The sequence below is a fragment of the Dreissena polymorpha genome, chromosome 15 (assembly GCF_020536995.1).
Source record: "Dreissena polymorpha isolate Duluth1 chromosome 15, UMN_Dpol_1.0, whole genome shotgun sequence".
In the NCBI taxonomy this organism is placed as follows: domain Eukaryota; kingdom Metazoa; phylum Mollusca; class Bivalvia; order Myida; family Dreissenidae; genus Dreissena; species Dreissena polymorpha.
Window position 1 is genome coordinate 29,673,414 of NC_068369.1, and position 66,821 is coordinate 29,740,234.

General features: G+C 33.7%; 1 protein-coding gene across 3 annotated transcripts; it reads left to right on the forward strand.

The window, feature by feature from the left end:
• The first annotated feature begins 10,418 nt into the window (after nucleotides 1-10,418).
• Nucleotides 10,419-50,766, forward strand: LOC127859921 (uncharacterized). Of its 3 annotated transcripts, none has more exons than XM_052397523.1 (8): nucleotides 10,419-10,644; nucleotides 27,464-27,644; nucleotides 28,269-28,337; nucleotides 28,786-28,974; nucleotides 46,915-47,010; nucleotides 47,889-47,984; nucleotides 48,430-48,535; nucleotides 49,252-50,766. In XM_052397523.1, exons 2-8 carry the CDS (start codon nucleotides 27,554-27,556, stop codon nucleotides 49,658-49,660), a joined length of 1,056 nt encoding a protein of 351 aa, XP_052253483.1. In that variant the 5' UTR covers nucleotides 10,419-10,644; nucleotides 27,464-27,553; the 3' UTR covers nucleotides 49,661-50,766. The 3 variants fall into 3 exon arrangements, with proteins under 3 accessions (XP_052253483.1, XP_052253482.1, XP_052253481.1); XM_052397522.1 differs by having other exon boundaries at nucleotides 27,464-27,635; nucleotides 47,889-48,113; XM_052397521.1 differs by having other exon boundaries at nucleotides 10,420-10,644; nucleotides 47,889-48,113.
• Nucleotides 50,767-66,821: the final 16,055 nt, after the last annotated feature.

The following is a 66,821-nucleotide window of genomic DNA, read 5'->3' on the forward strand; positions in this document are numbered from 1 at the left end:
GTTGCTGTGTGTCTTGTTATGACTGTAGATGAAGCTGTCCATCATGAGGATGTCATGAAATATCGTGTAAACATAATATAAACACTGTATGACCTTCATCGTGGTTATATAATTAGTGTTATATAAATGCTATCAAACCACAAATAAACTTAAACCTGTAATTTTATTTGCCAGACATTTTTTCAACAAATGCTTACTTCTTTCTTGTAAAAGAAGTTATATATGAAAACAGTTTGGTTAGCAAAGTATATTGTTGTAGTGTTCGCCTTTTGCTTATATACATAAAATAAGTGTGAAAAAGCATACAACCTCATTAAATGCTAGAATTCAGGGTCCTGTCTTAACAAATATTGTTTGACATGTATTGGTTATGCCTGAATATTTAGCTTACAGCAAAAAATCATTTATAATCAGTATGACCCTAATATAAAGTGCATGTGAATATTGAAAGGAAATAAATACAATTGATCCTCGCTCTGGAAAAATGGAGTTTACTGCATGTTCCTAAAGGGTCGTCGCAGATTAACTTGTACGGTTTGCAAAGGCTTATCAGGGAAGACACTTTCAGGTGTTATGAGATTTTTCGTTTTAAGAAAGTATTTTAGAAAAGAAAACCCGGTCTAGGCCGTAAGTATAGTACCAGATAAGCATGTCACCACATAAGCTAATCTAGGACGACACTATACGCAAATGCAGAAAGCCATATTTCCCAGAACGAGGCTCATTTTGACTGAATACCAGGTGTACTTAACCTAGGCTGTTCACTGCAAACAATCGATAACCAATGTATAAATGTCAGCACAACAAACTAGAAAGCCAAGAAATGTTTACTAAAAAACTATTGATATCAAGCAAAAACATATCTGCTTACCAATCGACAAGATGTTTGAACAAGAAGCTTGATAAGTAAAATAATGTGAAATAAATAAATTTATCTTACATTATGTTGAGCTTAAGCATGTCAAATGCTCAAATAGCAAACAACATATTGCTGCATGATTGAATAAACATTTTAATATGCTCTAACTAGCAGAATATTTCTTATGAAGATTTGCCTAAGTTTTTTCTTAATCTTATTAAATTACGAATTCTTATATTGGATACCAAGTAGCACAAATCCTTAGCAATAAAACACATAGCACACTATATTATCATTAAACGAACATTTATACTGGTTCCTTAAAGGTTTTCTTAAGCTGCGTGTAGATCCAGCTAAACTGTTTCACCTCTGTGCTAGTGTCTCTCCCGGGTCTCGTCAAGCTTCTTGAACAGGTGGTCGTTAGTTGTAAGAAGGGACCTGCATTTACAGCAAGGGAGTGAATGCAACACATGTTTCTTGTTAAGGTTGAACTAATTTAATATGTAGCTTGACTGATTCGAGAGCTTAGGCCTTATTAAGAAAAATTAAGTATATGCAATTTTATAACTGTAATTTTAATATATATTGGCCTTAGATTTCAGGGCAAAAACATTTTTTTTAATTCTATATGATTGTTTATGATTCCAGAAGAGTTACCGGTATAACAGATATCAGAAGAGTTACTGGTATAACTGATACCAGAAGAGTTACCGGTATAACTGATACCATAATAGTTACCGGTATAACTAATACCAGAAGTGTTACCGGTATAACTGATACCATAAGAGTTTCTGGTATAACTGATACCAGAAGAGTTACCGGTATAACTGAAACCAGAAGAGTTACCGGTTTTACTGATACCAGAAGAGTTACCGGTATAACTAAAACCAGAAAGGTTACCGGTATAACTGATACAATAAGAGTTACCGGTATAGCCTTTGCAGTTTGGTCCTGACTAAAATCGATAAGTATGTTTATTTGTATAAAGTACTAATAAGTGCCGTGTTGTGAAATCAAATTTTCTGAATTGCAGCATTTTTTTTTACCGAATTGGAAAAAGGACGGGTACACTTGGGATTTTATTTTTTAATGCAAGCGTGTTTGAAATATCCTAAACTATGGAACTCAAACCATAACCCGTTTTAGAGTTAGCATTTTTCCACATCATTAATTGTGTAAGGGGTTTTCCGAACAAATAGTAAGTACAGGAAAATCGTGTAAGCAATAATAAGGACGTATTCAATAATTCATTACTTCTTTAAATTTGCACCGTAAAATCAGCAAAATAGGCATTAATATAATGAAAGAATAAAATTTACATTAAAAAAGAATGTGTGGTAAAGACTGAAGTTCCGAAATAGTTAGCACAGGCCTCTTAAATGATGTTGACACTGCAGCAGTTCCTGCATTTGCATGTCCATGCCTCCTTTTACTTTTACTGTCGAGTGCAAAACTTGCCTGTGCAGCACAAGTTCTACTGACAGAGGTTACAGATGCAGGTGCTGGTATTGTGTACTCCTGTGTTGATATTAAACTGATATGCTGCCTGCCTTAAAAGAGCAGCTGCTCTTTGCTGGTGGCTCATATCCGCAAATGTATTCATGTACATTGTTTTTTATTTACAAAACAACTCACTTTTATGTAGTATAATAATAGATTCGAGAGATGAAACTGTTACGTAGTCAGATATTACATTTGCTGATCTAGGTTTCTATACTTTTGTCACAAAAATATGATCTTATCTGCTTTGACCATCTTTATGGAAAATGTTCATCCCCCAATTATCATACATCTACTATCATCTTGATTTGTTTGTTTTAATGGTGCTTATGACCATGTATTTAACTTATATTAAGGCAACGATTCACTTATTTATGCTTCCTGGGTTTCACCACTACTAGGCGAGGTCTCTGCAGTCTTGCCAGAGGAAACTCCCATAAAAAAATCAGCGCCGCATGTGAGGATCGAACCCAGGACCCCTGAGTTACAAACCATAAACATTAACTTGATCACTAAGCTACATTTTATTGATGCGAAGAAAAAAAATCGATCTACCCTTTAATATAAAAAAAATCCTCATCAAAATGTGTATGTTTGAAGCCAAATCAATACTGGCTTGAACACTATGTAACTGTTAAACCCATACTGTGGTCAACTTAAACACATTTTGGGCAACTTATACCTGTTTTGGTCAACTGGTTACTATACAAAGTCATCTCATCCCCAAATATATAAAAATTGTTGTAAGATGGTCAACATATAATTAAAATTGTATAAATCAGTATCAGAGATATATACATTTGATATGACGAAGAGAAACCATTAAATTCCGAAATACATAATTATTTTTGTTAGTAAATGAGGAACCCGAGCATAGATCTACTTATTTCCTCACATTGCTTTCCTATTTAATTAGATATGAATTTTTATGCCGTATTGATGATATGCGATGAAAACAGAATGCAATTAATAGTTATATTTAAACAAAAAAAAATACTTTTTGAACATCGTAACTTACCTTTTTAGTCACAATTATACTATTGGACGTTTTGACAGTGGTACGTTGGTGGTGTAAACGAAAACAAACGTACGCCCATTAACTTCAAATATACCTTAATCACAAAACAAATGAAAACCCAACGCTCGAAATCGGGATTACACTTGTATGAAATTTACCTAATAAACAAGAACACTTTACCTGAATTAGAACATTGGAAAATACGTTCGAAACTAATCAGTAGAGTAATTTTCTGGTATATTTATAATACAACACCGTTCTTATTCTAAACCTTTAACGAAAACATCCGAAAACTACAGAAACCTTCGTCTTATATAACTTCAGTATCACAAAAGCATTCGTCTTAATGCATTCGGCATTCGGCTTACTTCATGTGAGCTGCTGCCTTGTGCTTATTCATTTCGCTTAGTAGTACAATCAATATGCCTTTTCTAGTATTGCTAAGTATTGCATGATACTAGTTTAGCAACAAGTAGATAACCACATGAACATTTTCCCAGAAATAATACATTGGTCATTTACTCGCAAAAATACATTATTAGCATACATCGAGTAAACATTAAAACAAAGTATGGAAGCAATATAACACTAACTGATAGAAACAAACATACAAACTCACGGACGACGCAGCTATTGTGTAGCAGAGACAAACATAAATTGCAATTGTCATTTAGCTATACGTAATTGTCATATGGCAACATGAATGGCCTTGCGGACATTCCCTTCCATACAATATCACCGGACATGAATCTTAGATGAGTTTTGATTGTTTGCCTAGGACATTTGCATCTAAATTGTTCTTGGGCGCGTGAATAGGCGGAAAGAAAATATATATTGAACAACTTTGTTTTTCTTTATTACAAAAAATGGCTAGAACAGAAAAGCGATTTATAATGAACACGAGTTATCAGAAAAAATTCTAATTGACGTACCGGACTAATAATTATCTGCAACTGCTATATCCTGATATTGCAACTGTTAAGAATTTTCTACAACTGCTACTAATATGTATCGTAACGGTGCAATCATGATTTATCATACCGATAAATTGATATCAATTTGACATAACGTTGCATAATATATTGTTTATATAAGTTCAACAGGAAGTTGTTATATCAGTCAATGTTTGGAGGTAGGTCATATTAATCGGAATGAACTATAAGGTCATCATGTTTAGTAAAATAGAAATAGATTCAACAAAACAAAAAATTTGATAACAAGATGTAATATATTTTATACACAAAAAGCAACATAAGCACCAAAAACATATTTTACAAATATTAAGCGCAATTACTCATGACGTCATTATTAGCACGTCAAAGGTCGAAAAGCATATTAAGTCCCGCAAAAATGAAGAGTCGTAGTGACTAATTTTTCACAATTGCTTATAAAATATTGGACGTAGATGTATGAGGTACAGAATTATATGCAACGGTTATATCTTGACATTGCAACGTTTAATACTTATCTATAACTGCTACTAACATATATCAGCATAGTGCAAGTATTATATTCAATGTCTGACAAATTATTGACTTAAATACTGGACTGCTAAAGTAACTTTCAATCTACGGATCTTTTTCCTGTATGATGGTTGTTTAAGCAGGTTCAAAATGACATTCGATTTATAGTGACTGATAAATAAGACCAGTTCTAAAATCAATATATCACTTTTATTCTTATAAAAATGATCACATCACGTGCAGCTATGAACCAATATTATTTCACAATAATTTCTTCAAACATTTCAATACAGAATATGTTTATATGACTTCACTTATTTGTTCTAGAGTCAAAGTACAAAAATATAAATTTTTGAACGACTACTAAAGTCTTTGCTGATCCTAGATTGACAAATGGTCATTTTTTTTCAAAACAACAATGACATATACTTGGCTTTAGAAAACAATCAATTTCCGGTATTTTATTCATTTTATTCGCACACCTTAGGCTTATGAGACAAAGGGCAGATTGTTGTTTATTATTTCATTTAATGTTGAAGTCCTAGGAACAGGTGAAAATATAATGTATAATAAACACATAGGAATTCTTGGGACAGATATTTAGCCATATTATTCTGTCTTACTATTAAAACGTAAACATACGAAAGCAAACTTTTAATTTATTTGTTTTGTTAGTTGTGTTTGTATGAAAGTTAAGGCTCTGCAGTCGTTAACATTTAATCTGATTTGTTATTTAACATATAACTGCAATAATTTGTTTTTTAATGACTCAATTGAACACACTTCTAAATACTTGTTAACAATAGCATTACAGGTTTTGCTAGTTTTGTCTTATTTGTAGTTCTTTTCTTTATACTCTTTTATTGAATCATAATGTGATATGTCATTTTATTTTTTATTTTATTACTTTTTGTGATTATATATATATTATGTATTATACAATATATAATAATTTATTCCTCTTAAAACTGCCACCCGAAAAACTTTGCGAAACCGAAATTTCGCAAACTCAATTAACATTTTTCTTGAAAATTTGCTTTTTTTTAGAAAGAGCATGCGATAACAGTCTTATTTGTTTAAATAGCATTTTCGTAGTCCTCGCGGTCATCTTTGTTGGCGTCCTTGTCGTAATCCTCGTCCTCTTCCTTGTCCTCTTCCTCGTCCTCCTTCTCGTCCTCCTCCACCATCTCCCCCTCCTCCTCCTCCTCATCATCATCATTATCATTATCATCCTCATCCTCATTCTCCTCACCATCATCTCCATAGGGGTTTCAACTCATTAGACATCTATCCTGGACGTTGATCGTTCCGCCCACTTAGTCACTTGGCTCAGCGGTTAGAAAACCTAGACAAGCTAAAACCAAAGTTGATTATTTTTCTATAGATTGCCTATTGATTACGCGATTTCTTGGATGATTTAAATGGACTTTTTTTCATGCCCTATAACCTGGTAAAAGAGATGTTTGTCACATATTTATTATGCAAATGTAAAACAATGTAAGTGTATACAGAACATAAAACTGTGTATAGCGGATGTTTCTGTACTTTAAACACGCTCCCAAACGCACGCGCCCTTACCGGAATCTACCGTGTAATGGCGGTATTAGTAAAAAATTAATGTTTTTTTGCGAAAATACAAACTCAACATTGTATGCACATGTATTTGACACGGATAGCGCTTTATGACTGGAATTTTGTTTTACACGCTTTTTGACACAAAGCGGGTACCGAAATCCCCCATGGTATTATGTATAACAGTGCAGATAAACAAAACGGTGGTATCAATACGATTTGATTCAAATAGTAACATAAAATAGTTTGCGCTTGTTTCTGACATAAAAAACGCTTTATAACATTGATACCTTTAAGTTACGCAAATATCAATATTCCATATTAGTTGACATATACACGTGATTTACTTTATAATTAATATTGCTTATATGAGATTTCAGTTTCTGAAATAAATTACTTTTCTATAAGGGGGATTTTGGTTATTTTGGTTTTTCTGCATATTGAAGCTTCCATTCGGACTTGTTAAGACCACATTTCCGCGTTGGAAACTGTAAAATTAAATTCCTCTAAATTATTTATCTGGAGTTGCATGTACCACTATGTTAGAAATACACATATTTGCAATGAAAAGCTTTAGAAAAGGTTTATAATTATCTATTTTAATTGAAGATACATTCATAAATAAAACCCTTACACATGTTACATTTATTTTGTCAGAAGTCTTTTGTTTTTGGATTTAAGAGAAAGCTGATAACCTACATGTTGTGTATTTAAAGGAGCAGTTCATGTTTGTAGATTTATTTTTCTAATTGTTAGAATATTATCACTTCATGTTCAATAACTGAAACTTAAAACTGACTATGAATTGATTATTTTGCAGTGAAAATGCCATATACATGTTTAATAGAACATAGTTGACGAGAACTACCTGTACTTGTACCATTAAGACAGATATAGTCCGGGGGACAAACAAACATAGTTGTTTGATAGTGTTCACTGATATCACATTAAATGTAGCGTCTTTTATAATCACTATGGTATAGGGTCGAATTTGACATTTAACTCTTCACCACTTAGATACGTATTTAAACATGTTTGTAGTGCGGTAGAAAGTTTAATTTAATTAGATATCTTTCTTACTAAATTCAAGTTTTTAAGGCTTCATTTCCAACCCCTAAAAACTGATGAGCAGCAAACAGCATTAAACCTGAACAGACTGCCAGACTGATCTGGTTTGATGCTGTTTACATATAGCCATATTCACTTTGCCTCTGATTGTGGAATAGGGTCGAATTTGACATTTAATCTACTCAGATCATAAATTAATTAAACAGTAGCTGCTTGAAAATACATCACAGACTTATTTTACCGATTATTGGTTTAAACTTTTGTTGTAAAATTAGCAAATGGTTACACAGGCAGATTGATTTCAAATGTATACATACAGATAGGTTGGATAAAGTATGTGAACTTGTATTAATTTTAAAATAAACCCTTACTTTATTTAGAACTGTATGCATACTAAGATAACATTTTTATATTGAATAGTAATAATTAAATTTGTTGATTCAAAATTCAACAACATTTAAACTTTCATACTACATGTAATGTAGTGTTACTCCTAATTTTGCAACAGAGTATAGGTATGGCAAAAGTTATCAAAATAGTTTTTCACTTGATTATAATGCTTTAAAAGTTTGAACAATCATCTTTAAACAAGAAGAAAGTTATCACTAAGAAAGTAAGGAACTTAATTCGACTTGATAAAAGTGCAAAGCCATTGTATCGACTTTTCTCATTGTATAGTCCAATTATTCATAAGCGCCTGACAAGGAAAGAATTTTTAATTGTATAGTCCAACTATTCGTAAGCACATGACAAGGAAACTTAAGTATATTTCATTGTATAGTCCAATTATTCATAATCATCTGACAATGAAAGTATATGTACAACAACAATTAACGCCACTCCCATTTTGTGTGCTACATATGTACTGGTCAATTGGCTTGTACAATAAAACTGGGAGAAATAATGCAAAATTATATTTTGCTGCAGCAATACTGTATGGTGTCTAATAACTTATGATGTTTACAAGGAGTATAAAGGAGTGCAAAATTCCTTTGACCGACTAGTCTGAAACGGGTAATTTAACCATTGTACAAGTCACAATTTCCTGTCAGCCAGTTTGCAGACAACCGCAATATTGATCTAACAAAACGATCAAACATGATTTGATGACATGCTTTAATTTTTAATTGTATCGCTTGAGAGATGTGAAAATATATTACTACAAATCAATCCTGTTCAGAGTGACCGACCAAGTGACTCCAATAAACATCCTATAAATCTTTGCTTTCAGAGGTGTAACTAAACAGGAAACCAATTCATTTCAAATAAGAGTGTTTTAAATTAAACGAAACTAAAAAGATGCAAATATGTAAAGCATTGTTAGTTTTATTATGACTATACCGTGGCCAAAACATGCAACAACATAGTTTGCACTTTCAACACCACGTCATAGTGATTTTGCAAATACAAACGAAATTTTGTATATTTGTAGCACATAGAACATTGAAATATATGGTGGCATGTAGGTTACATCCAAAATATATATTTCTTTGTGTACACACATGAAGACCTAAACATGAGACCCCACATGCCAACATGAAGAAAATTATATATTGGATTTCTCATCGATGCAACAGTAGAGATATTTACAATTGGTTAACATATTTGTAGTGCATGTAACATAACTTCCTTTTGTATGATTCAAAATGGATTTTGTTTCTGTATAAAATACTAATCATTTTCTCTATATCTATGTACATAAATCTTATTAACACCGTTTCTTTATATTTCATTTCCTAGTTTTCAAACAAAATAAACGAAACTCATTGAATAAATAAGAACTAGGCATTCGGCTTGTCTATAAAATGACGGACAAGTCGTAAGCAACCGGCGCGCACGATTTATCGATCGCTGATTGGTCGATCGAGATTTAGATAAGAATCTGATTGACAGTTGTCTAGAGATCAATTATCTGCAACTGCTACTTACTGGCATCGCAACGTTGCAATTATGGTATACAGGTTATGACAAAGTATTTACTTTAAATAAAGGAACTTACAATCTATCTTATACAAGCACGTTACAGATCTTTGTCCTGTATGTTGGTATTTTAGGCGAGTTCATAATGACATTCGGTTTAAACGGCCACCGGAAAAACTTTGCGAAACCGAAATTTCGCAAACTTAAGTAACATTTTTCTTGAAGATTTGCTTATTTGTGATAAAGTATAAGATAAAAGTCCTACTTGTGATTAATAATTGGTTATTTTTGCTTAAATAACGCGTTTTCTTCACTATGAACTTTATTTGCAAAGTTGGTAATCCCATGGGTTTTTTTAATATTCCCATGGGATTTTTCTTTTCCCATGGGATTTTCGGTTTCTCCCATGGGATTTTTCTCCAGCTTTTATTTCCGCAAACGAACGACCTTGTGCGTACAACTTTAAATGTTTTAACATATATTTATTGACCGTGTTCTGTGAAAAAGGGGTTTAATGCATGTGCGTAAAGTGTCGCACCAGATTAGCCTGTGCAGTCCGCACAGACTAATCAGGGACGACATTTTCCGCCTTAAATAGATTTTTGCTAAGAAGAGACTTTATGTTAACGAAAACTACCATAAAAGCGGAAAGTTTCTTTCATGATTATCCTGTACGGACTGCACAGTTAATCTGGGACGAAACTTTGCGCACATGCATTAAACCCCCTCTTCAAAGAGCACGGTACATATTTTTTACCTGTGCATATCACATTACGTTGCGCATGTACTGTTTTTTTTTGCAAATAATGTTTTACTATAACTGATAGAATCTTTAAGTGCTATGTTGATCTGCGTATTTTCTTTTTACCAATACATTAAATTAGAATTCTTGACTGCAAGGAGATGGCTTTATAGGTGACTTATGATTTAAGATAATTTCCGCATGTCGCCTTCGCCCCATGTTCACTACGGATATAACAATGAACGCTCCGGATGCTAATGATTTATCACCCAATCTATAGAAGAGTAAAGTTCAATGGGATAAAAAGTACACGAAACCATGTTATGTTATAAGCATTTTTAACTAACATACCAGAGTAAATAATTTGTGAATACTTGTCATAGAAGTACGGACATTGTCTCCAATATGACCGGGCTTTTGAAGTTAAATTCTGCCGTCCTGCGACCGAAAAGGAAAGCGACGTTCACAGGATTTCTACTGGCTTTTATTATTGGAGATTTAGGTAAGTCTAATTTTATTATTGTTCTCAAATATGTTTGATTCATCGATAAGATATGTTGATATTTACAGCAGCTACGAAAAAAAGATATGGACCGTACTCGGTGAAAAAGCGGTTTAATGCATGTGCATAAAAGGTCGTCCCAGATTAACCTGTGCAGTCCGCACAGGCTAATCTGGGACGACAATTTTCGCTTTTATGGTATTTTTCCTTTTCAGAAAGTCACTTCTTGGCAAAAATGCCAGTTTAGGAGGAGAGTGTCGTCCTTAATTAGCCTGTGCAGACTGCACAATTTAATCTGGGACGACACTTAGCGCACATGCATTCAACACATTTTTCATAGAGCGCCGCTCATATGTTGATATTCACCGCTACGAAAATCATTTTGATTAGAAATTCTTCTGTAAACTGCATTGTATCTTTATCGCGTTCAAATGACTTGTTTACCAATTATCGTACCTTTAAAAATATAATTGTGTAACAACACATATTTAATAATCGGAAAAGTTTTTATTAAAATAAATGCACAAACAAGTTGAATACAAAATATTGCCATGATCGGAATTCGAACAAGGAAATTTTTTGAAGTGAAATGTCACAAACTATCTTGTCACCTTAATGTTAATAATAATAACGCATTTTCGAAATTATTGATTAAATCGTTGCAAACGCTCAATTTGTTTTTGCAAAAATCACAAAGCCACAAATTAACGTGTCTACAAAAAAGTCATTATTTGAAAGAAAAAAAAACACGCACATTTCATGGTGACAAATGCAAATGAGTTTACAGTAAATTACAGTTTATTCCTTGATAATGCATTGCACTTTTTTAAGCTCAATTACATATTAACAAGTATGGTCCGACATTTTGACTTAAGACTGGATTTTCGTTTAGAAGAGACTGCCTTGAACCAACTTCTATAAAAGCGTCCCTGATAAGCCTGTGTGGACCGCTCTTGCTAATATGAGACGACGCTTTACGCACATTCATTAAGCCCCCTTTTTCCAGAGCATGGTTCAATTTTTGGCCTGGGGCGAAGCCCCTAGGCCATAGTACTCATACCAATTTCTGAGATAAGCTGACTTGGCTGGCTGCCAAAACAACCACGAATGAATGAATTTGGAAAAGTCCGATTTACCACTTGGCGGTCATTCATGCGCAATCAAAGAAGAGGGACCTATACAAACAAATACGTCCCTTCAAAGAAGTTCTCAATGACCCGCATTGTGAATACAGAACATCACTATATAACATGACAGTGTCATAAAACGTGTAAAAAAATATTATTGAAGCAAAATTCCTAAGCATTGGGTACGGCATAGTTTTTATTATTGTTTGCATATTCATGCGAGAATAAGTTCCTCACTTGACGGTCTAGGCCGAAAATATACGAGTGTCTACGGAGACAGTAAGAAGAATTTTTTCTGATAGATTTTTAAGGTATTAGTGCTCTAATGAACTTCGTGCAATATCTCCTTCTTTCGTACATATCCGTCAATTCGAACGTTATCCGGTAATGTGCCGAAAACTACGAATATTCTATAAATACGCTATGAAATACTAAATGTAGGATCCGTTAAATACAAAGACAACAAATATGGCCGACATTGTACCTGACAGATTGGTCGTTTAAATAAAAAGCAATTTGCTATATTGAAAGAGAAAGATTAATAAAAGTGTTATTATTGTTCATATTAATGTGACTGGAGTTAATGATAAACGTCAACTAATGCATGGCAGTGTTGATATTTATGAAAAAACGATTCCTGGAAATACGATGTCAAACGCTTGAAAATTTTGACCACTGTGAAGAATAACGTTTAGAACCCGTGTTACTTACAACATTTTATATTGTTGGTGAGAAGTAAAATGGGATAAAGTGGATTTATGCTTGTGTGATGACTGTAGCCATGTGAACGGGTTATCGTACGGCAAAACCCATAACGTAAAGAAGAGTAAACTTTTCAAGAAAGGAATGCCTTGTTTTGCTATCAACACAAAGCTCGGAACAGAAAGGTACATAAATTTTGCTTTTTTTTTCAAGTATAACAGTTTCATTATTCATAATTGGAGTAAAGTAGGTTTTGTAGGAAAAGTTCACCCTGTCAGTGATTTTTACCACATAATCAGGCTCATATTTGCTTTCATTTTGAAAAAGAAAATGTGCCATGTAAGGAAAAAGTTGTGTTGTAAATGCATGGAAATCAAGGACAGCATATTTTAATTTAATGACCGAGTATTGATGTTTTCCTTAAACACACAACAAAAAAGTATATTATGTCCCAAATACAAAAATTACTATTCTGAAAATGATATACTTTTGTGTGATCACCTAAATTATGTATTATGGTTATTCAAATTAAAATGCTGCATATTTATTATCTTTTCAGCAATGATCAACAACATTGGTGGTCCAGGAACGGTTAATTACTTTTTGTCAACACTGTATGTTCCAATGATCAATTAAACATAAAGAAAATGGAAATACATGCGGGAAGGACGTTCATTCATCAAGTTTCGACTATCTCCTTTATAGCAGACAGGCTTATAAGATGGAAACGAAGTAGATATTTCACTGATTTATATGATTGTTAATGTAGAACCAATGTTTTAAGTCCATGCCACACACAGTTGAAAACTACAATTAAAATGAACTTAAAGCTTAATAAGCAATTTCCTATTACTTATTAAGCTTGAAGTTTAAATAACTCATTACAAACATAAATTCAATTCATGAAAGGAACAGTTTTATTTTAGAAAATCAACAAAACAATGTCCATTCCCAATTTGATGTCTTATTCCAAATTAACATAATACAGTGCACTTATAATACCTTTGAAATTGGTTGCAAAACATGTCTAATTATTGCGATGGCGCTCATTTCATTAGAGTCCCCTAATGTGTTCCATAAAAAAATACATAGTAGCTTACTGTATAAATTTGCACCAACATGTTAAACCTGGTCAAATTTGGTTACAAAATAGTCATCTGCCATATTTTGTATGGTGATTTTATGTATTTGTGACTAGCACATTTACCTTACACCTAACACAAAAAACATGTATGTTTCCGGTTACACGCTCAAAAAAATGAGGGTCAGTAGGTTGGGATTTTGTTTTATATTTGGTTCGAAAATGTTCGGAATTATTAGATGTTCGTACTCGTATTGTACCAACATGTTTCAAATAATTAAAATGAAAGTTACGCACAAAACAAATCAAGATATTACAAATACTGACCTTCTTGTGATAATCAAGTACTGTTTCACACTGGGGGTTACCGCACAAAACAAATCAAGATATTACAGATACTGACCTTCTTGTGATAATCAAGTACTGTTTCACACTGGAGATTACGATTTTATTTAATAAAACACGGAAACATTTACATTTAAATGAATGCAGAGCTGTCAAACTTCGCATCGAGGGAACGATTGGTGTTTATAATTAAATAATATAAAAAAACTATCGAAAATTAAATAACAGTAATTTGAAATAATGTTTAAAATGTATAAACATTTTAAAACAAGTCAGGTTGTATTAGATATAAACATGACTCGGCATCGTCATTGGATTTTTTCCCCTACCCTGAATTCCAAAATGGTGGAAGATAATGGCAGCTCTGCCTTCTTGTCAAACCACTACGCTTGAGCAGACGGCCATTTTCAAAGATAGCGGCGTGGTTTAAACTTCAGGCCTTTTAAGATCTACATAGGGACCAAATAGTGTCAAACAATATCGTTGTTGTCCACTCGCGATTAGTAAATAAAAGAATCGCAGTCAGGGGTAAACTCTGACGGTCGATCGGGTAACCGGAAATAAACATAATTTTTCGTTAGGCCTTATACAATTAACTCTCCATAAAGCAGCTCGTAATGACTAATCTTAACCCTTTTTTACTCCATTTTTAGCTCATCTGAGCACAACATACTCATGGTGAGCTATTGTGATCGCCATTTGTCCGTCGTGCATCATGCAGCGTCAACATTTACCTTGTTTATACTCTAGAGGCTACATTTATTGTCCATTCTTAATGAAACTTGTCTGTGGGTCTGTCTGTCCCAAAATGCTGCGTCGCGTGAACCTCCAAAATGCTTGAGCTAAAGACATGCAACTTAACAGGAATATTGGTCAGCATGTTGTATTTCCTTCAAGTCATGCACACCATTACTGACAGCTGTTGTAATTTTTCCTATAACTCAATATGTATGTAATCCTGTTATACAGGATGAAAAAGAGCGCGACATCCTGGTAGGAAAGTCGAAAACTCCGACAAAGATAAGATCAATTTACATACAGGATGAAACGGTGGACAGAGTAAAAGTGGCTTTGTGGAGAAACACTAACAAAGATGTCAGAACTGGGGATCACGTCAAAATCACTGATTTGACAATACACACTTACCAAACAAAGTACACAACTGAAACCAGCTTCAATTCTACCTTCACAACTTCAGTTACTCTAAGTAAACATTTTGACTGCATACTTTAAGGATTTTTCAAATAATTTAGCTAAGATGCACTAATGGTGGGCAGAACACCATGACAAGTTGCCATTTTTGTGCCCCCCCCCCCAAAAAAAAAGCCCTTGACCATCTGTTTGCTGTCCTTCCGTGCGTCTGAAAAAAGTTTAGTGTCATGCATCTCTACACAAGTATAAGACCTTCACCCTTGAAACTTCATAAGATTATTGCTTAACATGTAAATTTGTGCACCTGTGGTTTTCCATTTGATTTCAATTTCTTAAAGCAGAGTTATGGCTCTCGACTTAGTAAAAATTATACTTAAAAAAGTTTGCACATATCTATAAAAGTATAAGACCTACAGTCTTGACACTTCAAGAAAGAAAAGACCTAAAGTCACTGTCTTGAAACTTCTTAGCATTATTGCTCACTATGTGAAGTTGTGCATCTGAGTTTTTTTTGTTTTGTTTCAATCGGTAAATCAGAGTTGTAACCCCTGACTTAGTAGAATTATGCTTAAAGGAGTTTGTTCCTACAGTCCCGAAACTTTATAGGCTTGTTGCTCATCATGTGAAGATTCGCACCATGTAACATTTATGACCCTTGGTTAATTTATGTTGCTTTTAATTTGAGAGACTAAATACTTGTAAGATTTTTGCTTATCATGTAAATAATCAGCTGTGAAGGGGGGCACCCGTGTCCTATGGACACTTTTCTAGTCAATGCTAAGAGTCACTTGTTGTTATTGACTATAACTTTGATAAACATGGTTTGTCTTCATTATTTAAGACTAACATCTATGGAGAAAGGCCTTATATATATAAGCTGAATATGACTTAAACATATAAATCACATAAGCCTGTCTTGTTTGTCTCTTTTCAAATGAAAGTATTTGGCCCCTATTAGGGACCGCTAGAGCTAAAAATAGAATAAGCTTTAAAAATCTTCCTCTCATGAACTTCTGTAGCATCTTTATAACGTCCTTTCTCGATGGATGTTCATCAAACTTGGTCTGTAGCACCATAATAAAGGTCCTTTATCAAGTTTTTTCAAGGAATTCTGTAAGTGCCACGTAAAAGGAAGCTTTTCCCAAATTTAAACATATTTTTCCCCAAATTTAAATTACTGAAATTCCCCTAATCCAGGTAAGAGACTCGATCATTGATATGTTTAATGCCAGTGACAGACAAATTGCCTTAAAAGCCAATGTTGAAGGCCTACTAAAGGTATCTTGTTCCTGAGTAAAAGTATGTTCTATATAGGTTTTTCCCAAATTCTAGATTTCACAACACATTCCTTCCCATTTGATAGGATCCATCCAGAACTTTCCCCAATAATTTTAGAAATCCCCGATTTGCTCTGTCTAGACATAAAAATTAATTAGTATTCTTAATGAAAAATCAATCTGATTCTTCGCAAGATTATCACGATTTAATTTAATTCAATTTAAGAAGCGTTCGTCACTGTGTGGCTGACTTTAGATCACTTGCCTCTAACAGATGTAGATTCCATCCTCGCTCTGGGAGTTGAATTTTTCAATTGGCAAAGCCATCCAGCTGGCTAACAGAAGGTCGATGGTTCCACCCAGGTGCCCGCTCATGATTAAAAATGCTCGAGGGGGAACCTTGGGTCTTTCTCCACCATGGCAAACGGGAAAAGGCGCCATATAGCCATTAAACGTGTCGGTGCGACGTTAAAACAAACAAACAACTTCTATTGTTTTGATAAAGTCTGATGCTGCCTTATCCTTGAAAGGTAATGTTTGTATTGCCATATGAAGTATTTCCTTATTTTTCCAGAAAGTCGAACAACCAACTGTACATGTGACGGTTACAGTAATTGGTGATTCTGTACAATATGACGTTACAGAACTTCTCCTCGATGATGACTCTGTGAGGGCAATTCCTTCACAATTATTAATGGCTGCCCTTCCACAAAAAACTTGAAGAAGACATGGATCCAAAATATTTCTTTGCAGAGCGAAAAACAAACTAAAGGCTGCAATTAAAAGGATCGGAAGTTTTTGCAGTGAAACTTCAGTAAACTGTTATACATATACATGACAATATTCAGAATTCCTAGTTTTCCTGGTTTTTCCTAGTGTTTTTTTTTAAATAAATCTCCTACTTTTTCATACTTTATACAACAAGCTCCTACTTCTCCTAGTTATGCCCCCCTTCAAAGAAGGGGGATATTGCTTTGCACATGTTGATGTGTTGGTTTGTCGCTCTGTCCACAACATGATTGTCTGATGATAACGCAAGAACGCTTAGGCCTAGGATCATGAAACTTCATAGGTACATTGATCATGACTGGCAGATGACCCCTATTGATTTTGAGGTCAATGGTCACAGGTGAAGGTCATAGTGACTGGAAATAGGAAAATGGTTTCCGGATGATAACTCCAGAATGCTTACGCCTAGGGTCATGAAACTTAATAGGGACATTGGTCATGACCAGCAAATGACCCCTACTGATTTTCAGGTCAATAGGGAAAAGGTCAAGGTCACAGTGACTTGAAACAGTAAAATGGTTGACTGGAAATAGGAAAATGGTTTCCGGATGATAACTCAAGAACGCTTACGCCTGGGATCATGAAACTTCATAGGGGCATTGATCATGACTGGCATATGACTCGTATTGATTTTCAGGTCACTAGGTCAAAGGTCACAGTGAAATGAGGCAGTAAAATGGTTGACTGGAAATAGGAAAATGGTTTCCGGATGATAACTCAAGAAGGCTTACGCCTGGAATCATGAAACCATCACCACCTCCACCACAACCACAGTGACAAAAAACGTAATCACACAATGGCTGCCACTACAGCTGACAGCCCATATGGGGGGCATGCATGTTTTACAAACAGCCCTTGTTCTTGTTCGAGTAACAAGTCTTAAAACTTTTAATGGGCAAAAAAAATAATTTGGTTTTGTTAATTTGATGTCACCTGGAAATGTATACATGTATTCACAGTGTTTTAAATATAGTTGTGTTTGCTGTAGGTAAAATGGCATGTTTAACATACCTGAAATTACGCATATAATTTCTTGATTTTGTCATTTGCAAAGATTGCCAATATACAACATGAAGAAGTAATTAGGCAAAATTATTTTTACAATACTTGAGGCTGAACCCTGCACATTCAGTTTAATTGGGTCTAGCCACTCATTAGTTATCAATAAGAAAGCAGGGAGATTTAATATTTGAGTTTCATCTACAGATCATGAGATGTAGCATTTATAGGTACAGGAAAAGACTCGACCTTGTATAAATGCAAAGGATCTTTCAGTTATAAAATTAGAAGTTTTAAAGTTACAAACAAGCTTGATTCATTTCTTGCAAACAGAAAATCATTCATTGAGTACATGTCTTTCCATTGATTAAATCTGGAACTCCTTACTTAAATTCTTCTAATTCAACATGTATGCTACTGGTTTCTCTTATTTGATTCATAAGAATACTTGTAACATAATCAATGACTTGGTGCATATTTTAGTATGTTGATTGCAAACCACAGTCAATAAATTTGTTTGGTAGCATGCTATATTTAATACCTGACATACAGTTGTCCATTCTTATAAATGGTTAGTTTATTCATGTGATCAGCAAGAAAATTGACATGATCCATTGTTGTAGTGCCGAAAAGTCCTTTTAAAGTTTATCTTTGAAAGGCAGAAGTGCACTTTTACTTCTAGATTAGATTATGGTTGATTAAAGAATGAGACTTTCAATACTCGAAATTGTACACTTAAATTTTGCTCCTGTGCATTGTCTGAGGCTGTTTATTCGAGTCATCATGTGAGATAACATGTGACACGATTGATTGTTCACTTAACAAGCTTGAAGTGCAGGCACATCAAATTATTGTGTGTTCCTCTTCACTTAAAGCATGTTGTGTATTTCTTAAGAGGGTGTTATTTTCAACATTTTTGTTTATAGATCGTTTAAAAAATATGCATTCTTCTAGTATTTGACTTCTATTTGTAATGTCTTTGCCATCAACTACTAGTTTTTGTATAGTTTTTGTTCGTTTGTAAGTTTTTCATTGTTTGCAAAGTATTTTGTATTGTTTTCATTGTGTTCAACATGCTGTGCCCGTGCACGAAGTATTATGCCATCAAATTGTAGTTTTCAACTATGTTATTCAAAATGTTCCTATGTTTGGAGTGAGTATAAAGATTTCCATTATTTGTATCTCTAATTATGCGTAAAGAACAATATTGAAATCACCTCCAACTAAAATGTTTTTATCTTTGTTATTTATTTTATTGGAATGTAATGTTTCATAAAATTTGGATTCATCTATATTCAGGCCGTAAACGTTTATTAATGTTAACTGTGTTTCGTGTATTATTATCCCCCGCCAGAGGCGGAGGGATTTTGTTTTGGCGTTGTCCGTCCGTCCAGCTGTCCGTCCAGCACTTTTGTGTCCGGAGCCATATCTTGGAAGTGCTTTGACGGATTTCATTGAAACTTTGTATGAGTATATATATGCATAAGAGGATGATGCACGCCAAATGGCATTGTACACCATCTGTTTAACTTTAAAACAGAGTAATGGTCCTTTGTATCTTGAAAAAATGTTTTTTACTATGGGCAATTTTGTGTCCGGAGCCATATCTTGGAAGTGCTTTGGCGGATTTCATTGAAACTTGGTATGTGTATATATATGCATAACAGGATGATGCACGCCAAATGGCATCGTACACCATCTGTTAAAAACAGAGTTATGGCCCTTTGTATCTTGAAAAAATGTTTTTTACTAATGGTACGTTTGTGTCCGGAGCCATATCTGCTTTGGTGGTTTTCATTGAAACTTGATATGAGTATATATATAGATAAGAGGATGATGCACGCCAAATGGCATTGCACACCATCTGTTAATAACGGAGTTATTGCCTTTGTATCTTGAAAAAATGCATTGTTTGCGTGTCGGCAGCCATATCTTGGAAGTGCTTTGGCGGATTTCATTGAAACTTGGAATTAGTATATATATTGATAAGATAATAATGCACGCCAAATGGCATTGTACATTATCTGTTAGTAATGGAGTTATGGCCCTTTTTATCTTGAAAAAATGCCTTTTTGAGTGTCAAATATAACACTTTTGTGTCCAGCAGCATATTGGCGGGGGATATCAATTCAACGAATTTGCTTGTTATATCTATACTTGCTTGTCTGCCAATCATTATTTCTTTCAAGTTATTTACTGTTATTCCTGGATTACTTTTGATCAGTAAAGTGATGCCTTGTTTATTTGTATGTTGTCCGCTAAGATAAATATATCCGTCCCATGCACTTTTCAATGTTTGTGCGAAGGTACATGTGATGTGATTTTCCTATAAAATACTTTTTTTCGTCTAAACATTTGAAAGTTTAAGTGTGTTTGTCTTTGTTATTAAGCCCTTTTACATTTAGAGTACATATGTTAATATTCATACAAAAGGAGGAGAAATACATGCCACTTTTCTTGTTTCTAACATTTTAAAATCATTTTGAAGAGCTAGATTATTTGTTAATACTAAATTATGCACAACTATATTACGCTTTGACGTTAAAACAATAACCGTCCATGTCCTACAGGTTGTTGATACATTCTGTTCATTAAATTGATCTACGTACTTGTTCATTTATTACAATGGTATTGGTAACTATGCCCTGCCTTCATTTAAATTGATCTCGATACCATTTTTTAAACATGTCATTATCATTAACACTTTGCTTTCCGTGTGGTAAGACCTCCATTTTTAAATGAATGAATAATTTAGTGAATTAGTTAAATGTGTTTAAATATCGTTCCAAAATATTTTATAACACTTGCTAGTGATGCTATCAGATCCCGAACTTTTGTAATTTTGCATTTCTTTAAGAGCTAGTCAACATTCATATTAAGTTAGTAATCTGTCACATACTTCTTGTTCCTCTTCATTTAAAGCATGATGTATTTTTTTACAGAGGGTGTTATTTTCGACATTCTTTCGTTTATAGAGTGTTTAAAAAAATAGGCTTGTTCTATTATTTGCACAATATTCATATTCAGTTTGTAATCCTTCACATACTTGTTATTCCTCTTCCTTTAAAGCATGATGTGTTATTTTACAGAGGTTGTTATTTTCGACATTCTTTCGTTTATAGTGTTTCGAAAAATAGGCTTCTTCTATTATTTGACTTTTATTTGTTATGTCTTTGCCATAAACTACTAGTCTGTGTATAGTTTTGTGTTTGCTTCTACGTTTTAAAATGTTTGCACAGTATTTTGTATTGTTTTCATTGTGTTCAACATGCTGTGCCCGTGCTCGAAGTATTATGCCATTGAGGTGTGTGTGATAAATTCCTTCTATTATAATTTTTTTGTGTAAGAATTTACTTCTTCAATGGAGGTGGTATAATTTTTTTTATGCATCTGTTTTTCAAGTGCTTCAATGACTTTTATGGCTTCATTTTCAAGTTTGTGTGTTTCTTTTTTGTTAGCTTACCTGAGCACAACGTGCTCATGGTGAGCTTTTGTGATCGCCTTTTGTGTGTCGTCTGTCGTGCAGCGTAAACATTTACCTTGTTAACACTTTAGAGGTCACTTTTATTGTCCAATCTTCATGAAACTTGGTCAGAACATGTGTCCCATTAATATCTTGGACGAGTTCGAAAATGCTTCTTGTTGTTGAAAGACCTGGGTGCCAGGGGGCGTGGCAGTTTTTCTAATATGGCTTTTGTAAAACCTTGTTAAGACTCTAGAAGTTACATTGTATGTCCATTCATCATGAAACTTGGTCAGAACATGTGTCCCAATAAAATCTTTGACAAGTTAAAAAATAGTTCCGGTTGGAAGAAAAACATGGCCGCCAGGGGGCGGGGCAGTTTTCCTTTTATGGCTATAGTAAAACTTGTTCACACTGTAGAAGTCAGATTTATTGTCCAATTTTCATAAAACTTAGTCAGAACATTTGTTTTAATGATATCTTGGACGAGTTCGAATATGGTTCCGGTTGGTTGAAAAACATGGCTGCCAGGTGGCATGGCAGTCTTTCCTTAAATGGCTACAGTAAAACCTTGTTAACACTCTAGAAGTCACATTTTTATTCCGTCAGAACATGTTTCCCAATAAAATCTTAAACGAGTTCAAAAATGGTTCCAGTTCAATGAAAAACATGGCCGCCAGTGGTCGTGGCAGTTTTCCTTATATAGCTTTAGTGTATAGTAAAACCATTTTAACACTCTAGAAGTCACATTTATTGTCCAATCTTCATGAAACTTAGTCCGAACATTTCTTCAGACCATATCTCGGATGAGTTTGAAAATGGTTCTGGTCTGTTGAAAAACATGGCAGCCAGGGTGGCGGGCCAGTTTTCATTACATGGCTATAGTAAAACCTTGTTATTACGCTAGAAGTCACATTTGTGGTCCAATGCCTATGAAACTTGGTCAGAATATTTGTACTAATGATATCTGGGCTCAGATCGAAAATGGTTGAGGTCCGTTTAAAAACATGGCCGCAAGGGGGCGTGGCATTTTTCCTTATATGGCTATTTAGTAATGTTAACACTACAAGTCACAATAATTATCCAATCTTTATGAAACTTGATCAGAACAATTGTTCTTACAATAGCTCAGCTGAGTTTGAAAATGGTTATGATTCGTTGAAAAATATTGCCGCCCGGGGGGGGGGGGCAGTTGTCCTTATATGGCTTTAGTGAAAACTTTTTGACGCTATATTAGCCTCATTTATTGGCCAATCTACATGAAACTTGGTCAAATCATTATTTTGTCCCAATGAAATCTTAGCGAAGATTGAAACTGGGTCATATGAGCTTAAAAACAAGGTCACTAGGTCAAATATAAAAAAACATGTTGAGAGTCACTTTTTTGGTCTAATCTTCATGAATCAGCTTGCATTTGTCCAGAATAGTCTAGTTTCTTTTGCTCTCAGGTGAGCGCCTGAGGGCCTAACGGCCTTATTGTTTTAAACTACGTGCATCTTATTGTTGTGTTAAGTATCTTGCCTGTAATTATTTCCCCAAAAGTGTGTGGATTTGCATCTTTGTTATATTAAACTGTATTGGTTATTACCTGTTATATTTGTGTTTGATATTGTGTATCTTTTCAGGAGCTATTATTTACTTTTAAAGTACCTTGGGCCTCTTTCAGGTTGTATTTCATGCAGTTAAAGTTCAACTATCGAGTGATCAGTCATAAATTCTGGTTTTATGTTGCATGTGTCGATAATGTTGCATATTAAAAAAAAATATTATCTCCAAAATATTGCTGGTTTTATGTGTGTGTGCCAGGTGAATTATCTTTCATTATGATTAACTGTATGCCATATGTCTATCAAATTGTAGTTTTCAATTATGTTATTAAAAATGTTCTTTTTTTGGAGTGAGTATACAGATTTCCATTTCTTTTATCTCTAATAATGGGTTAAGAACAAATTTGAAATCCTCTCCGACTATAGTATTCTTATCTTGGTTATTTCTTATTACATTTGAATTCATCTATGTTCGGACCGTAAACGTTCATTAATGTTAATTGTGTTTCGTGTATTTTTATATCTATACTTGCTTGTCTGCCAATCATTATTTCGTTCAAGTAATCCACTGCTATTCCTGTATGACTTTTACTCAGACAAGCGATGCCTTGTTTATTTGTATGTTGTCCGCTAAGATAAATATCTCCGTTCCAACCACTGTTCAATGTTTTTGCTAAGGTATGTTTTAGGTGACATTCCTGTATAAAAAAGACATTTATTACTTTTTTTGTCTAACCATTTGAAACTTTTAGTGCATTTGTCTTTGTTATTTAGCCCTTGTACATTTACAGTACATATGTTAATACTCACACACAATGACGAGAATTGCATGACACCATTCTTGTTCCAAACATTTTAAAATCATTTTGTAGAGCTAGATTATTAGTTAATATTTCATTATGTCAAGTTATATTAAGCTTTGATATTAATAACAATTACCTTCCATGTTCTACAGGTTGTTGATACATTGTGTCCATTAAATTGATCTCAGCACTAAGTACTTGCTCATTTATTACGACGGTATTGGTAACTTTGCCCTTCCTTCAGATTGATCTCAAAACCATTTTCAAACATTTCATTATCATTAGCACTTTCCTTTCAAAATGCCATCATTTTCATTATATTGACTGAAAATAGTCTACCAATTACACATAACTTAATTAATATCTCCCTGTTTAGCTCGACTTTTAGAACAAAACAAGAGCTATTGTCATAACCAGGTAGTCGGCGTCCGCGTTTGTTTAGTTGTCTGTAAATGTCAATTTCCGCAAAGACTATCAAAGATATCCTCTTCAAAATTACAATACTTGCTCAATTTCGCCTGTTAAGTCCATACTGACAAGGCTGGTTACAATGTGACCTATTTTTATGGAATTATCTGCCCTTGTTTTGACTTAGCACATAGAAATATTGGCAAATTCTTAACAAAAAACTTAATTTTCTCAAACATTGTCTTACCTTTCAACTTGACACTCTGCACTTATATAATATGATGACATGAAACTTCTGACAAAAGCACATAACTTTATCCTTCATAGTTTACTTGTTATTACTGACTTACAATTTCTCAAACACTATCGAAGCTTTCAACTTCGAAGTCTATGAACTTGTAGAATATCAACACCTTCATCTACTGACACCATTTTGTAAGAGTTATTCCCCTTTTCCGACTTCAATTTCTCAATCATTAAAAGCTTTCAACTTGAAATTCAACACTTTTGTAGAATGATTATGTGATGACCTACTTCTATTGACATGAGGAAACTATTCCTCTTTTTGGATTTGAAACTTAGTCTGTGTCGAGCACTTGTATTCCAGCGTCCTGCACCCGTTGGCAGTGCTCTTGTCTACACTAGATACTGCTTTTCCAGAGTATAAATGAGAAGCTTGATATCCGATTAACACTTCAGTTAAAGAAACCTAGCCTTACTTATGAATCTTCCTCTTCATCTCTTGAAAATGTTTGTCTGTAAAATACAACCATAAATCTAATATTTAATTTAAAATTGTTCATACATACATTGTTGTTATGCCCCGAAGGCAGGCATATGGTTTCTGAACTGTCTGTCCGAAAAATTATACTGTTGCCATAACTTCCATACTACAGAATAATTTTTTCACTTGATATTTGTACACAACTCTTCTTTGATCAACACCTTCCCACGGACATATTTCTTGATGACCTTGGCCCTTGAACTCAAAGTCAAAGCACCCAATAACTTAACATTCACCATAACTTTGTGGTTCTTGATTGGATTAACTTTATTTTTGTCCATAACTCCCCTTTGGACAAGACTTTCCCACTGACCTATTTTATGATGACCTTGACCATTGAATGACCTTAGCTTAAAGGTCGAAGTGTTTAAAACTAGATAGACATATTAAGCACGAGTAACATATTAAACCTTCAACTTCATAATATCAGCATACATGTACACTGTATCTGGCAGCAAAATAGCGTGGATCCGTTTACATTTACTTCAGTTTAGTCACTACACTTCTTTCAAAGCACCCTAAATCTAGCACCAGGCCTTCAGCGCCTACGGCGCTTTGATTATATTCTGTTTATCCCCGTATGTTGTTTTAAACTGTGATTATCCCTCCAGCATTGAACTGCAGAGGTCGGGGGTATACTTGAACCACATTGGGCGTTTGTCCATATGCCTGAAAACACTTTTCACACCGTTAGCCTATCCGTGTAAAAGTATGAAACTTGTATGCATCGTTCTTTATAAAATGATGTTTTGCATACGTATTTTTATTATCATGCGTTAACAGTCATAATGCTTTTTTTACCAAAGAATTTCCATAACACAAATATCGCAACTTGCTACACAAAAAAATACGCCGTCGTGGGTATTCGATAAGCTTTACTAACCGAAGCCTATTCGTAAGGCTGACCGCATATAAAGCGTGGTAGTAGGCAAAAATGGTGTTATTCTTCTAAGTAATGAAGCAGGTACTGACATAGGTAAGTAAACTGGTTGATGTTAAAGTTTACTTCGTAACAGAGTGATATGTGTACCGAAACTCAAAATTACCGAAACTCCGCACGGTCGTTAATGAGGAATTAATGATTGGGGATATGTTCGGTTATCAGTCTATTTTAAGATGTATGTGTAAAGAGGCCAAGACGAAGAAATTGATGTGTTTCCGGAAACATAAGATTGCTCCGTGATCATTAATGTCGCATGGACTAATGAGCAAAGTCAACAACATAAACTCACTCCTACGCCACTCAAAAAACGAAAACAAACAAACAGGCAAACCCCCAAAACAAACAAAAAAGCTTCGCCAGCAACAAAATCAAACAAACAACAACGACACCATAACAACTACAACACAAACAATAAAAATAAACACAATACAAAAACATGGTCAAACAATAGTTTTTTTTATTTCGTTTTTAAATAACAGTTAAGTAATATCCAATGATTTTTTTGCGATATCTAAGTTTGATAACTATCAATTTCTGTCAAATTTTTATTAATCGTTCTATGTAATGGGAAAAAAATATAATATTCGTTTTGTTATAATTAATGTAATTTCCGTGGATTGTAACTGGATTTGTTTTTGATGGGATCCGATTCAGTAACATACTTTTACTTTTGCATTGTATGTGGAAACCTTTTACAAAGATAAAAATAGAAATGATGCCAGTCTGTACATGAGCCTTGCTTTAGGAGAACGGGGTTTAATGCATGTGGTTTTCCGGATATGGATCAATAAAGGAAAATTTGAAGTGCGGCGTCCAAAGTATGAGCATATTCGACAAATTATTAAAATGTCTGAAAACATGAACGTGTCTTTTGTATGACAAAATAAGTTTCAATAATGAGTCTCGTTCTAGGAAAACAGTGTTTAATGCGTGCTCGCAATATGAAAACGGTGTTTAATGCATGCTCGCTTTAGGAAAACGGAGTTTTATGCATGCTCGCTCAAGGGAAACGGAGTTTAATTCACGCTCGCTCTAGGAAAACGGTGTTTAATGCATATGCGCAAAGAGTCATCCTATATTTTCATGTGCAGTCCGCCTTATCAGGGACGACACATTTCGTCTTAACTGGATTTTCGCTAAGAAGATCTTTCTTTTAACAATGAATATAAAAAAAGCGGAAAGCGTTGTCTCTGATTAGCCTGTGCGGACTTCATTTGGCTTGACACTTTATGCACTAGCATTAAACCCTGTTTTCCAAAATCAAGGCTCTATATGTGATAGTAAGTTGGACAAGTATTGTAAGGGATTTAGGCTGGGTAAAAGGAAAGAACGAACAAACGAACACATGAACAATGTTTGCTAGAGCCATCTCAATAAGTAATGATGTGTTTTTTTCCAGAGGCCAATTTTATAAGCAACCCGCCGAGCACGTGGTATGACGGGTATATAAAATGTCGACAAAATAATCAGACCATTTTGAACTGGGGGGATGTGGAAGGATGGAACAACGGACCTGAAAATACAATTTCCCGTTTGGCTCTACGGCTTCGAAGTGCGAATCCACAACAAAAGTATACCAGGTACATTACAAGTATATGTTCGGAGTATTAAACATGGCAACTGATAACGATAATATACTTTTAGAAACGATTAAGTACGCTTAAGGTATTCACAACAAGTGACGGGGTTGAGATTAAATGTGAAATTTCGACACATATGTTTAATACCGTATAATCCGCGTATAATTCTACGATCACATTTGACCTAGATTTCTAAATTCCTTACACGAACAACACAACACGTTGCAGGAGTTAAGGCCTTTCAACTATTAACGTCCATTAGTAAAGAATTCATCAGGTGTCTGGTAATCCACAATTCACATCCCTGAGTCACAAATTCCTTAGATGACTGATTACGATTGCTCTATTATGTGTACCGAGTCTTTTTACTCAAACAGAGACGTTGCTTTACTTTGTAAAGAGTTATTTTATGAATGCATTTGTCGATGTGAAATAAATTATATTATTGTTTGTAAATGTTATCCGCCGCACCGGATTAACTTAGTCGATTAACTTTCATGTAGCTTGCATATAGTTCCAGATTTCTGAATACCACTAAATTTAGGGTCCATTTAATAATTGCATTTGAATTCAGAAACGTGCCTTTTTGGCATGAACCCCAAAATCTATTGTTTCATAATTTAGTTTCAGACAAATTCTTCAAACTTGACCAATTACAAAACACCAGAACCGCCTATGTTCGTTGCGAGGCTGGTAAGTAATATTACACATACCATTGAATAGTTAGACATAAGTCTTGCATTAAATGCCATTAAATTAAAATATATTGTATTTAAATGAACATTCCCAAGCAATTGGAAACACTATATTTCCTGTTTGATTTTTTGCTATGTACTTAACAAAGCTTGTTTCTGTATTGCTTATAATCTGTTTCGGTGTTATACGTGATAAGTGCACTGTTACAATGGCGGCGGCCTTCAGCAAAACGCTAAATTAGTGTCTCTGCAATAACTTACAATACAAATGTTTAATTCCAATGTCATTATACCGAATTAGTGTTCATTTACATTGAATTTATTATATTACATATTTATGTTTAATATTGTTTATTAATTTACCTTTATGTTCACTTACCTCATTTCGTTCAAATGGAATAATATTGGTTTTACGCGGGACAAAATGTTTTTCTCTCATTTTATAGGCTCATTATTCGATGACTATACCCTTTTCAACTTTGAGAAAGCACACATAATTTGTCAGAATCATACAAGTGGAACTAGGGAACTACTCACAGTGAATCACACCAACTTGGACAAGTTTAAAATAAGCAGGGATATTATAAATATGTCGTTTTGGACACAAGCTGTGAAAGTCGGAACATTTCTCAACTGTAAGTACATTTGTATTTTATGTTTAAAATGTAGGGTAAGTATTGGAACATTACTAACAATCATCATCATCATCATCAGCAGCAGCAGCAGCAGCATCAGCAGCATCAGCATCAGCATCAGCATCATCAATATCGATATCAATATCAATATCAATTTCATCATCGTCATCATCGTCATCATCTTCATCATCGTCGTCGTCGTCGTCGCCATCATAATTATCATTATCATTATCAACATCATCCTGACCATTATCATCATCATTGCCATCACCACCACTACCGACACCCGAACAACCATAATAACCATTACCACAACCAACAGCGACGTATATTCGTTATCCTTAGGGTATAATAATAATAATAATAATTATATAAATAGTAATATTAAAAAAAAAATAATAATCATAATAATAATAATAATCATCATCATCATCATAATCATAATAATCATAATCATATAATGCTGATAATAATTATAATGATAATCATAGTAATAACACTAATATTAGTAATAATAATAATCCAAATAAATATTTTTTATACTTCTATTATCTTGAGCATCATTATTATAAGAAGTATTATTTATATTATTTAATAATGTTGGAAGAGGTTTTTTTATTTAATATTACGAAATTTAAAGTTCTAAACGTCAACGTTAAACGTATGTTACTCATCGGTCCGCCGTCAGCCCGTTCACGTTACCCCGCCCTGCGATGGTAAACCGGCGATTTGTCAATAACGAGATTGTTTAGTTATACGATCATCCATAAAGCATAATTTTGGTGATAAATTAACCTGTACAGTACATAATGTTGAAACATCAACGATGGATTTATATTAATATATGAATACCGACTAGTGAGCAAAATAGATGTGTTTTTGTATTATATTTAAGGTTTTATGTTATAATTGTCGAAAATATGTTTTACTATGGATTTTCTTATTTTAAGTGTAAGCATATATGTTAAGAATGAAAAAAATATCATACACGTTTGAAATAAATACGATTTTCTTTAATTTTATTTAATGGGACTTGAGGCGAGCGGTTAGTTAAAAATACGACATGTTATCGTTTTACTATTTTACGATGTTTGTATATATTTGTCTATTATGTAACTTTGAGCATATTAATCAGCTTTTCATGTTGTTCTTCGTGTAAAACTCTGTTTGACAATATTGGTTAACTGTTGACGGAAAATAATGTTTCCGGGAGTTAAGTATCACATTCAATGTAATAATTTAAAAAGAAACTCTAAACGTGCGTACATAACGCGAAACATATGTAATTTGGTTTTCACACACTTTACCTATTTTTAAGATCCCTACATTAAAAATCATTGTTATTGATTTGTTGTACTTGTAATTTTTTTTTGTTCATACAGCTTACATATTGACTCATGTTCTCTTTCACTATCAAGTGCGCCTTTGAAAGATGCTAGGTCACCTATTGAGAAAATTACAAAAAGGACACAAATGTTTCAAAACCCTGACACAATATTTGATTTAATATAATTACTTGAAATATCAAAACAGAACAGAACATAATTTTATGACACACACAATTTAAAGTTTCTAGTGTTAAACAAAATAATAATACAATATACATGAATATATCGAGGGGTTATAGCCAGAACGTAATAAGTCAATTTTTTATAAATAGTGGAGAAAAATGCAAAAGAAGGTTTGACAAACTACAACTTTTATTTGAATATGAATATTAGCATAATATTATGTTACAATATTAGGTAAAAGTATTGTTATGGCATTATAAACACATCATAGAATTGCATACAATATTTAATGCTTTTGTATTCAAAATAGCACTTACTTCATTATGGCATAAAGGTAAAACATATATATTTTTTCTGTGTGCCACTGTGTTAAGTGCACTTGGTGCTACTAAGCATAAGAATAGAACTCTGCTTTTCCTATGCCTATCAGGTCTAAGTGCCCTTAAGGCAAAACAGCCCTGTGTTATGCATCTTTTTTAAGAGACTGAACAAAACATGTGCACTTAGCACAAGTTCATATTAATATTCATAATACGAGATATTATTATACAGAAGTACATCATTATTTCCTTTTGCACTCTAGATTTTAACAGGACATACACATGTACCAATACATATATTTCAATCAGAATGGACTTGTTTGTCTCCAATTTTCACAATGGAAGAAAGTCAAGATTCAGATTTTCTATTTCACATTTGAATCTTCACTTTCTTTCATTGTATCTGGTTCTAGAAGACTGCCCCTAGTTGTCTTATCAGATGGAATATCCTTGAAATACTGGTAATATTCTGAAGGAATTATTCATCAGAGCCAAGTGATAGCAGGTCTTTTTTCTTTGCTACTGTAATTGGAAGTTTGGCATCATACAAGGGTTTTAAGTCACATTTTATAGAAGGTCCTTTCTTTGAGGATTTAAGTAGCACACACTGAAAACTGGTGTCATCGAAACTGCTCTGAAAAACACACGCCCCGGATCACTTTTTTGCAGTTTTATCCATGTTATTTTTGTCCATAAAACGTTTTGTCCACTTACATTTACAACGTTTAACGGTAGTACATATTTGGCTACATAATTGATATCATAAAAGTCATAGTATTTCATCGGCACTATACCATACGGATTTCTTTTTCGTGCAACCTTCACAATTGTTTCTCAATGGCTTGGTACATATACCGATGTACGTTTCTTTGCTCGTTCTATCGAAGCATGTACACTAACACAACTCCATCTGGGTATGTCCACTTTCTAAATACTTTTGTTCAATAGTGTCTCTATGTTTTTCAATTCTCTTAAGCATGCATCAATGCAACAGTAACAATCCTATTTCGATTTTGACCACAACAACAGTCAGAAAAAAAACAGACATTCTCTACTGTGATAGGAAGAGATTTCATGTAAGTCAAAAGACAAGTTCCCTCTTCAAAAGAGCCCCGTTTTCCTTCAGTTTCATTCCACAAAAACATGTCGAACTTGCGATTTGTAAATAAAAAATGGAAAGATTGTAACAATTGAGCTTTCTTTTATAATAAACTTTACTCACAAGAGAACATGGAATCGGTAAAACAGCCTCTAGATCAAATGTTGAAACATGGTATGACTTGCCTTGTTTTGCACGAGACTTTTCCCCCTTTATTTATCTATAGCTCGGTTTTTTCTTTTGATATGGTATTCAAAAGCAATTCGGTGATTAGCTCGCCTGCTATCGCCTTATTCCTATACACAGCGCACGTCTGAAACTTGTCCTTCTTGTTTATATGGAATGAATAGTTAAACTCCTCACAGAAAATTGTACGATACATTAAACTTGATATGTATTGCCTGCCCGTTTCTTTACAGTTTTCTTTGTATAATTAATACAATTTACGAATATTTAAATCAGATCGTAGAAAACACCTTTTAGTGTCTTGGCGAGCGTAATGTACTTCTACAGTAGGAAATGATTCTATATGATAACGAAAATCTTCTATGGTTGCATCTGGGGTTTTGCTATGGGGAGTGTGCTTTTCACGCCTGTCAAAGGAAGCAAATGTTCCTGAAGATAGTGATTTCAGTGCTGTATCTATAATTTTTGCCACCAATAGCTAACTTCTTCTGGAAGAAAGCTTTTCAAACACATTTCGTATCTAAGTGATATACTCTGGAAATAGCTCTGCGCTTTGATGAGTGTGTCCTTACACGACTCGGCACATCCCCCGTTAATGGCAATTGTAAAATATTGAAAACAATCCCTGAATGATGTGAATATGAATGAGGTTGGATTAACATATATCCCGATCAGACTATAATATTTAATACATTGTATACCCATTGTCCGGTATAAAAAATAGCAACAAAGGTTTTAACTCAAATTCCTCATGCATAATACTAGTATGGTTACTTTGTTTAAAATTATTATAATGTGTGTATTATAAACTGGTAGGAGGGAAACTTATGTTGTTCTCCATTTCATGTGCGTGAATTACATTTTGAACTTGAGTAATATACCTCCTTGTTATACCATTCGACCCTAACATATTGACTGATTCTATTTATAAATGTAGCATTATTTGTGTTAAATTATATTTGTATGTTTCTTATTGGCTTTTGTGGTCATGTCCTTCATTTAAATATAATTAAAAAATGTGGTAACAGTGATACATGCGTAGTGAAGTATAACACCCTGATGTGCGTGATGCTATTCGAGACTTAAGGTAGACGTAACTATTACTCTAAGAGAGATTGGCAGGATGTCACATGCTGAGAAACATGCTGATAATCATTCATTGCTTAAACAAGTGATCTACGTAAATTGATGCGGGGTGTTACAAAAAAAAAATTATAATCATAGATTATTTTCTAAGTTCATGTGGTCCTTCCGGAACAGTGCCTGCATTATGTGGAGACCCATAGTGTGTCCCAACACTCCTACATAATTTAATTACTAGACTCATGAAAGTTGAAACGAATTTTAAATTAAAGCTTCAGTTTCCAGCTACATATGTATTTAGGTTTTACTGAAAATTATTCAATTTTGGTGTGGTCTTATGCTTTAGGCGGGGGGGGGGGGGGTGAAAACCGGATTGCCCAGAGGAAACCCACCTGTCCGTTATAGTGACCACCTACCAAACTCACGTGCCCTGGGAATGGGGATTGAATCCCGGTTGCAGAAGTGAGAAGTGCATGTACCAACCACTGCGCTAACCGTAACCGGACAGCCTTGTAGATAATGAATTAACATCAACCTAATTGAGATTTTTAAAATCAGGTCAATGCCTTTGCTGCATAATATAACTAAATCTGGTCAACGTGTTTGCTGCATAAAACAATTAAACCAGGTCAATGTGTTCGTTGCACAATAAAACTAAGTCAGGTCAATGTGTTTGCTGCATTATACAACTAAACCAGGTCAATGCGTTCGCTGCGTAACACAACTAAATCACGTCAATGTGTTCGCTGCATAAAACAACTAAATCACATGAATATGATTTCTGCATAATACAACCAAATCAGGTCAATAAGTTCACTACATAATACAAATAAATCAGGTCAATATGTTTGCTGCATAATACAACAATCAGGTAAATATGTTCACTGCATAATGCAACTAAATCAGGTAAATGTGTTATCCGCATAATACAACTAAATCGTGTCAAATTGTGTTTGCTGCCTAATGCAACAATGAGGTCAATGTGTTCACTACATAATATAATCAGATCAATGTGTTCGCTGCATTATGCAACAAACAGGTCAATGTTTTCACTGCATTACGCAACAAACAGATCAATGTGTTCGCTGCATATTGCAACAAACAGGACAATGTGTTCGCTGCATAATACAACGAAATTAGGTCAATGTTTTTGCTGCATAATACAACTAAATCAGGTTAATGTGTTCAATGCATAAAACAACTAAATCAGTTTAATGTGTTTGGTGCATAATACAACAATCAGATACAATTGTGTTCGCTGCATAATGCAACGTTCATGTCTATGTGTTTGTTGCATAATGTAACAATCAGGTCAATGTGTTTGCTGAATAATGAAACAAACAGGTGAATATGTTCACTGCATAATACAACAATCAGGCCGATGTGTTCACTGCATAATGCAACAAACAGGTCAATGTGTTCACTGCATAATGCATCAAACAGGCCAATGTTTTCACTGCATAATACAGCAATGTGTTGTTTTTCATTAAACAACTCAATCACTTGAATGTGAATGCTGCATAATTAAACACTCAATTCAATGTGTTTGAAACAAGATGCAACTAAATCAGGTCAATGTATTCGCTGCATAATACTTCTAAAGGTCAATGTGGCCATTGCATAACACAACTAAATCAGGTGAATGTGTTTGCTTCATATTGCAACACTCAGGTCAATGCGTTGGCTGCAAAATGCAAAATGCAACGAAATCAGGTCAATATGTTTGCTGCATAATACAAAAATCAGATGAATGTGTTCGCTGCGTAATGCAATCAGGTTAATGTGTTGGCTGCATAATACACAAATCAGGTCAATGTGTTATCTGTATAATGCAACACTGAGGTAAATGTGTTCCCTGCTTTATACAACAATCAGGTCAGTGTGTTCTCTGCATAATACAACTAAATCATGGCCATTCATACCTTGACAAAGAAATTAGTTTTTACAACGATGTATGCATTTGATTTTTCGTTCATTTGCTCTTCTTATTCATATCCGAGTTTTGCAAATTGCAGCGTTTTATCTTCCTCTGATATATTGTTTAAATGCTAGAAGTTAACAGTGCAAGGCATAGACCTAATTTTTGTAAAATAATACATGTCATTTACCCACAATCTATTTCATTACATTTCTTTTTGATTTATTGATTTTTAATAACAAAACAAATGCATCTGGAGCAGTTAGGCAAAACTTCCGTTGTATACAAATATAAACAATCAATAGGACACATCCTTAAGGGTATGGCGATTTAAAAACGTGCTATGTTGCAGATAATATTATAACATGTATATTGCCTTTCTAAGTTTTGCTTGTCAGCATGATCGTGGCAGTCCAACTAGTGTTTTCCGGTCAAAATTAGCAAGGTTTGTATGCATCCGGAGCGAAATATACATAGGACAATTTGTTAGTGACTATCTGATATATCTGTTAAGTTGTTAACTCTTATCGTGTTTAATTTGGTTGTTATTGTATCTATGAACTATGATGTTCATAATAGCAATACTTAACTATCGGTCCTTCACAGTCAACATTTAAGTATGCCCTTTCGTTTACCAGATCTGCTTGCCGCTCTTCACAAGTTGTTATTTCCGTTGATCTTGATTGTGACACCAAATTGTATGTGGTACTTACAGTAATATATTAAAAAGTAGACCCAATCCGAAAATATTGTGTATGCTCCGGCATTGACTTACTGAGAGGTATATAATGATTGACTCATCCTTCCATCTCTACATGGTTAACACAAAATGGCACATTCCATAGAATATCAATTATGTTTCCTACAAAGCTTTCATACTTGCATGAATGTTGTCCTTGAACACTATCAACACACCCACTCTAACCTTACCTCATGTTGCTGTTTTACGCTGACCTACATTTGGCTCAGACTAGTGCAGAGTCCAATCTCTTGTTTAACCCTTTTTAACTTAGATACATATTTATACACATTTTAAGTCTCTTACAAAATACTATTAAATTAAATTCCTATTTAACAAGATGCAAGTTGTAAAGGCCTCATTTTCAACCCTTAGATAATGATTAGCAGCGAACAGCATAAAAACCTGAACAGTCTGCGAGTTACTCGCAGGGTTAGAGTTAGAACGGTATTTTAGAACTTTTCTTTTTTCGTCAATCTGGTTGACTGTCCGTTTAAGGCTAGTGACTAATTACTGACTTTACAATACTGATCTATACATCGTATCTTAAAATCTGTTTCTTGTGCAAAGTATGCTGTCTCATTATGTGTTTTTAAAATTCCGTTTTAGACAGAATTTCACAACCAACACCCTACCAGCTCACATGGAAATATGTATAATAGGTGCCAAATATACATAATTATGTATCTTTATCAAGACATGGCAGTGGGGAAAGATTCGTGCTTAATATCATTCAACATATATTTCTATGAAGTCAGTCAAGAACCACTAATTCAGAAAACGGATGAAATTTTTATAAATTGCTATTTCCAGCCATCCACTATTTAAGTACTCACAGTCAACAAGGGTGTGTGTTGACCTTCTCGTTTTACTGTAGCTGTCTTATCCAGAGGTTTTGATCTAGATTCCTTTCCATACTTGTATGCAGCGAGAAAATTGATGGCAGATATAATTGCACACATGTTCATGTTTTTGTATGTTCATGCTATTTGCATCTTCCTCCCATGTCGACATTAGTAGATTTCACGCAAACAATCTGCCTTCCATGTAAACTTAAGTAGATTTTACGCAATCAATTGAAGGCCACAATTTACTGTACATGAAATATTGATGCTAGACATTGTTTAATCTATAAAAAACATTTTAGTTGGCAATTTTGTTATGCTCTCTTCCAAAAACACTTTTAATTATTTAACATTCAGACTGGAGGAGGATGAATGGTAGATTGTTCTCAAGTAGTTCAATACAGAGTCATGAATGCATACTTCAACCACTAGTTAATAACTAGAAGTGTTCTCCTCAACTAGGAAAATGTTATTCATAATGAGAAATGTTTAATTGAAACTTAAAGTGATTTTTGAAAGACTTAACAATACCATCATTGTGATTATATACTTGGAAAACGTATTTTGAGTATGAAAACCCACCGATGGTTAAAGAGGTTTGTTTTTAGAACATTCAGTTCGTACACTTATTATACAATTTTAAGCAAGCTCCACAAGATACTTTGCAAATTATTTGTATGACTGACATATATAGTTTAATCATATAGAATACATACATGTGCTATGTTATCTCCTAGATCATCTATGGCAGTATAGAACTTGCATATTTCTGTATATAATTTTTTTATCCTTTGTTTTCAATGGTTTTTATACCTCAATATAAGCAATAATTTCCTTTGGACTTATTAAAATGGCATCAGCAAACATTTTGGTTCAAATTGCAGTATAAAGTGGATTTAACAAGTGTACAATGTCAATGCAATTTACAGAATCATTTTTAACTTTGCTTTAATTAATTATCATTCTTCAACCACCCTTACCTATTTAATGTAGACAGAGTTTGAAATTAAAGGTTATTTTGCGACAAATCATGTGGTTATACTGCAATACATTATGGAATTATTCTGCTATCAAAACCTGTAAATGATGTAGGTTTTTTTTCCTTCTTTGCGTGTGGCCTGGGTAAGCCATCTCACAGTTTTGATGCAAGCATTTCACAAATCTAATATATCCACACTATTTTACAAAACCAGCCTTTGTAAGTTGTTTGACATTTAACAGACATTTTATATTCAAAATTAAATTCATCCGTCTGTCTACCACAAACTTTTTAGAGCTATATCTCAGAAACTATTTAAGTTTTTTAACATGAAACTTCATAGGTATATATATATAAATGAGGAGAAGGGGGATATCAATTCAACGAATTTGCGTGTTGTTAAGGAATTACAAGTATGAAACTGGTGAAACCAGTGTTGAAACGTTAGTTCCGCTAAAAAACCACACCAGTGCATTGGACCGTCAGTAAATTGTATAGTAAAACTTGAGATCCCTTGTTTAAAAAGTCAGCATGGGGATCCAGATTTGTTTGAATTAGGAGTCACTTTAAAGATATCAAAGTAAGATGTAAGCATGCACTTTTACAACGGAAATACCTTGAATCAGAAAGATCATGTGACGAAAGTAAAAACACTTGAGTAATGTAGTACTGGCAGAGAGCGAGGCAAGGGCAGCAATTTTGAGTAGATTTTCGTATTCTTATCCGTTTATATGTGTATATTTTCTTTAAAGCTTGAATAATTTCTTTTCAAATAGATTAAATTGCATTTTCATGAAATGCATTTTAATGTCAAATATTGTTAATATGTATGATTTATAGGGAATCATATGCGCATGTGACATGGCACCATTGTTATTGACAAAGATTTTAAACTTGGAAAAAATATAAGGCTTTCATTTCTTACACGAGAACTAAAATTCAATGTATAACTTATGTGTCTAGCCACACAACAAAACTCACATAGACAAACATTTTAATGTTTGTCAAAAGTATTGACTATGGATCATTGAAGATACAGTTAAACCTGTCAGAATTTAGTTGCTCATATGATGAATGATTTCATTTTTCGAAAATATTTTACTATACCTATGCATAAAAATCATCATTTTACAATTTCTACAAGTAGTTGAATATTGTTTGTAAAATTTTGAGGAGTTTGTGACTAAATTTCTCACAATTTTATTATTTGTTGGATTTTATTTCCAAATAAATTGAGCGTTTTACGTTTACTTCATAAAAAAGGAAAGAGAGCCCTATGTTGTCATGGTAATTCAAGAATTCACAGATGTTCAGTTCAGTAAAATGTGTGTCCATAAATATGTGATATAGGAGACGTTTGACAAACATATTTCTGCATAAGGCCCAGTGAAACCACATTTGAGTAGTAAAATGTTCATACATAAGTTACCAAACTTGTTTACTTGGTATGCATTTTGCATGATAAGCTTAATATTTTTATTGAATGTAATTTCCTCAAATAATCTTAATGAACCTGACAAAAGTTTTTATTATTTAAGTGTGTTGTCGTCATGAAAACAAATGAATGTATTGTTTGTGGAAAAAGGGCATATTATGTATAAACAATCATGTTTGATTTAAAATTATATATAGCTTACGTTGTTTGTTAAGGTAATAACCAACGGTTTGCTATTCTGATGCTTGTATTTAATTCCTATTCATTGGAACTCCAAACCGTTGGTGATTACCTCACGAAGAAAATTATTAATTCGCTTCTAATTAACTCATGTCCATTTTTTCTGGGTAAATCAACATTTAAATGATCTAGAAGATGAACTTTTCTTAAAAGGTGCTGAATGTGTTGATATTGGTACTCTTAAGATTTTTCTGTTAATGTATGCAGATGACATTGTGATTTTCGTAAATTCAGCAGAAGAACTGCATTTTTTTTAAGATTGTTTATCGACATATTGTAACAAAAGAAAATTAACTGTTAATAGGGATAAAACCAAAGTACTTATATTTATAAAAGGTGGTAGACTTCCAAATAATCTGAACTTTTATTATGATGGAAACCACATAGAAATTGTGAATAAGTATTCTTATCTCGTTATAATATTTACATCAGGAGGTTTATTCACGGAATCACATGGAACATTGTCCGGGCAGGCTCTTAAAGCGATATTTAAACTCAGAAAATATTTTTTACAGTAACGTTAATAATACTGTCGAACATATTTTAGATCTCTTTGAAAAAATAGTTAAACCAATACTGTTTTATTGTGCTGAGGTTTGGGGATTTTCTCGAGCAACGCCGATTGAAAGAGTGCATACAAAGTTTTTCAAGTCTGTATTAGGTGTTAAATGTAACACTCAGAACATTATCGTTTATTCAACTATAACGTTTTTGATGCAACACCATGTATTATGGATATATGAATGATATGATATATGCTGAACAAGGACCATAACGGCCTATTTCAACTGTGTAAATATGTATATGTATTTGTCGAAATAAAAGTTCTTCTTCAACAAAACATGCAAAGTTTAATACTTTCATGCCATCAAAGTCGGGACCTACACTGATTTCATTACAGTTCATGAAACCGACAGCAAAGTAGAGCAAAGTTACAGCACATATCTAATAAAGCAAACTCCGATTTTCGGTTAATCTCGACAATATTGAAATCAAAGTAAAATTTTGGCCAATTGATATCAAAAACCTGGTCAACAGGTCAAAAGGTTACGCTAAAGGTGTAACAACTGTAGTAGCTACCCTTATGACTAAATGTTTATCACATTTGGTAAGAATTTGTATCATCACAATATCACAACACAGATGAAATCTAAGTAAAGTGTATTCAAAACTTAGGTTACCATGTCAAATATAAGAAAAAGCTTATGAACACTTTAAATGCTTTGATTGTTTTAACTTAGTCAAATGAAATATAGCCTGAATGGTTTAGGGTCGCGTGGGTTATATAGATTTTATAAATATCAACATAATATTCAACATCAGCGCATTCAATATGCAATGCCAATAGGCTCATATTATATAAATTGACTAACATCCTTGTTAATTATGATCCTGGAGTCTTTACATTCCGCACTCCAGGGACAACATCCTTTCCAACACATCGATAGACCAAAAACTACTTATAACTTATTATATTCTGAACCGCCTTGTCACTTAGGTTATGTAGTCAAATGAAATATAGCCTGAATGGTTTAGGGTCGCATGGGTTATATAGATTTTATAAATATCAACATAATATTCAACATCAGGGCATTCAAAATGCAATGCCAATAGGTTTCATATTATATATATTGACTAACATCCTTGTTAATTATGATCCCGGAGTCTTTACATTCCGCACTCCAGGGACAACATCCTTTTCAACACATCGATAGACCAAAAACTACTTATAACTTATTATATTCTGAACCGTCTTGTCACTTAGGTTATTTAAATTGATGGCTATGTTGTAAATGCATAGTGATTCTCTACAGCAGTTGTTTAAATGTGAATGCAGTGGTAAAAGCTGGTCACAAAACGAGGTTCACATAATTTGTATAACACAATTAAGAGATTAACCGAGACTTACCTAAGTTGAAGGTTGATCACAATTTTATCGGCTGCATACTGTTAAATCTTCTGTGCTTTAGTATTTGCCTTGCATCTTGTATTTTGGTCCTCTACTGAGAGTTAGCTAACGTGGTTATTGGCTTCTCTTTGTGTTGTCTACAAACAGCTTCGAATCTCCACTTCAACCACTGGGAAGATTCGAACAAACCTTCGCATAAATGATCAATGGGTGATCCTCTATCAAAGTTGTTCAAAACGTTCCAGTAAGATGCATGTATTGATCATCAGTAGTACGTTGGCATATAGGTGACATTCACTCCTTTTTGTTAATCACTCCTCTTTTTTCTATCTCGTTCCAACGACATACTTACTTGAGAGAACGACCTACTAACTCGAACTCGAGGAAACAGTCAGCTTAGTCGAGTGAACGATATAGAAAAAAACAGGAGTGCACAACTAAATGAAAGAGGAGTGAAATCAAAAAAGAGCAGTAAATATATGAGGGGTGCATTTTAACTATTTAAAGGGAACGACTTACTAACTCGTGGGAACGAGAAAGCTATGTTGTGGGACAACTTACTAAGTTAAGGGAACGATCGAGATAAAAACAAAGAGTGCAAAACTAAATAAAAGAGGAGTGCAACGAAACAAAGAGCGGTGCAGTAACGTGTTTAATGCACTTTCATTTATTTAATGCACTGCTCTTTTTTCATTGCACTCTTCATTTATTTAGTTTTGCACTACTCTTTTTTGTATCTCGTTCTCTCGGTTTAATAAATCACTCCCACGACATAGTTTACTCGTTCCCTCTAGTTAGTATGTCGTGGGAACGAGATAGGAAAAAGAGGAGTGCAGTTTATAAAAAAGAGGAGTAAATGTCATGTCAATGCCACTGTACATCTAAATATGAATGCAAACATGTCTGTATAAATTTAGTTTATTCAAAATCATTTAATATTAACTAGTTATATTTGTTTCAAAATACATTTAAGCATATTGATATATTTAACTTTGCTTTGAATAATTGTTCATTGTTTTTTTCATTCTGCCTCTTCTAACCATGTTAAGTATGGCACCCACCTAGCCCCTGTACTGACCTGTGGGTCATTTTTATTGTCATATGGGCTGGGATGGTCATGGAAGGAAGAAAGTGTAAGATTTTGAAGGGACTTGTTCACATATTTTGTGAGAAGGTTGACTGACATTAGTCAGTGATATAACTAAAATAAATTAATACAGCAACAAATTTAAATTAAACAAAAACAGACATATACCGGTAACTACAAATTATACAAATATATAGCAGTACATATTGTATGGTATCGTAACATGCTTTTACTGTTTTTTTAATCTGTATATTATTTAAAGTAGGCATGTTTTAATAGACATGCGTATCTGTGTTTAATATTTATTTTATGTTATTTCATAAACTGTATTATTTCCGTTTTAAACCGACATTGTACGATTTTGGCAAATATTTATGAATTTATATAAAACGTGTAAAAACTTATTATACATATATTTCAATATAAATCAAAATAACAGTTAAGAAGGACATGTGTCGAAAAATGCGAAATAAGCCTGACATTTAATTCTGAAATCGACAATGTCTGTACAGCCGAGTTCGCCAGCATGTATATCATGCATGTACGATGTGAATCTTAATTTTGTTTTACGGATCATTTTAATTTCCTGCAACGATATATATTCATACGACGCACGAACACTCACTCCGAACCTAAAAAAAAGATGAATGTTTCGGTTATTGTAGGAAAATATGTACGAAATATATTCGTCACAATCGGCTCAGGGCGCTAATTTGTCTTTGCTGCATTTTATGAAATTCGTCTTCAATGTATATTTTTCTTGCCTATGTTGCGTTATTGTAACATATTTTAATCAATATATTACAATTTAACACATACAAAGATCGTATGGTCTCGCTTTAATAATATTTGTTAAAATAAATTGCGAACTTTTCAACCAATTTATGTTATATTGTTCCATCTTAATCTGTAAAGAAAATGACACTTACACAGGGCATCAACAAGAACGATCAAGAACGTGTCCTTTAAATATTGCTCAATCTGTGTCAGTTTCCAACATGTATGGGGAAAAATTGTTGCCTTGTTTTACTGATAAGGGATTTGATTACAGAACATGAATATATCTTTACACATTTTCTATAAAATATGTGTTCGTCGTTATTAGTAAACAAATTGACTGCAAAATGTTACATCAATTACTGCCAGGAGAAAAAAAGTCAGTTGAGGAAGCCAAGAAATCATGCGAGAATTTCTAGCTGCTTACCTAGTCTGGAATGTATGGGTTTAGTTTTAACCTACGCCTCATATATTTTAATTTGAGTAAAGATTTATGTTATTCAAATAAAAGTTGGTTTGCTATATTCTCATTATTTTTTTCTAAAAATAAGGTATGTAGTTGACACTTGGTCGTAATTTCATCGTTCCTCAAAAAGTTGTAACTTAGTTGCTCTGTTCTCTTCCCTACCATTGAGTAATTAAATGGTAATTAAAATGAATGCGTTTTGGTTTCCTTTTATTTTTGTTTAATTTGAGTTGCAATGCTATGAGGCTAAATTTTATTTACACTTTTATGTATCATGAATATTGCTGGGCCAAGTGTGAGGTTGACCGTTCCAAGGTGACCCTTTATTCTTATATATGTTTATGTTGTTTTGTATTGTGCTGTGTTGTACTATTTGGCAATTGGTCACTTGCCTTAAATTAATGACCAACTAATTGCAAGGCACTTACATGCAATACTGCTCCAGCACCTGGAGTTTCACTTCTTTATTTGCAATGAAAATTTAAAGATATTATGTTATTCACTACAGTAAACATATAAGAACAATGATTAAAATATTCTATGTTTTCAGAATATGCACAAAACATGTGTTTATCATTAAACATTCGACATTTTTTTATAACGATGCGCACACTATGACAAGTTTTGTCCACCAGTTTATACTTTAAAACAAATAGATTGACGTTTTTAAACGCACATTCCAATGACGTCATATTGTGGATTCACTTATTTTAAGGAGTTCTCTTTTTCGCACACCTACCATTTCTCCAATTTATGATCACTGGGATATTTATCAATTAGGTTTTCCGCAGTCTGTGAAACGTCGAATCAGATCAGTCGTAAAACCCTATGCCGTTATGTTTGAACATAAGACGTTCTTCTGACGTTGATATGAACTCTTTGTAAAAATATAAGCACACCTTTGGCATGTTAATCGTTTATTTGAAAATAAGTTAATAGATGCACAGCCTTTAACATGCTTTTTCAAACTTTCAATGTGTAATGAACTGCTTGAATGCTATAACCATAAAAGTATACATCTGCAATAAAGCCTGTCTATGGTGAACATATCAAATGGCACTGAAGTCAGAGAGACATATACCTGTAATACAAGTATAAAATTAATAACTGCAAAATCTAAAAAAGATGAGCATTACTTTCTACCTGCCTTTCAAGCCCAAATGTGAAACATTTAAGTATTTTAATTATAATAGACAGCTTTTTACACACAAATATAATACCTAAAAATCTTACCTTTTACTGTAAAAGTAGTTTTCTTTGAAAACATCTTCTCTCTATAGGAAAGAACTTTCAATGAGAAAGGTGTTGAAACAATTATATTATTTTACCATCTTAGTGGGAGAACAGTGTCTTTTATCAACATAAACACCGATAAAGTCATGTTTCTCCCTATCTAATTACCCATTAGCACAATATTTTGTGTTTCCTGTTGATATAAACCAGATACAGTAATTCCTTTACAAGGTAAGGGCTTCATATTATATTTTTTACCTTGAATAAGGGGCACAACTGGCTTATGTTAAAATGATTTAAGTGCGCTTAAATCCTTTTTGCACATGTATTACCTCTCAATATGTATGAAAACATATTGTGCCAAAAAGGCTTAAGTGCTATTAAAGCTTTCTTGCAGTCATGCAAAGGATATAAAGCATTCTGGTATACAAGGGATTTGCCGATAAGCACTAAGTGCACCTTGGTTCTGTCGGATATACTATGTTGTATACAAGATATGATTCCAGGGAATAGTGCAAATTTAAGAGTATTTGAATAGCTTTCTAAACGTGCAAAAAAAATTGATTTTTGATAAAAAGTGCACTTACCACGTTCTGGCTCTAACCCCTCGATATTAAGTTGATTTAGAAGAAAAATCGTCGTTGGCCCGTAATACTTGTTGAAAACACCTTTTTTCTTTTTTCCACGCCATTTTAAAGCCAGTTTTAATAGCGTCCTAATACGCTTTTCAGCTATTTTTACTGTTCGACTGTTGTTGAAAAAAATGAAACCAAGAGGTCGACACTTATCAATCAAATCCGCTTCTGGAAATCCCGTTGTTTAATAAAATGGGCTTAACTGTCAAAAACGCCTTGCAGCTTTAAATTCGCATATTTTTTTTTTTGGGGGGGGGGGGTGGGTGGGTCGGGAAGAGTGTTAAGAAATAAAGAGAAACTACTTCAATTATATTTTCATTTCATTAATAGGAATTTTCCCCCTTGTCAATTTAGTGTTATTCTCAATTCGTGCCTTTTTTTATCAACCTTTAATCAAATTACTTCTTGTACAATTTTTGTACGTTAAGCAATAGAATGTGTATGTTTTCTTTCTTTCTTGTTCTCTGTAAATTTATAAATTATTGTTATCATTAATAAAACTCATATACAAAGAGCACGCTTGCAAACATTTGATATATATTTGTATAATATGTCATACAATTATGTTTGAAACATATTATAAGACATCATTTATAGATTAGTTTAACACTAGATTTAACATTTAATTTTGATGTTGTACATGTATTAAATGTTTATAATCTGTAGTATGATTTAACGAATAAATAAAGAGAACTCGAATTAACTGTTTTTAAATACAAATAAATAGTAAAAAGTAAATGTTTGAATCTATAAAATGCTTTGTTATAAAAAACAGACGAAATTTATATTGGGGCATAACGTAAGAAAGAACAAGAAATTCCGAGCGCTTATTTCCGATGCGGCATTTAGATAAAACGGTCCTAAGACTGTGTATAGAATGAATCTCGTGAGATACACTTCAAATACTTCTATCATTTTATTTATACGTATAAAACACTTTAAAGGGCCCTTTTCATGTATTTTTTTTAATTGACAAATTGAAAAAAAAATGTTTCAGATTCGCACATTTTCGTTACATTTATGATACTTGCGAGGTAACAATAATTCTGACATTAACCATGTTTTAACATATTTAGAATATATAATATATAATTTGACGATTCAAAAACACGAAAATTATAACGCGTTACAACCGCGTAAAGATTGAATCATTTGGAGAGTACTGTTGTTATCGTTATATTTGTTGACACTACGAGGATTGCTTATATAAAGTATAAAATACACCACCTACTGTGTGAGCACGGATGGCCGAGTGGTCTATATATTAGACTTTAATTCCAAGTGTCAGTGGTTTGAGCCCAGTTGAGGATTACTTTTTTATTTATTTTTTATTTTAGTCTTGTGTTTTTATTACTGGCGCTATTTAGTTCCAATGTTTACATTTATCAAGCATAATATGATAAACTTCAATACAAGATCAAAGCTGTGAAACGGTCCTTTTAAGCTATGTTGTTTCTATTGTCCCTTTGTTTTGCTAGCGGAAGAACTCATAGTGCATTGTTTAATGCTCAACCATCATGGCGAGTTAAGAAAAGACAACTGTACCAAAAGCTATTCGTCTGTCTGCGTAAACGGTAAGTAGAAATAACTTAAAACGTTCGATTAAACGTTGTTTACCGAATGTTTATTCAACCACAATAATTTTGAGATAAATATGAATTATAGTTTAATCGCGTTCGTGAATGGAGACTTTTCTAATGACTGTGGAGCTAAAGAAGGTAATGAATTTTGCACTAATTATTTCAAAGATGCTTATGCTTGTCATTGTTGATTATAATTATGGTGATTGTGATGGTAATCCTGCTGCTGTCGCTGTTGTTTTGTGCTCTTGATGCTTATGATTTTGCTGACAATGAAGATGAAGAATGAAAATAAGATGATAAGATGATACTGATGATAATAATGTTGCTGTTGTTTTTGTTGATGAATAGGTTACTTGTGGTGGTGGTGACGTTTGCAAAGATTATTTTAACATTAAATTTTGATGTATTGTAATTTTAGTCAATAAAGAACAATTAACAGTTCTAAAGCATATTACAATTATTGCCATTCATAAGAAAGACCATATGTTGTTTATTCATATGTAAAAAACTGTTACTTCTCGTGGTGTTGACGAAGATTATGTCGATATTACATTTCGATTTATTGTATGTTTAGTCAACTCAACAACACTTTGCAGTTTAAGAGCGTATTAAATAGTAATTACAATACATAAGAAAGGAAATGTATTGTTAATTCATATGTTAAAAACCGATATACGAAACCAATATTTCGATAATAACAATATTGAGAGATTAATTAGCATTTCATGTTATGACTATTTTAATGCGGTATTCAGGATCGGGGTTTACGTTACGTTGTTTAGTGCGTAATGTAATAACGACGCATTTTTAAATTATCGAGTAGAACGATCAGCGAGAATGATGTTCAATCTGTTTGTTCACCCTTTCAGCAACTGTTCACAACACAATACAATACAGCGGACAAGAGTCGAAGGTGCCAAACTACGATCCGACGTCACCGAGCACACCCGTGACATCATCAGCGGGTACCTCAGAGTCTGTGACGTCACTAGTTACATCGGAAACCAACGATGGCGTTGATTTAACCACTAGCGCAGCAAACAAATCGTCCGATTTGCACAATTCCACTAGCGACCATAAAAGTCGTGCCAAGGGTAGTTCGATCGCTGTGTTAGGAGTCTGTTATTCCTTTCCTCCCACCACAACCCTCTGAAGCCAACCCCATGTCCCAAAATAAAAGTTCTCAAAAACGTTTAGTTCATACTAATTAATGCGTGTTTAATACACCGCAGAATCTAAGAACATTATGCAATTTAGTGAGTTTAACATATAGTTCAGTTTTGTGCGATAATGCTATATGTCTATTGTAAATTTAAGGCTGAATATGGCTAATAATAACTATAATGTATTTGTATGATATAAAATACGAGCAAAACTGAAATGATGCGCTCTCAGTGTTTTTTTTTCCAGATAAACCAGTGATGGAAGAGAAAATCCTCATAGCACTTATCTGCGTTGGAGTTGCCGTGGTAACGGCGTTAGTGGTCGCCGTCATTTGCTGCTTCAGAATCAAACGGTATCACCTTGTGTATTTTGAAGCTTATATTTTTCTTTTTCGCTTGGTACTGAATATATGTCTTTCATTGGAGCCATACATTTAACCACCGTTATTCACATTTGATTATAATAATTTATCTTAAACACACAAATGCGTCATATTTTAATGTAACTGCTCTCCAAAATGCCCAGCCACTCACCTTCGTGAACTGAACGAATTATGCGATCTGGTAACGTAATATCAATGGGAAATTGCGTGCTGCTTGTTGATTCGTTTTGCATTCCGTTAAAACATCCATAGAAACTAATAAATAATTTGCGGCTAATATTATTATTATTATTATTATTATTTATTATTATTATTATTAATATTAATAATAATAATAATAATAATAATAATAATAATAATAATAATATTATTATTATTATTATTATTATTATACGATAAATTGGTTTGAAATATATTATTTCAATGCTTGTATGTATTGAAATGTAGGCACGCATGAATTGGGTTGGCAATACAGTTGAACGTGATAAATTTTCAAAATGTCATAACTGCCTTTGACCTTTAATCAGAAGTGAAAAGTCAAGAAAGTAGTCGGTTATGTAAATGAGGCAGCAGTGTTTTGGCTTGTAGGCATGCAAAGTACAAGTTTACATGACACCTATAGTTTCCTTCTATAAAGTCATTTAACTGTAGGATAAAATCAGAATTATTGTGTGTTTGCCATACAGGAAACCGAACAAAGACCGCAGGCCAACCTTTTCCGACGGCAACTCCAAAACGGCGGACTCCGTAAATTTTAAAGATGCTCAACACTACGAAGTTAGTGACATCAGCGAATATGCCACGTCCTCGGTGGCAGTAACGGGCGGTCCTAGAACGGCACGGCCTCGTTCGTCCATTATAGAAGGCGAATACGACGTGATTTCCAATTCCAGAGCAACGGATAAATCCAAACGCCAGGTGGCGGTGGTGAAGGCTTACAGTCACGTGGCAATTGTCCCAGCCAATCAGAGACGCGATAGCGATTCAAATATGGAAAACGCATACGACGTGTCCACGTTGATAAAGCAAAAGACCGTGACAATATTACAACAGGACGGCACTGGAAATGTTAACGGTCATTTGGGGATAACATAACTGTAAATAGAGAACACATTTTATAAGTTTAATAATGATTTAAAAGTGTGTATTTTTATTGTTTAATTTTAACATGTAACACACGTATTCATGTGTCCATAGGACTCGGGTGATCCCGCATTCCCCTTTTTATAAGATATACTTATGTTGAAAAAACTGATCCAACATATGCAGTTGCACAAGTGACTATGTGTTAGTCCTGAAGCATCAATGAATGTTTTGTAAAGCGCGACACAGTTACACTGTTTCGTTTTTTTAATTATCTGCCATACCTCCGGGTTTGCCGAAAACATTCAAATCGATATAGTTATAGGCTCGTTCGCATGATGGCTAATATGCTCTCATACTTCAGCCCTCTAACAGCCGAAGTTTCAAACTATGACGAACGGAAAAACGGACAGACGGACGTTTGGGACATCTAAGCTATATTCCGTTCTGTTTGCTTAAAGTTTCATAAAGGGAGTACAACCAAAAACAGACGAGAACGCAGTCATACATTTTGACCGCGGTTAGATAAGTAACTTTTCTGATTGTTGTCATAGTTTCCCATGTTTCCCCTGAAATTGAAAATACGCACACATCTCTTTAGAGAAATGAAATTATATTACAATAACATTCCAAAATATGTATTGTTCAAATATGTATTTGCTCATTAATGAAATTTTAGTTAAACTTTTCAGAATAATAAAACAAACACTTCAATAATATTTTGTGAAATATTGTGATTGGATATACACTATTTGGGATTATTAAAATTAATAAATTATATTTTCAATAAATAGTATATCAAACCGGGGATTTGTAAGGCGAATAATAATTGATCAATTACAATATCATGACTAGGGTAATTTCTATATTTAGCTGTGCGATATGACCACCATAATACAGGAAGTGAGGGCATGGTTGCAAAAGTTATGTATTATGTGCGATCAAAGGACAGATCAAAGCTTTGCTTGTTTGCTTGTTAAAAATAAAACGTTTTGACAATAACCAAGTAAAAGGCAAAGCTATTTGTTGCCGCTAATACTTGTAACAATCTGGCAACGGTTTACACTGATTTACATCGGTGACGTATGAATAAGGGATAATAAAGCTCATATATCAAACTGGCTTATGTAATGAAACAAATTCAGTTCCTGCACTGGTTATCACAAAGTATCCTCTGTTGGCAAACATTTGTAGCCATTAGTAAATATATTTTCAAACAGGTAAATTCACAAAAGTTATTGCGTTCGCCTGTGTCCCCGTTAATGTGCAACTCACCTTGTATATACATATCCATTAAAATAAGTAAGTCAATGAAGTACATGAACCAAACGTTTTTAACTTGTTGTGTTTCTTGTCGGGATCATATCCTACATGAACTCAAGCGATATATTTTAAGAACGCTGTGTATTTCAATGTGACGTCATAATTATGCATGTTATCATATTTACCACAACTCATTTGTAATTGAGCCCCACTTGATAAACTTCATCTTTAACTGCTTAGCATGTATATAACGAGATTTAACTCATTCTCATTTATAATACCGTACTCTTTGGAATGCTTGTACAACTTGATAAAATAGTTCAATCACAACAATTAATATTAGCAATGAGACTAAATATTAAATGTTGGATTCAAACACCAAATTGTATATACCATAATTTATTTGTAGTAAATATGCCCTATTGTTTACGTATAGTACCATATTTTTATACTTAAGTATATTACATATAACGTCGTCGGTTCAATTAAAGAACTATACAACAACGAGTATTACATTATGTGTGCTCGAGTTCAAATGTAAAATCAATGTGTATTGCCATAGTGTTATTAAACAATAACGGATGTAAACACGAATTTAAATGAAACACACCATTTGTACCTTCAAATTAAGTCCATTCATTGATATAAAATTATTTCACTGATAGTAGCAATCACTCACAAGGCGGTAAGTAGTTTAAAAGAAAGTAAATGTTAAGTGGAAGTTACCGTTGCCTCCATGGTGATATTTTATATTTGTATAACGGCAATAGGATTGTTCGTGGTTCAATTTGAATGTTAATGTCCGACACATCAGATATGAACTCTTTAACCACAATTACCCATTGAGTATCATTCTTTGTCAATTACACTACGGGCTCGATTCAACATCTCAACGCGGTATCATACATGGGGATGTTAATTATGTGCATGCAAAGTACAACGGAACAGGACTAGTAATGTTCAGCGGGTTTTCGAGCCTGCAAACCCTGTGTACTGGCGCCATGGTGTTACCACTAGACCAAAAACCCTCTTACGACCACACTATAGTGATTTTAAACGAAAACTTCTGCGGCCATAGACAAATAGAGATGAACAAACCCGGTGCTATTAAAATAGTAAGTTACTATCGCCGCCTTAGACGACCAGACATTGTGTTATGGTGATGTGTTACACGTCATTTTCAGCAAATCAACGCAGAAGTTTCTATCAAGATATTTATCAACATTCTTGCATATTAAAGTATTAATAAAATATTTATATGATGGTATTTGAATTTCAAACAATGCATTTTTTTGTAAAGTGCTTTAGGGCTTGGATTTCCTTGGAATACTAGCTTATGCTCGTAATAACTTTATTGTAAACGGAACAATACTCCGTATTCTCGAGGTTTAACAATACCCACTGAATAACAGGCACAACAATTTAAATTTAAATACAATCACTCACTAATAGTTTGCCACATCAACCATAAATGAATTGCTTTTATGCTAACCACATGCTTATAACTAAAGCAGTTTCAGTCATCCATAATATTTCAACGTTAATATTGGCAGCAATTGCAAGTTTACGTATTGCAGAGGCGCTTAAGATTTAAGACTTATAGTTTAAGAGATTTACATGAAGCATAACGCGATTTGCTAATAAAGTAGACGAAGACGGAAAAACAATACAAATAAAAATAACCTTTATCCACATATTTCAAATATTGTAAACATATATATAAATTAACAATAAATGATAATAAATTACTTTATCCAATATTCAAAATCAAGACAAAATTGTTTTGAACATTACACTGCTCCATACGTTTCTACTTATTTTTATGAGTGCAAATGTAAGCTCGTTTGTTTTAATATATCAAGTAAAGATATTCAATGACTACACAGATAAAGTACTTGATATCAAATTATCACTGATGACTTGAATACACATTAACGTAATACTTATGGTTACATGTCAAACATATAAACGCTCAAATAAAACTAAAGATAGAATGGGTAATGCCCCTTACTAGAAGATTTAATTACTTAAACACTACACGCATTACGCAAGACACTATGTTCAAGCAAAGGTTGGAACATACACAATCCCATTATTGATTTATGCTGCGATGCATTAAACAATTCCGTAACACAATAAGCAAAACGTCATTTTAGTTCACACTTTCAAAAGTTGATACAGTTTACATACTTTATATACACTGACGTATTTAAATAAATAAATATAAACACGTTAACACACATTCAATTTTAAATAAATGTTTTTGTGTAAATCTTCACAATATTGTGGATCATGGTAAATATTTGCATTTATATTATTTGAATGTTAATGTCATTTATAAGCAACCACATTTATTAAGTAAATGTATACACTTGCAGATATGATTTGTCGAGTACACCACAACTCAGTGCAATTTTATCAAACGTTCTATTAAAACATAAACCAGATGGATAGTCCATTCCGCATATTCCATTACTTAAACTGAGAGACCTGATAAACTTACCACTAGGACTGATTTGATTGAGACTACCTTCAATGGATGTCACATATATATTTCCACTAGGATCAACGGCAATTTGACCTGGACCAATTAGATTTTCATGATTATATCCAAATACTTTTTCACCATTTAAGTTCAACGCCATTAGATTATCGGACGAACAATTTGAAAGTATATACAAGAGGTTACACGCATTTATAGTGCAAGATTGTCCAAACTCTATTACGTCTGAGCCCACACTGATTTCACGAAGCAACGTTCCTGTATTATTAAGAAGGTCTATCTGCCCATTTTCCCATGCCAAACATATGTACTGGTTAAGTTGGTCATTTCTAGTAACATCGCAATATGGAATTCTTGTTTTAAGTTCTGTAACAACGTGCACATTTCCATTACGTAGTCGTGCAAATGCAATTTTTCCAGCACATGGTAAAGTAATCACCATTTCTGTCGGACCTGTTTTTGAAACTGACCAAGGAATAGAGTCACAATTGAATTTTGACATGACAAATTCACTATCTTCCTTAATCACTAATAACGCATTCACTATGCGTAAAGATATAACGATGAACTTATCAATCCATATGCATGAACGAGGTTCGAGATATTTTGCCTTGTCAAACATGGGTATAATTCTTAAATTTGTATTAGATTTAAGCTGTAGAATTCGATCCGTATATGGTTTATAATGACTTCTATCGATATCGGAGCCTGTCTCCCGTACACCACAAGTGAAGTCTTCAATTCTCAAGGCATTCTTCATTTCCATCAGTAAACTATCTAAAGAGGTATCCTCAATACATTTAAATCTATATTTGCTTTTATTGTTCTCCAATTCGTCTACGGTCGATTTTAGACGACATACCGATCCCTTTTCAATCTTTCGCTTCAGGAGAAGAACGTGTACATTAGTTCCAAATTTTTCAACGTTTTCAATAAAAGCTAACTGCTGTTTGATATGATTTGAAAACTGACGTGACTGTTCATTGTTTGTTTTTATTTTTTCTCCTATCACTTTCTTCTTATCAGCAATAGATGATAACACTTCATTCTCAAGTTGCGCATACATGTTTAACAGTTTCTGTTTTATAGTTTGAAGTGATGATACGACTTTACTTTCCATTTCATATACCAATTCTTCGTGTTTTCGTTCATGTTCTAAAAGACTCTCGCTTTGTTGTTGCAAGTCATGCAACACTGTCTTCAATCCGGTACAATCCACTTTTATGTCATGCACAATATCAGACAGTACCTTAACTTCCTCACACTTTCCATGATCAGCCATAGCACACTTATTACAGCATGACATATCGTGGTCTTTACACAGGTTAACCACTTCTTGCTTTTCGTGATTCGGACAGGCAATCAGGTTCTTTAGAAATTCATGTATTTCCTTCGGAGGTACATCCGCAAAGTCAACCAACTTGTGGTGCTTGGAAACCTTTATCCTTGCATGATCCTGTTTACAACGACCACAAAGTGGTTCCTCACATTCTCTACAATACACAACTCCCACTATTTTGCCTTTATCCACCAAACAGGGTCCGCATAAGTATTGTTTGACTGACATTTTAAGTGCACTGTGAAATAAAATCACGTCCATGTATGCATATGTTAAATCGAAATTAGGGAACAAAATACCTGGCGTGTACAAACCCATCAGTATATCGACACGACTGCCACCATTGTGGGTAATACTTCCTGACGATCGATTTACACCTTCATCAGCGAAGAAAACTTCCTCTTAAACCATGTAGATCTTGTACAGCGGTGTTTCCCCTCATATGATTAGTTTTACACTCAATTACAAATCATTTTGAAGGAAAGAAAATACATTATACGAATAAAAATTTATATAAACCATAATTTTAAAGTTGTTTGTTTAATGATATTATTAATGCCAAACCTATTAATATCGCTGCAACGATACTGTAATGTTTGCTCGAACTTGTTAGAGAAGGAAACAATGTGCCCATGAAGGCATTGATAAAGACTATAGGGATTTTTTTTTAAAACTTACGCATTTTTTATTACCAAAAACGGATTTCGGCTAGAATTCGAAGCGAATTTTAAATTTATCAAAAACTAATTTATGTGTATTTTTTCAAATATCAGTTATTTTGGTATGTTGTTATAGTTTTTTTTAAATAAAAACCGTGCATCTGTTGTTAGAAAAAATATTAGACCGTTGAAATAGTCCCCAGTTGTGAGGGTTATGTAAAAACGACCGTGAACAAAATTTGAGTTTGTATAAATAAACATAAATTGTAATCATTTAGTACACTATATTACCGTACAACCATTGACGGTATATTAAGTTATTTTAATTTGAACAATCGCCGAAAAGGACGTTATCTAATATGACGTTATATGTGCATAATTGGCTTACTTTCATACCGGATGAAGAATAATACATTTGAACCGCGAAGTTTATCGGAGTTTGTTCTCTTTTTGTATTTGCTGTACGTTCACTTCAGATCAATTATTGGGGAATAGTTCAAACCTCCTTTGAACTGACAAAGAAACACAAGAACCACTTATTAAAGGCCTCTGCGTTTCAAGTGTTTTCTTACTGATATCTACATCTTGTATGGGTTTGTAAGATATATAAGGAACATATAGGACTATCAAGTCTTTTTATCTCTATAAATAGTTACCACTTTTCGTAATGAGATGGTTAAATGAACAAATTACACTCTTTCTTCTTGATATTGAAGTGGCAGTTCGCGGAATAGATCGTTGTTTTGCATATAAATCGTATAGCGAGAAATAAACTTTACAGAAATGCTGTCCAAATCGGTTTTAAATCGATAAAATAATATATAAATGTTCATAAATACATGCAATAGGCGACAATCATTGCAGCGTCGCGAGTTATGAAAATTATATCTATATTTAGCTTTCGCTAAACATTATTAGCATATAGAAAATAAATACATAGATTTAGCAAAAACGTAGCGTTGCACCTCAGTTTCCGTCTGTAACAGATGTATTTACATTTGTTCTTACCTTCTCTCCGTTAAATTCGCCCGTATCCGCAATTTTGTTTGTTTAGGTTTGAATTAACGTGTCGAATCATGAATATTAATTAGGTCGTTTTCGTACTTAACCTACTCGACCCCAAAATATATAATTGCTATATTATTTGTTTTCAACCGATTTCAACCGAATTGTCAGTGATATCCTCAATAAAACAAGGGTTTCTTTTGAGAAATTCCATTTTAATTCAGACACAATCTCATTTTTAGTTTCAGAGGACAGTAACACAAAATCGTGGATTTCATTCGCATTAACGTGGATGCAATCGTGACGTGTGCATCATACCGTCGTAAGCATAGAACCAAGAAGTTCTAAATACAAGCATCAAAAAAGAGTTTAGAACCAGCACAACGCTTTAGAATTTCATTAAATTTGGTGATTATTGATAAACAAACACATACTTGTATCATGTTTCTAACCCACAGGTGTTATTTTGAGTGTTCGAAAATATTGCCTGCATTCTTAATTTTTAAAATAACTTAATTTTGTTTGAAAATTATTATAAATTCGTCAGACTGTGAACAAGTCCCTATATGTTTACATTAAAATGTCTAACAGTTATCACGGTGCAAATCAAAACGTGACTGCCTATATACTTAAAGATGTCAAACAAGATTAGTTATGAAACACATTCCGAATAAACTAATCTTGAAAAGCCATCAACAATATCCTGTCAGCAAGGTTCAAACATGATAATTTGGTCTAGCGGGTTTCTGCGTTTCATTGACCGGAACATAAGAGAGTCGGTCAACCGACATAGTTATGATGACCAATGAGAAAACGTAAACAGCCTGTTTGGTAAGTTTTGATTTTTTTCATTTTTCCAAAACGGAGTCTAAGTTTGAAAATTGAATAGAGCAGTCACGTTTTCTTGTCGTGGCGGCCATATTATGCTGCAAAATTGTACTTCACGAACGCTCAGCAAGCGTTGTATTAAAAAATATTTCAAAACAAATAAATCGCAAAAAAGAGAGAAAAGAACTGTGTGTGCTATTGTGTGTTCTCAACGAACATTGTGTAAGTACGTTACAGTCCGACTATAATAGTGTTATTTACCTACTATGCTATAAATATTACAAAATACGTTAAATATATGGGATTTTTGTCAAGTAATCATTTAAGTTTAACAATATTGGTAAACATTTACTTTTAAGCACTCCTATTGACATGATCGCTTTTGGTTAGGAATACTAAACTTATAACGTCTTTGAAATGTTGTAATTAACGTGTTTTCGTGATTCATACTTTATAATAGGGTAGGGCAACAGTACAAAAAAAATATGTTTAATTCCCTTCTTGTTTTCTACCACAAATAAGTCAGCATCATTATCTGTATTATTACCGTAGTCGTCAAAATCACCATCAACATCATCATTGTCGTCGTCGTCTTCCTTCTCCTAATCATCCTCATTATCATCCTAAGCATCATCATAATAATCATCATCACCGTCGACTTTGTTTTCTACGACATCGATTTCGTTGTAGGCAATAACGGCAGCATCAACAATTAATAGACAATACACATCTTTTCGACAGATGTTTCTGCTACTGCGTGCACTGTTAGCAGTGCGGAATGTAACAGAATTGAAACGCCTACTGTGACAAACTGACTCTCGTGTGCAAGTGCATGGCCTTTTCAACGGAGTCCGGCGCAACATGTCCAGTGACTTGTCTGAATTATTAACTTTTCTTAACATTTTATTGTGTTACGCATTATCGCCTTATTTTTACAGATTTTATATAGCAAGTAAAAAGGAATACCTGCGTCAAATTATATTACTTTACTTGTTAAACATATCCAATACGTTTATCCAAAAATAATATAATATAATACATTATGTGATATTTTATAGATTCTAAACAAAATATATATTAAATAAGATTACATAACTAATTTTCAAAAACTATCGTTCATTATATGAGCAACAATTGAAAAAATATGTACCGTGTGAAAATGTAAGATTTAATATTGCATTCATTTGTTTCACTTCTTAAATGGAATAATATGTATATCAGCATATACAGCCTCTTACGTCTGTACCCCATTTAATGTAAACTCGGAATGCTCTGCTACCGGCACCTGTAACGTCTGCACCCCTCTGGATGCCAACTCGGAATGCTCTGCTACCGGCACCTCTAACGTCTGCACCCCTCTGGATGCCAAATCGGAATGCTCTGCTACCGGCACCTCTAACGTCTGCACCCCTCTGGATGCCAAATCGGAATGCTCTGCTACCGGCACATCAAACGTCTGCACCGCCCTGTATGCCAACTCGGAATGCTCTGCTACCGACACCTCTAACGTCTGCACCCCTCTGGATGCCAAATCGGAATGCTCTGCTACCGGCACCTCTAACGTCTGCACCCCTCTGGATGCCAAATCGGAATGCTCTGCTACCGGTACCTCAAACGTCTGCACCGCTCTGTATGCCAACTCGGAATGCTCTGCTACCGGCACCAATGACAAGTGTCAGTGCGTGGCTTCAACCCAACTGATGGGAAACGAAGGGAAATGTGCAAAAAGTATGCAAATAATTTGAAGCTAAGGCAGCTGTAAACAAATGACAAGTTTAATGTTGATTGAAATCCATATCTTTCATGTTGATAACTTACAATAAATACATAACTAAAGCATATCAAATTTAAAAAAAATTATACTACCACTTGTGCAATAAACATATTACAACACTAATCAGTAAACACATTCAGTCAAGAATCAAACTAGAAGAAACCATTTCCTTCAAGGCCCCACCCATCGTGAATATAAAAATGACTAATTGATGCACCCCGCAATTGTGTTTACAGAAATTCATTAATTATTTGTGACGAAATATTTAAAATGTGGTTGGTTTCAATTCGTTTGTAGATATGTTGTTATATGAATTGATCTATGCATTTATCTGGTTTGAAAAATTGATTAAATTAATCTGACTACCTCTAGCTTCACACCAGCTCTATATACATTTTTTATTTTGTTTTATTTTCAGAATGCACACAAGCTATAGATTTTACCGATACCAACTCGGAATGTTCTGGAACAAGCAACACTGCTAAATGCCTGTGCAGGATACAGCAAATATCAAGCTTCCATCTACATTGCGGGTGATCTACCCAGATGTTGCGGCACTTATACGAATCTTACTGACGATGCCAGCTATAAATATCACAAGCGAGAAGACGTTCTCTGCGCTTCGGAGAATTAAGACATATCAGAAACGCACAATTTCCCAAAGTAGACTCAACAACTTATGACTTTGCAAGTTCACAAGCAAAGAACGGACGCACTTGACTTAACTTAAAGTGCATAGGAGTTCTTTGCTCGAGAAGAAAGGCGCAGCTGTGATTTTGGAAAAATTTAATGGTGTTACAGCGCTGCAACTTAGCAATTCAACAAACTATTTTCAAACTATTTTCCCTAGTTAATCACATTTGATAATAATATTGAGCCTGGTGCGGTGCCGTTTAACTTAGTAATATCGTGAACTTTGACCTTAACAATCTCCCAGATGTCACGATTTAGCCTTCATGTTTTAAAAAATTGTTTACGGGGGCGGGTCATGCCCCCGGATCACCTAGTATTTTAGCGCTTTCGGCGCTCGCAGGCCTTAAAGCCTGACCACTTTGAAAAGTCCGACGACGGCCCTGCAAACAAATTATGTAGGAATATAACAATACAGATGTTTTTGATAATATCCTTTATTTCGTTTTTTTCTAAATTATCCCATGTTTTAAGGGGCACCGCTGAAGCCAGCGTTGATTTAGCGTTGGTTTAACGGTAGCGGGCGGTAGTAAGCGTTGGTTTAGCGGTGACGCGAGCGTTGATAGAGCACGCGTCGGCTCGACGGGAGTTTAAAGTTGGTATAGCGGCAAACCCCTTCTGACTACGGAGCTGAACGGATCGCTTTAATAGACGTTCTGATAATTTTTGATAGAAGTCGATAGTTGAAGTTCATCATGCCACGTAGACAAAAGAAGTGGAAGGCTGGAGATGGAGAGGCAGCAGCTTCCAAGAAGATCGTTACTGAGCAGGCAGCTGAACCAATGGAGTCAGATAAACATAGGTAGCCCACTAGTTGTGTCAAGAAATATTGAACAACTGTGAACAAACACTGTTATGTATTTTACTTCAACATTTGTTATCTATAATTCATGTGTTATATTTTGCAGAGACCAGTTATGTTACACCAGAATCCACTGCTAGCACAGCCACTGTTAACACAGCCACTTCTGCAATAGCCCAGGCAGGGACAGCTATTGATGAAGGTAATCACCAATAGAAATATTAAATTTAGTGATGATAATAATACTACTAATAATAATACTACTACTAATAATAATAATTACCATAAACTTTCAATCACGTTGACATTGTTCATGTAATATGTATTTGTTATATTTTGCAGTGACCAGTAATGCCACACCAGAATCCACTGTTAGCACACCCACTGCTAACACAGCCACAGTCACTGCTACCACAACCCAGGCAGGGGCAGCTGCTATTGAAGGTAATCACCAATGAAAATGTATGAAATGACGGTATCGCGCATATTATCGTTAGTGCATAGATGTTAATCGTATAGATGTAAATTCACTCATATGGTATCTCTCGTATATTTACAATAATACCATATCATTAATATATTATATAAGGAATAACAACCGCAATAATTGAAATATGTTCATTTCATCGAACGATTAGTGGTGGGATGGTATTTGTACGTTGCTGAAAGTGTATTTAAAACAAGATTTTATATACGTACATGTTGCAGTAATAACAAAAACGTGTTATTGCTGATAGAGAAGTATTATCTTAATAGCTCCTTCAGCAACAAATATGATGTTATGTTGTTCCTTATATTAAGGTGTGAGTTGATTGCTTGCTGCATATTGCAATACACAGAAATATCAAGTGACTGGAAACTTTATTGGAAATGTATCTATGAGTTGTTTTTTAACTTCTTCACATAAATTAAAGGTCACGTGTTTAAAGTTTTACGTCTTGAATTTAATATCAAAGGCCACCGGATATAAATTTGTCCAAATCAAGTTTTCGAAAACTTAAATACCCTTTTCTTTAAGGTTTGCCTCTTTCAGATAATGTATGCGATAAATACTTATTTTTGAATAAACATCGATTATGATGTTTAACAAAAAAAGAGTTTTTATCACTATAATATGTATGTGTAAAATAAAATCTCACTATACATATTGCAAAAACCATGTTCACATTGCTGCTTATGGGGGAACGGGTTAAACATCAGCGATCTAGTGGACCAATGCATATATTGTACTTACCATTATTCTTACGTTTGCAATTATTCTCTGGCAGAATAACCTTCTGTTTACACCTATGAATATCATGCATATTACATGTACTTGGTTGGAACCGATAAACTGTATGTTATAAATGCGCTGTGCAACAATTTATTTACATCACCACTTTTCCGTTGCTGGTTGACACAGTTAGTAAATGTGATTGAAACCTCATTGTATAATGAAATTCTTTCAATATTTCTATAGGCAAAACAATGTTCAGCCATTAGAAAATACTTATTTGACCTTTTACATTTAAACTTAAATTTAAAATATTGTTAATTATGCTTGTGCCTTTTACTGTACTCGTATATACCATACTTTGAAACGTAGTTTATCATAATAAACCATATATTTCTTGCGTATTTGATTTGCTTTTTTAGTCTGCAATTAATATTTAAAGATTCAATGTTCACCTTTTTAATCTTTGAGTCTGTGATGTGATTGACAGTATGATACGAGAACGTCATAGACAATTTGTTAACTTCTGTATGAACCATCGGTCATCTGAATTGTCGGTGCGACACGTTTAAATGTTTGTCAGGATACAGTTGACAGATAACTAAATCTGATATCTAGCAAAAACACTTGTTACCAAAGCCATTTATGCTGCGTATCCGTGTTTCTGTTCATTGTTGTCACGTATTACATTAACGCGACATCAAAATAAACAAACTTTGTACAAGCCTATCTAAAACCAGCTCACTTAGTATGACCTCATTTTCTCTTAACGGTTTGACTATACACTTGTAAACACACCCCCTAATAACGATAATACAGTATCCTTCAAATGATTGAATAATCGCCCTTGCTACATAATTAAGAATAGCTGATGATGTTAGGCCTAGTAACTCCTACTGTTGAGTAAGACTCATATCTAATCAATATGTCATGATTCTTAACAACATTTATTTTCTTTTCAATAATGATTGTTTTTTATGTTTGTCGCTAGTTTTCCCTAGGACAAATTTGGTTGCGCAATTTATCACTTGCCATACTCAAATGCCTTCTTAGTGATATGAAGATGTATGTCCTGTTTGTGCAATTTAAGTTCACGTTTAGATATATTCAAATGAAAACGGTTAAAGTAATTATAACTAAATTCACCACAATCTCAATAGGTAAGAACACACAATTAATATGAATAATTGATGTGGACTTTGTATATTGTTATGTGTGTACATTAGTATATTTTAATCAAAATTCATAACCGCTTATAATTAAAGTTGTACTGGTCTACGAATGTAATAGAGCTACGAGGAAATAACGCTTAAATATAAAACCACCATACCATCAAAACGGTTAAAGTTAACACATGCAATAGTTATGTGCACATAAATATGAATATCAAACTGAATATATTTACCATATAACTATCTTTAACAGTAACCGTAGCCAGTATAAAAATACACACAAGTTTGTTACGCCACATGATTTTTCGTTATTTACGCTTCTTAAGATTTAAACTGAATGGGGAAGTAAACTCCAACCAGCACGCGCAGATGTATGGTCATTAAAGCGAAGATTACCATTCGATCGACAGTGTAACAATGTATTTGTCTTTAGAAAAATATATGTTATGTTTAACAGTCTTGTATGTGTTTAAGCGGGACTTATTCATTTTGCTAGAGTCTATTATTCAGCCACGGTAACTCAACAAATAATAGTTCGTCTTATGTTATATGTTTGTTTGGTAGTATACATAAAAACATTCCTAGATCATTTGATATCTTACGATTAATGTAGCGATATGGATATGTGTTGACTTACCTAGCACTATTTGAACACCATTATTAAGTATCCACTCTTTACTCTATCACGGGGACTTTGTACATGTTTAAAAATGCATTGTTTTACGTACAAGTATGTCTACATATTTGCGATATTACTGTTATATGCATACACATACAAGTGTTTATTTCATTAGCAATAGTCAACATCGCTTTTCATGTCGCTACCTGCAGGTATCCACAGCAACATGCTAATTCATAGATACTAATTTGTCATGGGCTGTCTAGGGTCAATTATTACTTACTGCTCAAATTTGATTTCATCCAATAGCAAGGACTTAATGAAACCATGGGTAAAGTCGAAACCAATATATGATGTTTTTCTTTCATGATTTTCTAAACGTTTACTAATGGGAAATGTAACTTCTACACACAGTCTTGGTTTGACTTCGATCGTATTGTGCCAGATATTATTTGGTAAGGCAGCTTGCGCACAATGGCAAAAGCTTATGATTCAGTGCCTTTTGATGGTGTTTACGAATCGTTACTACAGCATCAATTGTTTGAGTCATAAAATTGCATTGCCAATTCTTGACAACGTGCACAAAAGTACATACATAATTGTATCACTGAAGTAACGGCACTGAACGACATGTTTTTATCGCCTTTCTTAACCTGCTTAAATTAATTACTGCGTTACATAAAAGAGTGTTGGCATAAACAGGTTGAAATCCAAATAGTCCAAAACCACAGGCCTTGAAACATTAACCAATGCTTGCAGTCTTTATATAACTCCTTTTGTTAAACTTTTGTGGAATGCTTCACAGGTTTCGTGGATGTTAACTTATTATTAAAGCAATTCACGAAATTAACGATTTACACGATTATTGAACAATACCACAACGCTCAAAGGCATAGTTAAATGAAGATATTATTATATCTCTTTAATTGTTTAAGTTCAAATCTTCAAAATATATTCAGCTTTGTAATGTATTAGTTCTAATTTGTCAAACATGAAACATACATAATTAATTATTAGCGAGGAATACGAACGATATCTTGGCCTGCCGATATTATATCCGTACGTGCTTTGAATGAACACGAAAAGATTTGAAGACTTAGATTAATGCATTGTTGTAAAAAAGTTGTGATTCTGCCAGGCTGCGCATTGGATTGTCCAATTGCGCCCTGTCATCGCTACAAAACTACAACTTTGTTTCTTTTAAGGTTCTTCAGCACCTGAGGATGCATAATGTTGCCATTGAGTGTTCCTCATCACTATTACCTAATAAAGGTACTAGATTACCCGGAGAAAACCCGACCTGTAAGTCATGGCGAACACCGACCACATGCTTCCGGGAACTAGGATTTTATCCGTGCCGCGTATGTGCGAAGCGTATGGATCAACCACTGCGATTACCGGACATCGATTACACTGACATTCTTAGTTTCAAAATAACATTTGTTAACACAAGCACGATTATTTGTTTGTTAATGATTTGTAAATATCCAAACACACTCTTTTTTATAATTTAACCTGTATGCTCCAAACATTGTGTTAATAGGAAACGCCATGAAACTATTGTCAGGAGAAAAACTCTTTTGAACAACCGCTATGTTTTACTTAATACATTTGTTGATTGCAAATAAACGGTTTTTTAATCGTTAACAAAGGAATTTCAATAATCGAGTACACAACCAACTTAACAATTTAACATTAGGTGAACGATAATTCGATGGTCTTCATTCTTTAATATACAGTTTGTATATTCATTTCATATTGATTCATTAATCAACAGGGAGAAACTTTCCTTGTAAACTACAAGCATTTATAAAGTATAAGTATAGATTATAGAATAAAATGTGAATACTGTCACTTTTGACATTAAAATCATACTTTGTTGAAGCCAAACATAAAAAGAAGATATATATAAATATCGCATCGGCGGTGTATTAAATGCAAAATATAATCTGATTAACATACTCTTGTAGTATATTTTTATCGTGTGTTTTGTTATGAATTTCCTCTCAAACGGTCATCGTCCTCAAAAGACGTTTAAATTGAGTTACTAGTGTTAGTGGAATTTGCACTGTTTGAGAAGCCCTTTTGGATCTGTTCGTGTCTGATTTGAATAGGCTCGTACAAAGTCGACTTAAACGTATAGCTAAAGCAGACAAAATAATGTATGATTCGTGAATTGGTAAAACTTATCAGCCGATGTACATGACATAGAACTCGATATGTATATGCATCTATGTTTTAATGGACATGGGCGTCAAATACAGACCTTATGACACGGCGCTAGTAGACTCATAGCTTAAGCTGCATCTACGAAAGTGAACATGTAAGGTTTGTCGGTAATTAACTACGATTAAAGGTTTTATTTTCAAGTCGTACATTTTGGACGCAAGATGACTCGGAGCATCATCAAATGAACTGATTAAATAAACGCCACAATCAGAGGGCTATGCTTTCTACAAATGTGTGTATCTTCATAAAACAAATACACCGACATTTGATATTAAACATGTTTGTGTTCTAATAATTTTGCAACGTTTGTTTTTTAAGTGATAAATTACATATTAAAGTTTGATGATGAATATACAACGAACATTGAGAGAGTGAAAGACATTTGTCGAACACTGAATACCATTGTCAAAGTTGCGTCCATATTACCTTGTAATAACTGTATCGATGCGAAGACGGCGAAATATGGCATTAGTATTATATTGATAATAATGACATGTGGGGATAACATATGTTTTATTGTTAAGGTATATATGTGTGCATCGTTTCATCATCCTGATTGCTCATGTATATACTACAAAGAACAACACATTTAACAAACCTTTTCAAAAGATTATGTCTACAGTTTTGAATTGACATGTGCATACATATCTACTCAAGACACTTTCTAGACGTATGTCTGATAGGATTGGATTGTGACCAGTGATATGATGACTCATTTATTGTAAACACATCGTTAAAAATGTATCGACGTATTCATTTATCTAAGTCAACTAATTTAAACATTGCTATTATATTTGTATGTTCTTTTCAACTCCTGAATAAAAAGGTTGATATGCATGAAATACATAGTTAAGCGAATATGAACAGAGGCAATGCATATAATTATAGAATGTGATTGAAAATATATATTTCAATATGCATGGTATACGTACTAGCGTGATCTAAATACTTATCATGCATATTTATGTATTTACCTTGTACTTATAAGCATGCATTTACACAACATAATCCCTCGTACAATCACGTTTATACTATCACATGTTGTTCCGTTTCCACATAATTATCAACTTTACATTA

Bases quoted from the DNA above. Each gene is read 5' to 3' on its own strand.
- LOC127859921 (XM_052397521.1), top strand. From the start codon at position 27,554: ATGTGGAAGGATGGAACAACGGACCTGAAAATACAATTTCCCGTTTGG. The intron at 27,645-28,268 runs GTACATTACAAG...TTCATAATTTAG, and splicing joins CCACAACAAAAGTATACCAG to TTTCAGACAAATTCTTCAAA. The intron at 48,114-48,429 runs GTAGTTCGATCG...TTTTTTTTCCAG, and splicing joins CCATAAAAGTCGTGCCAAGG to ATAAACCAGTGATGGAAGAG.